At 46.9% G+C, this 72,089-nt stretch overlaps 2 protein-coding genes and 1 long non-coding RNA gene across 4 annotated transcripts in view; 2 read left to right on the top strand and 1 right to left on the bottom strand.

Annotated features, from left to right (window-relative positions):
- Window positions 1–22,792: 22,792 nt before the first annotated feature.
- Window positions 22,793–56,471, bottom strand: LOC149370199 (uncharacterized). Its single transcript, XM_089577213.1, has 4 exons — window positions 56,364–56,471; window positions 40,447–40,557; window positions 25,002–25,097; window positions 22,793–22,885 (listed from the first exon to the last, which is right to left on the bottom strand). Exons 1-4 carry the CDS (start codon window positions 56,469–56,471, stop codon window positions 22,793–22,795), a joined length of 408 nt encoding a protein of 135 aa, XP_089433339.1.
- LOC149370200 (uncharacterized) lies at window positions 31,341–37,651 on the top strand. Of its 2 annotated transcripts, none has more exons than XR_016285611.1 (3): window positions 31,341–31,582; window positions 32,366–32,569; window positions 36,633–37,651. It is a non-coding gene; the product is annotated as an uncharacterized LOC149370200 (long non-coding RNA). The 2 variants fall into 2 exon arrangements; XR_016285609.1 differs by having other exon boundaries at window positions 32,389–32,569; window positions 36,633–37,650.
- A 6,838-nt stretch (window positions 56,472–63,309) lies between the features above and the next one.
- Window positions 63,310–72,089, top strand: part of LOC149370198 (uncharacterized) — a 9,363-nt gene continuing 583 nt past the window's right edge. The window contains exon 1 of the mRNA XM_089560503.1: window positions 63,310–63,821. Within this exon, the coding sequence (XP_089416629.1) occupies window positions 63,537–63,821 (285 nt within the window). The 5' untranslated portion in view covers window positions 63,310–63,536. The remainder of the gene's footprint in view (window positions 63,822–72,089) is intronic.

Below are 72,089 nucleotides of genomic sequence, written 5' to 3'. Positions count from 1 at the left end.
ACTCCTCTTTATCCGCCCTCCTCACACTACCTCTCCCTCCAGACACGTCCCCAGAGGATGCAGAGGAAGCCGCCATTGCCCTTGCTATAACCCGCACGGAAGCCCGGTACATTTTAAGCGATTCTAAAACTGCGATTCTAAATTTTGCTCGAGGCCGAGTCCATGTCCCTGCTTTTCGCATACTGGACTCGCCCGATGCCCCCCCGCCCCGCCAAGTGGAGCTGATATGGGTGCCCGCGCACTCCAGGAATCCCGGAAACGAGGCCGCCAACCTTTTAGCCCGAGGTTCTTTAAACCGGGCTCAGGTGGCCTCGGATCGGGGATTCACGAAGGATCGAATGCACTCATTCAGTGAGCTGACCCAGGCATACAGAGCCTCTCGCCAGCTCTACCCCCCCGCCCCACCCCTCCCTAGATAACAGACACGCAACACTCTGGCGCAGATTACAAACACATACTCTCCCCTCGCCCCTTACCCTAACCCACTATCATCCCTCCTTCCCCACTCCTGCTTGCGCCCTATGCCCAGAACCCTTCGCTTCTTCCCTCCACATCCTTTCCCTCTGCCCGGCGGACCCTCCCCCGCGGGACCTAGAGAACCTCAAGACCTGGGAGGACTGGGAGATCCTGCTGCGCTCGGAGGACCCGGCCGTGCAGACCATCGCCACCGGCCGTGCTGCCAGTGTTATGGACCTTCGGAACATAAACACTTGAGTTCAGTGGGGTCGTGCGGGGACCCTGGGGCGTGCCCCGAATTCCTCTGTAAATAAAGTTTTCTCTCTCTCTCTCTCTCCACTCTAAGTGCGAACACAGCTCCGCGTGGCCGCGCTCCGCGGAGCGCCAGCGGATCCCTGTCCGCCTGCGCGGCTTTGCTTCGATGCGCGAAGCCCCTAAGAGATCACGTGTGACAACGAAGTGTATCGTGGCATTTATGTGCTTTTCGCACGCGTTATTAGAAATCGGAAATTATAATTCTGTGCAATCAAATGCACAGCTCGAGTGATATATTGATGAACATTGAGCAGCAGTTCATCACCTTGCAGCAGTTATTTTGTGTGACTCGTTTGGAGAGCAACCGGCGCTTGTATGCCGGTCCCGTAGGAGGGCTTAGAGAGTCTCGTTTAAACTCGGTGCAGTGCGGGAGTATCTATACTCGCTTCTGCGAGCGCGGCTTCGGCCGCTTCTTCGTGAGCAGCGTCCGCTCCGGCGGACGCAGTTGTTGCTGCGACGCGCGTCTTTTCTCTCCTTTTTCTCTTTCCTCTGATCTTTTAACTCTCCTCTATCTGCACGTGGCAGCGGTGGTGGCTTGGCTCGAGCCAGTAGGCAGGCCCGTGCAATTTCCTCTTCATCCTTCTCTCAGTCACAACAACAACTCGGTGGACCACGTACGGTGCCCGGATGTTCTCCTTTGGGATCGCTGCGTAGTTCCTGCCGGTAGTTCCTGCAGGGATCGTTCCCAGTGAACGGGACCTCTGTCCCAGTCTCTTGCGTGGGCCCCTCCGTGGTCCACGTAACTGCATTCCGGGTGCCGCTGTTCGTCGGGGACGCGGCGCTGGCATCGGCACTGAGCCCCTAGGCAAGGTGCTCGAGAATTCTCATCCGACGCTGAAGAGGCGACGCCACGTGAGCAACGGCCAGCGCCTCGTCAGGATGGAGATGAAGCAGGCGGTACCTAATTTCATGTCCGTGCAGGGTCACCGCGTCATGTTCGACTACAGGGGCGTCCGAAAGGTCTGCTCACGCTGTGGCCAGGACGGACATGTGGGCGCGGCCTCTCGCACGCCTTCCGTCAGGCTGCGGAGGAGCATGGTTCAGGCTCGGCATCTGGTGGGTCGGTGCGGCCCCTCACTGGGGTTGCGCCGGCTCCCGGCCAGAGCTATAACGATCACCCTTAAATAAATACGACAAGATGGCTAGCAGATGTAATAGGAATGCTAAAAACTTTGAAAAATTCCAGATCATCCAATGGAACTGCAGGGGTTTCCGATCTTGGAAAAAGCGGTCACACCTCCAGCTTTACCTGCAGTCCCTAGGTGACATGCCGGCGCTCATTGCCCTACAGGAGCCCGGCATAGACGCTAAATTATCAGGCTACAGCACCTTTCAGGGGGGCCCCTCTACGTGCATCCTGGTGAATAAGGCTTACACCGTTTTTCAGGTCGACTTAGACTTGAGTACCGAGCAAGAATATACAATGGTCCGAGTACTGCCTCTCAGACGCCGCGACCCGTCAATACATATCCTCAACATATACTGCCCTCCGCGTAACTTTCAATGAAATCTTCCTTCGCGCGATAAAATTGGCAGCCAAAGAGCCTCTAGTGATCGTTGGAGACTTCAATGCTCCCAGCCTTCATTGGGGCTACTACTTCGAACAGGCAAGAGGACGTAAGCTGGCGCAGCTCTTCTCCACCCTCAGCCTCACGTTGCTCACGGACCCGGCGTATCCCACTCGAGTGGGGAATTCGGTAACCCGCGACACGTGTCCAGACCTTTCTCTCGTTAAAAATGCTAGAGCGGCTGCATGGGAGAACTTGGGAGATTCTCTAGGCAGCGATCACCTCCTTCTCCGGAATACACTCGAGGCAAAGGCAGCGCGCAAAAAATGGGGTCAGGCCAAGCTGAGCGATTGGCACAAATTCCGGAATCACACTATCCCTCCCGTACTATTTTCCGGCGGCTACGCGGAATGGGCTAATCACATATACAACATTCAGAAACAACACGTCACAACACTACAAACCACCGAAGAGATCCCCTCAGTGGACACCCACCTCCTGCATTTGTGGGAGGCGCGCCGGAGCTTAACTAAACGGTGGAAAAAGCAGAAAACTAATCGCAAATTACGCGACCGCATAGCCAAACTCACAGAGCAGGCTGCAGCGTATGCTGCCGATCTCTCAGATTCAAACTGGATAGCACGCTGCGACGCCGCAGCTCATCAGATGAGCTCGAAGGAGACGTGGCGTCTCTTTCGCAGTCTAATCGACCCCTCCCAAACGAGAGGGGAGACGCAAAAGCAGCTCCGGCGGGCTCTGCAAGGGTTCCAAGGTACGACGGCGCAACTTGCAGACACTCTGTGCGACAGATATCTCTGTCGTATGGAGGACCCGCCTGGGCCACAGTACATGTACTCTGGCAGGCCTAATGAAACACTCGATGCCCCTTTTGAGTTGCGCGACCTTAAGGCGGCCTTAGCAAAAATGCGCCGGGGTACGGCTCCGGGACGGGACCACATAACAGTGAACCTGTTGGCGAACCTACCGGACTCAGCCTACCTTCATTTATTACAATATATCAACCAGATCTGGGACGGGCGTCCACTCCCTCCCGAGTGGAAAACGTCACTTGTGACGTTTATTCCTAAAACAGGTAAGGCCGTGAATACGGACAACCTGAGGTCCATATCACTGACCTCATGTGCGGGCAAGCTTATGGAGACGATGGTACGGGATCGCCTCTCTCCATACCTGGAGAGTAAGGGCTTCTTTGCAGTCACCATGTTCGGGTTTCGCCCTCACATGTCTGCACAGGATGTCCTTCTCCAGCTGCACAGGGATGTAATACGACCCACAACTATGCAACACAATGACAAAGCCATCCTCGCCCTTGATCTGAAAGGGGCTTTCGACAATGTGAAACACGGAAGCATCCTGGCCAACTTGAGTTCTACCGATTGTGGGGCTAGGACCTACGCGTATGTAAGCGATTTCTTGTCTAATCGCCAGGCCTTTCTTCGGATTGAGGGCGAGGAATACGGCCCTTACATGATGGGAGCACGGGGTACCCCTCAGGGAGCAGTGTTATCACCGCTCCTGTTCAACATTGCTATGGTGCGCCTCCCAAGCCAATTGGCCCGGGTGGAAGGCATTCAACACGCGTTATATGCAGATGATATTACAATTTGGACCACTCAGGGGAGCCTTGGGGACATGGAGGACCGCTTTCAGCAGGCTGCTTCCATAGTCGATGCGTATGCTAATGACTGTGGGCTCCAATGTGCTCCAGCGAAATCAGAGCTTCTGCATGTCAGAGCGAACCCAAAGGATAGGACAGCAATACACATCTCTCTGTCAGGAGGTCCTATTAGAGAGGTGGAGGAGCTCCGTATTCTGGGCCTTTTCATTCACCAGAGACTCAGACCGGACTCTACTATTGCGAAACTCAAGAGAGTAGGCGAACAGGTAGGGCGCATGATCCGCCGCGTTTCCAACAAGCGGGGTGGTCTGCGGGGCAGGGACGCGCTTCGGCTCGTCTATGCCTTCGTGACTAGCCGGATCCTCTACGCCGTGCCATATCTCCGCACTACTAAGCAAGACGAGGCGCGAATAGACGCCATCATCCGCAAGGCAACTAAGCGAGCCCTGGATCTCCCGGTGGCTACCTCTAATGCCAAACTCAAGGCATTGGGGGTGCTAAACTCCTACCAGGAGCTGCGGGAGGCCCACCTCGTGAACCAATACACGCGGCTCACGCAGACGGCTCCTGGGCGCCGCCTGCTAAACCGCTTACACATCCAACACGACTGCACTCCAGAGGAGGCGGAGCGCATCCCAGTAATATGGCGCCATATGCTCTGGGTCTCCCCGCTCCCCCGTAACATGGACACCGACATGCATGAAAACAAACGACAAGCGCGGGCTCGGGCTCTTGAGAGACAACACGGCTCCCGACCCGGTGTATATTATGTTGACGTAGCAGGGCCATCGCCCACGGGATTTTACTCGGCCGCTGTCGTTCACCAGGAAATGCACGTTGATGGACTCTCCTTTCTAGCCCCGAATTCAATGCGGGCCGAGGAAGTAGCGATAGCGCTTGCTGCCGCCCACGCCAATTCGAGAATAATCATCACGGACTACGACGGACTGCCACTGATCCAACACCCAAACGAATCATTTGGGCTCCTGGCCACCAGGGCTTACGAGGTAATGAGGCCGCTGACGCGGCTGCCCGAGCGCTTACTCACCGGGCTCCTCATCCCAGCTCTTCTGGCTCGGAGACTAACCAGCCGCTGCTGCGATTCAGGGAAATATTAACACATTATAGCGACAACCACCGCCTTTTCCCGGCCCCTGGAAAAGGGCTGAGTAAGACGGAGGAGCGAACTTTAAGGCGCCTGCAGACAGGTACTCTACTCTGTCCTGCAATAATAAAACATTACGATCCTAACACGGATGGGCGATGCCCACACTGTGGGGAGACCTGTGATATCTTCCACATGGTGTGGGCCTGTACTCAAAATCCCCACCTCCCCCCTTCCCCTACCCCTTCCAGAGAGGCATGGGAGACTGCCCTCCTCAACTGCTCCTCGCTTGAGTCCCAAAGGGCTCTGGTGAAACGGGCGAGAGACGGGGCCTCGTCGTGCGGTGTCCCGGACTAGGGACGCCGACCATGTAGCGGGGCCACTCTGTGGCTCACAAACTCTTTTTCCCAAAATAAAAGTTTTCACCACCACCACCGCGGTGCGCCAGCTGCGACGAGTTCGGGCACGAAACGGCCGGATGCGAGGCGGCGTGCCGTCGCTGCTCCGGAGCCCACGCCACGGCCGATTGCCTGCGGCCGCGCTCTCACGCCGCGGCGGCCGCTTCAGGGGGCCCTCAGAAAAAGCCGGCATCGTCAGCAGCGCAACCGCCGCAGGACTCGGTTCCTGCCCCGCGACTGCGCCCCCTGCGGAGACCCCGCCTCGCCAGGACGACGACACGCCCGCCACTCACGTGTCGGAAACCCCGGCCGCCCCAAAGCCCAGGCAGCACAACAACATTGGCCGAATGTCGCGCAAGTGTTGGCAAAACTTGGCACGAACATCGGTCCTACACTGGCATTTGGGCCGAGCGCTACCACTTTACACATTGGCCTTACTTTCATGCCAGTTTTGGGCCAACGCTCGGTCGATCAAGCGGCCAACGCAGTCCCGATGTTCGTTCTGCAGCATGGACCAGCAAAGGTCTCATACTGGCATCCAACTTTCAAACATTGGTAGCCAGCTTTCGAATAATGGTTTCCAGCTTTCGAATATTGGCATCCAGCTTTCGAATAATGGTTTCCAGCTTTAGAATAATGGTTTCCAGCTTTCGAATAATGGCATCCAGCTTTCGAACGCTGGCACATGCAATTAACAAACTCGCCAATGACCGGCACTGTGGGTGGATGTACATACATACCATTCTACCTAGCAAATATTCATAAATGAGGTTGCGAAAGAATTCCAGAAAAAAGACCCGTTTATTGCTTTGAGTTACAAGAATCACGCTTCTAGCGCACACAGGATGGTTTCCGCTACCACCAGCCACCGTGGGGAGTAAAGAAAAGGGGCCCAAGAGCATGGTGGCAGAGGCTGTGGGAAAACAATTTATTTTCAAGTTTGGTGCGTGCCGATCAGGTTGGACAAAGCATCTCGGCAAGCTGCTGCGGCACGGCTAAGGCATCCATAAAGCGCTCAACGGAGCTGTCCTCCAGTGAACTGATCAGTCATATCCAAAGAAATCGTTGCACTCCACTTGCAAGGGGACTGCTGGACTGCATTCAAAGAAATTCCTCGTCCAGTTCTTGCACGATGGCCTCACGAAGCGCCAAGCCTGCAAAGAGATGCATGATGTCATGGTAAGTTGAATTATGGCCATCACAGAACAAAAACAAAAATGATTAAACAACACCGAATTTTGTGAAACACAGTCATCGTGAAGACACTAGCAACATATTTTACAGGATAATTTTTAATTTATTCTTAAGAACCAGCACCACATTAGTTGCACAAAGTGGAATTTAATTTACTAAACTTCCCTTATACCAAATGGTTTAGTTTAATGCGTCGTGTCGCACTCCCAGTAAATATATTCAATGCGAGATAAGCAAATTAATGTGATATTGAAAACAGATTAATGTATTATTTTGTTTTAATATAACTCGTATCTCTAAATTGCGAGGTAATTTTTTATTCCAGTAAACATGCACAGGTTGTAGCGTCTCTTCCACATGGACGTCAAAACAACATTTTTGATTAGTTTTATTTAATGGGGTTAAAAATGCGGCTTGCGATTTTTGACGAAATACGCTGAACGCAAGGAACTCAGGGCACCTTTGGTTTCCCTTAGTTGCTTCGCATGCATGCTATAGTTGGATTCGAAACTGCAACTTGAAAACCACACAAAAATACTAGTCTTATAGTCCAGAGTAATGCCCTTTTTCATTGCGAGAGAACTTGGGCAAAAGCTTTAACCAGTAATTGCGGATTTTCTATTGAGTCTGCAAGAGTAGAAGGCAAAAAGAAACACTACGGAAGTATTACACATATCTTTACCAACTAGTCTGCAGTGGAAAATTAATTAAGCGGTTCTGATTTCCGTCGTGCATAAGCGGTAAAGGACATATTCCCGAATGCATCCTATCTCAAGTCATATGAGTTCAAACCCGCTGTTAGCCAAAGTAGTGAATCTTTAGTGAGTTCATCTCACCAAAGACGAAAAATTAAATTCTCACCATTCGGCCACAATTCCACTGCGCACGACGTCAAGCAAGCCATTTCCCAATGAGAGTGGGTACACAGAAGTCGTCCTCGTGCTTTTTGGCTCGCTCTCTTCTCCTGCCTAAAAAATAAAGGCGCATGTAGTCAAAGCAACATTTACTACAAAAACCACTTTAACTTCCAGACGTATATCAAGGTAAAAGAGTTTTAGTACTTACAAAAGATCTTGCAGGCGGTACGAAAAGCGTCGGACCTCTCCTAATATATGAGTGTGGCTTTTCGCGTGCACAGACTATGAACGGTGCTAGCTCGAGTGTGCATGCATTTTCGTCGCGTTGGTTGTGCGCGTGGTTGAGCTCCGCCGTGCAGTCAAGAATGTCTTATTGTGATGAGTCGCGCGGTTCCAAGACGAGCAGTGGAGACGATGGTGTGTGTGTGTAGGGGGGGGGGGGGGGGTTGGCTGGAGGGGAGAGAGTAATTTTCCTTTACACAGGTTTTGTGGTTCCGAGAAAAGTCCTCGAGCTGAAAGGTGGAGACAGGGAGGTGGAGGAACAGCGAAGCGCGTAGCTGCGTGCGAGGGAAAACAGGTTTGAGAAAGTGACAACCAAAAAGAAAAAATAGCGCTTCGCGGGGTGGGGGGTTAGCCCGCTCCCTGGAAAAGGGCACGGCCGGGAGAACAGGTGGGGAGATATTGGACTTGAAGACTTGAAAGAGACAGGGAAAGAGGCCAAAACACGTGAAAAGGGTTCGGAATTTTTGGAGAATGAGTCACATGGCCACAGGCAGTACAGAAAGCAATATCTATAAGAGAGAAGTGGATGGGAAACACGGAAGCGTCAAAGTATTGCTACAAAGCTGCAGCAAAAGCCTGAAAATTTTGAAGTGAAAAACTTCGAGCTTCAAGATGCATTTCGCCAAAACGACTTCGAGACACTCGCGTATTTTGTGGGGCCGTATGATGTGGCTTCTGTTAGTTCAAGATAGCTTAAAATGTTACCACATAACAAAAATATAAAGCAAAAAAAAATATCCAAACAGAATGCGCGCTCTTTCATAGTTTCATGTACCGTACATGCGCCAAACAAGCTAGGTTAACATGCGTCTAACGCCAGTTGTCAGTCCATTTATTCAGTGGTCGTCGAAGAATCCTCAAATTGTTTGTTGGGGTGGAAGTTTCGCGCAAAAAAGCAAAAACAAACAAAGGCATGTTGAATTGTGGTTCGCAACTACTTTCGATGGTTTTCATCAATAAAGGTGATGTTCGAAAGAAAAAAAAAACCTGCGAGTAAATATGCAAAGACGTGAGCAAGAGCTATATAGCTCCCAATGCAAATTACGCAACAGAAGAATAAAATGGTCAAAAACAACAATTTCCAACACAACGATTTGCAGAAAAGGAAGGAAATAGCAAATCAGAAAACACGGGAAAGGCGCGATCACAGGGCAAGACGTAGGGAAGCGTAGGAACCGCGTGCGTTTATGAAGCACCCGCCTAATATTTCACGAGCGCAACGCATAATTCGAAATTACGAGGCGACTGCTTCGTTTCTGGACGTTGCCAAAACTGAGCACAATTTCGGTTTAGCGAATGCACTTGCGCTAATCTATTACGCTTGTATCGCGATCTCCCTGAAGCAGACACCAGCTGCGTACTGCGGCAGTGAATTCCTAGATCGAATAAAAAAAAAGTGATTTTTTTTATTCCAAAAATTTAATCAAATGAAACTTATTTGATTTTTGTTGAAGGCACCTGTTGACAATTTTTGTTGAAGGCGTGTGGGGTGTAATCAGAACGTTCATTCTGATCAACAGGACTTCGATCGCAATTCTCCTAAACGTATTATTGCTGCTCACTGCGCAACCAGAGTGCAGCTTTTCCAACGGAATCATGGGTAGCTTTGCTCACAAACTGCAAAAGTGTTCGGTTAAAATATAATAATAAATAAAACCAAATCTTTGAACTCGCATGTTTTAGCGCTTTCGAAAATTATGAACTGCCGATATGGTACTCGACAATAAAAATAATTTTGAACCCATTTTAATGGATGACACAATGTTTACCAACGTTTGCCAGTATACTTTGAACACTGGATAAGCGATGGCAATCCTAGGCCAATATAGCCAGCTCCCGGAAATGGCATAGCCAATTCTGGCAAAGAGTGGAACAACACTGGCTAAATGGCCCATGATAGCCAGGATTCGATGATGGCACAGCCAGCAATGGCAAACAGTGGGGCAATCCTGGCTAACCTGGCCCATGATAGCCAGGATCTAATTATGGCTCAGCCAATACTGGTAAAGCGTTGGACAACCAGGGCCATTGTTGGATGTGCTAAGGAGTGGCACAACCAATATCGGATGCTCACTGGCAACTCTGGGCCTAGTTAGGGCCACGCTTTGCCAGTGGATTTCCAATATTGGCCCGCTGCCGTGTGCTACCTGGGAGTCTGCAGCCTCATCGCAGGAGCAGCCGGAGAACACCGCGGACACGGCGTCCACGGACTCGCTCACGTTCCCGTAGTTCGGCGACCTCCCGCCGATCTCCCTGACGAGCTCGTCAGACTCGTCCTCCTCTGGCGAGGACGACTCCTCCACCACAGCGGACGAGAGCGACGGAGTGCCCTCACGTGGCGCGACGCTCCGCCTCAGCGGGGACGTCCCCTGCGAACAGCCCGGAGCGAGCGACCTGCCGAGCGCCGCCGGCCCGCCTCGAGGTCCATGGCGCCGACCACCCCCAGAGTCCGCCGAGGGGAAGGCCCAGGACTCCACCGACCGCAACCCGTGCACGACACCTTTTGACCATGCCTCGCAGGGTGCGGTGAGGGATTCCACCGACTCTCTACCCTCCGCAGAACCCATGGACTTGAGTAGGGTCTCGGGGAAGCACGCATTGTCGCAGTCCGCGGACTCGGACGTCTCAGCCGATCCGTCCGTCTCCAAAAAGATGGCGCGCGCGACCGACTCCGCCAATGGCGGGGCCCCCTAAACTTGTCGGCGGAATGTCGGCGCCCTGCTTTTTCATCATGGCGACGGTGCATCTCCTCTCCCTGAACGTTCAGGGATTTCGGTCGCTGGATAAGCAGAGGGAGGTGATGCACTCGCTCGCGCGCAGGGCGTCGACATTCTCTTCCTTCAGGAGTGCAACTTCCGCACCGCGCTTGATGTTACCAGCTTTAAGAATCGCTTCCTCGTGCCAGCATTCTTTTCCGACGCAATGTCATGCGGTGTCGGTGTTGTATTTCTCAATAGTTGTCTCCGTTCAGGCGCACATTGCACGTACGGCGTCGACGGTCGCACTTTGGCCGTCGATTTTTCCCTTAACGGCAGACGGGTGAGGGCATTGGTTGTGTACGCGCCGGCGCAACGAGGCGATTCTTCGTCGTTTTTCGAGTCGCTCGATTGCTTTATGCTAGACTCCTACCCCACTTTCATAGTGGGCGACTTTAATTGTGTGCTCGACCAGTCACGTGATGTACGCGGCCCAGGTCAGGGTCGGCCTTACGCCTGCGCACGCTCCCTGCTTGACTTATTCGTGCAGTTCCGACTTTCCGACGCGTGGGTCTCGTCGCATGGCGACAACTTCGGAGCCACATGGGAGAGAGGGAGGTCGGCCAGTCGGCCCGACAAGTTTTTGCTCCCGCCCGTTCTCGCGCCATATGTAGCTTCATGCGAGGTGCTCGCGTATCCCGTGGGCACTCTGCGCATCACCGACCATCGACCGCTATGAGTAGTGCTGGATTTCGGCGGGTGCGCCCCACGAGCAGACTTGTGGCGAATGGACGCCAGCCTACTGATAGATTGGTCGAGTCTCACTTCGTTGCAGCGTGCGCTGGGTGCTCCGGGCGCGCGCTAACTCATCGGTGCCGTGGGACGAGCGGAAAGGCGAGTGGCGCGCACTCCTTATCGCGGAAGGCCGCCAACGAAGAGCACGCATCACCCGCGAACTTAACGAGACACTGGCTCGAATCCGCATAGTCAAGAGAATCGCGCCGCTTACATTCGCTATGCGAGATTATTACAATTTATTGAAGGCTCGCTACGAGACGCTGCTGAGGCAATCTTCGCTCGCTGCCAGCCGAGCCCTCGTTCAGGGTAGGCCCGTAGCCGATCCATCGGTCCTGCGGCAGGTTCGCGCAGGCGCCCTGGATGAGGATGCGCCCGCATTCATTGCGGAGAACGCGCTGCCCAACGGGGCCATGAGCAGCAGCGCCACGGAGATACGCGAAATCCTCACACGTCACGTGTCCCAGCTTTTCGCATCCAGTGTTGAGCGGGCGGGCGACCCCGAGTTCCACGGCGCACTCCGCGATTTTTGCCAGGGTCTCCCTGCAGTCGAGAACGAGCTCTCGCAGCAGCTTTGCGCGCCGGCGACGCCAGACGAGCTCCGCGCCACGGTAGCTAGAATGAATGCTGCCTCGGCTCCCGGACCTGACGGTATCCCCGTCAGTTTCTACGCGAAGCTGTACGATGTTTTAGAGGGTCCCCTGCTCGATATGGTCAACAGCTTTTTGACGGACGGAGCTCGACCAGAGTCTTTCAGAGAGAGCCGAGTCACGCTCATTCTGAAGCCGGGCGGGTGCCCATCTGACCCGCAGGCGTGGCGTCCGATCACTCTGCTCAACGCAGACTACAAGTTCGTGGCGTCACTGCTGGCGAATAGGTTGAGCGCGATTCTGCCCTCCGTGGTCAGCCCAGCGCAAACGTGTAGCGTGCCCGGCCGTACGGTGTTTTCCGCTCTCGCACTTACTCGTGACTTGTTCACATTCACCTCGAGAGCGGGGATCCCGGGCTGCTTTGTCTCGCTTGGCCAGTCCAAAGCTTTTGACCGTATCGAGCACCGGTACCTGCTAGGTGTGCTCGAGGCTTTTGGCTTTCCATCAGCCTTCGTAGCCAGAGTCGGGCTCCTCTACTCGGGGCTTACGGCCCGCCTGACCGTCAACGGAGCGATCAGCGCTCCCTTTTGTGTTTCCAGAGGGATCAGGCAAGGCTGCCCCTTGTCGCCAATGTTTTTCGTTCTGTGCCTCGATCCACTGTTGCGCCGCATCGCCGCGAGTCCGTCCGTGCGCGGTTTCCCGCTGCCGGTCCACGGCCAGGTGAAGGTCTCGGCATACGCCGACGATGTGTCCCTGTTCTTGCGGGACGAGGACAGCTACGTAGCGTTTTTGCGGCTGTTTGAAGTGTACAGCGAGCTGTCCGATGCCCAGCTGAACAGGGGCAAGAGTAGGGCGTTGCGTTTTGGCGCGTTCTCCTCAGACCTGTTGCGCGACGTGCAGTGGGTTTCCGCCGTGAAGGTTTTAGGGGTTTATTTCCTCGCGTCCGGCGAGCCGGCTCCCGAGACGTGGACCCGGCTTAGAGAGACCGCCGAGAAACGGTTGTCAGTGGCGGCGCGATTCCGTCTCTCCCTCGCGGAGCGCGCATTTATCATCCGCGCGTCGGTGTGCGCCCCACTGTACTATGTCACACACATCGCCCACCCACACCGCACCTTCATGCGCCGTTTGGCCACTTTATGTGGCTCGTTCTTTTGAGCAGGCAAGACGGAGTCTGTAGCGCGCGCGCTCCTCGGACTTCCTACTAACATGGGGGGATTTAGCATTTCCCACATTCTGCAACGTGCTCGCGTTGCGGGCGACCAGCGACCTGGCTAACCAGGCCGGCTACCCAGGCAGGGCGCTCCTGTCATACCTACTCGCGCTCCCTTTTCTTTCCCGAGCAGAGTGTCGGCCCGACAGCCTTCCAGCAGCCTCGGTTTTTCCAGCGAGTCTGCCAGACGCTCAGGTCCCTCACCGCAGCGCTGCCAGAGGTGGAACTTTTTTCAACTCCCGCCTCTCGGGTATGCGAGCTCCTGGCCGTAACACAGGAGAAATTGGCGCGAAGCAGAGAGGTGCGATGGCGGGACCTGACGTCGTCATCCCTTCCCGCAGACGCGCGAGACTTTGGCTGGCTGCGGGGCTGGCGGGCCCTGCCTAAGGCAGATCGCCTGGCGGCTTGGGGCGTGGCCCCCTCCGACCGATGTCCGCAGTGTGGCCTTGTTGAAACCTTGCCGCACGCACTCTTTGAGTGTTCTGTCGCCAGGACTTTTTGGGTTCTCATGTCTAGAATGTTTGGAGAGACCCTCGGTCCCAACTCCAGGTTTCGCGACCCTTTCGTACGCATGCTTCTTTGTGTCGGGGCATTCGTGCTGTGGCGCCAGAGAGGTGTGGCGGCTCTGCAGGGACGACCACGGAGAGCCATGTACCCTATTTTACAGCGGGTACGTGCGCGCATGTTCACCCAGGCGTGCGTGGACCTCGTGCCGCTGGAGGAGCACCAGTTCCTTCGGCGCTGGTCCACCCGCTTCATCGTCGCGGGCAGGGGCCGTGTGTCGGTGCGGCTCCTGCCATATTACGTGTGGCGCGCCTGTGTGGTACGCGTGTTTCGTACACGATGTTCGCTTGTTATGTTCGTGCCCGAAGTTTGTGCGGGAGGTTTGTGTGCGTTGTTCGGGCGTTATGTTTGTGCGCGCTATGTTCGCGCCCGGAGTTTGTGCGCGAGGTGTGTGTGTGTGTTGTTCGCGCGTTATATTTGTGCGCGGTATTTCCATCCGGCGTGGTTCCCCCGCGCGTATGGACACCTGAACTTTCTTGGACATCTCGTGGTTTTGGACTCTAAGTTCCCTGCGTGCGTGTGTGTGCACCGGGCGACATCAGTCGCCGCAATGTTTGTTTGTTTTTGTAGAGGGACCGATGTCTCTTTTTGGTCCTGCGTTCAATAAACTTTTCTTAAAGCCCGGATGAGTAGAATTCAGTGCCCGGATGAGTGGATTTCAGTGCCCGGATGAGTGGGATTCAGTGCCCGGAAGTTGGCTCTCGATCTCTGCATGACGTCACCACACTGCCGACAACGGGAGCTAAAAGCATTTCATGCTTAAAATTATTGCACTTAAAGTGCACTACCACAAGAGAGAGAGGCAAACAAACAAAACACATTTTGTTCACTGAAGATTAAACTGCGGCTCGGGTGGTCAACGCCCTTCTTACATAGGCTCGCTGCACGTACATCTGTTCTTCGCGCCAAGGCAGGCGTGCACATACACACACTGTCGGCTGTGCAGTCTCCTTCTCGCTCTGGGCGCGCGCGTCCTCATTGGTCAAAGGCCGGGAGTGGTTTCGAGGAGTATCTGGAACTTTCTGTCGTGGCTCCGCCGCCGTCCCGCTAGTGAAGAGTTGGAGAGCATCTCTTAGCGCAGGCAAGGCCACGCCCTCTCCGTCAACATCGCGTAGAAACGACTCGAACAGCCTAGAAGAATCGACGGTCATTCCCCAGAGCGCAGCGTCGGCGAGCGGTGGGAGAGGCGACAGCCACACATGCTGCTCTCCAGAGATTCCTTCTCCCCCGTTTTACAACGCGCGCCGGCGGAAGCCGTGCGCGCGGCGCTGTTTTTTCTTGTTTCTCGCTAAGTGCGCTTTTACCCTCTCCTGGTTACAACGAACAACGGCGACGGTGACGCCGCGAAGCGCAGAACCGGGCGCCTAAGCGCTGCGCTCTAAAAAAAGCAATGAAGAGGCGTGACGAATACAGGAAATTTAATGTGTCACACACCTACAAAGCTGTAAACATCATCATGTATATAATATGCTGCACAAGCAGTTCTTTTATTCTTTTTACAAGTATGCAAAACTTGTCACCAAAAATTCAGGGGGCACTTTGACTGTCTAAAGTGCGTAGAGGCGAAAGCGTTTTCCGTACCACTTTGACTGTTTCTGTGGCACTGGTGGCGTCACATGTAATTGAGTACTAATTACTAATTGATGACAAATCACTAATTAATGGTTAATTAATGATTTGGTGTCTGAATACTAATCAACGGCGAATTAATGACGCTTAAGCTTCGCCTTTAGGAGTGGAACGCGACAACGTGTTGTAGCGCTGCGAGGGAGTCCACGGAACGCCACCACCCGTTCGGCGCGATGCCTTGCACTTTGAACGCTTTTTGAGGAAAGTAAATGGCGCAGTAATTCTCTGTCATCTCGGTGGACAACTGAACCGGACCGTAGAGGAAGGGAGGAAGTGGGAGTGGAAGAAGAAAGACAAAGATGGCCCGTAATGAAGAAAATGAAAATTGTATTTGAGGAAAGGAAATTACGCAGTAACTGTCGCACATATCTCGGTGGACACCCGTCAAAATTCAGGGGGTCACTTTTTTGACCTAAAGTGCGGTCACTGATGTGTACTTAAGGTGTTAAGCTTCGCCTCTAAGAGTGGAACGCGACAGCGTCTTGCAACGCTTCCAGGGAGTCCATAGAACGCCATCGCCCATTCGGTTCTATGCCTCGCTCGTAGGTAAATTGGTTTTTGAGGAAAGGAAATGTATCTGTCTCTCATATCTCGGTGGACGCCTAAACCTCGCCGGAAGGAAAGGGAGGAGGATGGGAGTGAGCGAAGACACCGTATTCACTAGACGCACCTTTGTTCTTCCCAAAACATCGCGCTGGCATGGCGGAGTGGATAGCATGCTCGTTTCGCACTCCGAAGACTGGGGTTCGATTCCCGAGCTGGGCCAATTTCATACTCTGTTTTATTTATTTATATGGCTTGACTAGAAAAGTTAATTAGGCTAATTGAGTAATTAAGCGATTAACTAAGCTCAGTCCCACTTACTTGGAGCATTACTATACGATCCCTTCAATTGGTTGCATGGTTACTAGCCAAAGTACAATTGGCCCCGTTTGAAATAAGCGCACTGTGACGTCACAACCGTTTAGACCAATTGAAAAGCGTGACATTTCTGTCGACAACTGCTGCTTACAACGATGAGACATTAAAGGCTTTCGCCTTAAAATAAATCAAATCTGGATGAAAAGGAAAGATGTACTCTTTGGAAATGCGCAAGCAGCGTACGCCTACCACGCTCACTGGGTTTCAACGTAAACTGATCCATTTCATAAGCGCTTTCTTAGCGTGATTCATCTTCGTGATGTGACCATTTTATTGGAAGGAAGGTGGTAATGGCTTGGTTGAATAAAAAAAATAATAAGGAAGAGATCGATTGCAGCCGCGGTACTCACGCATGCAGTTTTTCGGTGGTAAGCTGACTCTCGTATGTGCACCTTAGAACTGTAACACGGCACTTCGTATTTTGTGTCTTACTGCCTCAATGTTGCAAAAAGCAAAACCAGTTCATTTCGTTTCAGGAGCTGTCTTTATCCGGCGCGATATCGAAAACTTTCCTGTTTTTCTCGTCTGCTGGCCAGGGATGTTTTCCATACGCATAACTGCCGTTCCCTCTCCCATCCGGTTTCTCCTGTCCCTGTGGGCAACAAGCCTTCGCCAGCAAAAATTTCCTTCCTGCTGTGGTTTTAGGGGTGGTTTCTGTGTACACCAGTCGTTTACGTCATAGCCCCGCCTCACCACGCATTTTAACGCGCTAGTGTTAAAATCCCTGTACTCCAGAAACTCTGGCGTAGGCGTTATGAGCGAAGGATCACGGGCATTGCTATAGCAGGTGTTCCCTAGAGAGCAATCTAGGAGGCAGGTGGATGTGACCTTGCGACGTCACCACAATGTGCCTACCGCATAGTGAGCAAAATACACACACTGGAAAGTAGAGGTTAAATTAATGACTGCGACGTTCGGGAAGAGCAACCTGGGTCGCAAAAGGTCTACCGCTGGGAGTACCTGCCATCGCAGGACAGGCGCGCATCGCTTAACCGCTGCACCACTGCGCCAGGGGAGGTATGGGCACTCCCAGGGATCTGTGATTGTACAGTGTTGTGTGTTGTGTTTTATGGCGCATAGGGAACTCAGGCCACCATGCGCCAAACTAAAAATGTAAAGTACAAAAGGACCTTTTGCATATATATTGGAATTACCCCACGTTGCTATCCCGTCGGCCCCTTAAGGTGGAGCTTAAGCGTCCCATCCAATTTTTCTCTTGCTTTTTGTATCCTACAGTATTTATAGCGTGGCTTGCGCTCGTTTCAGGCTGAAACTATCGTTTCGAGACCGAACCGCATGCATGAAACGCGATTTTCAAAAATGGAAAGTGTGAGCACCAAAACGCGCGAGCAGCTTTCTGCTGGGAAAGTACCCGACCTTCGTCGATTAGCCTTGCTACTCCACTTCATCTTTGAAACACGCTCACCATCAGCCTGACTACTCCCACAGCAGGGTAAAGGCCTCTCCCATGTCTCTCCAATTAACCCTGTCATTCGCCAGTTGCGGCCCCCGTATCTCCGCAAACCTCTCAATCTCATCCACCCACCTAACTCTCTGCCGCCCCCTGCTACGTTTCCCTTCTGTTCAAATCCACTCCGTTACCGTTAAGGACCACTGGTTATCTTCCCTTCGCATTACATGCCCTGCCAAAGCCCGTTTCTTCCTCTTGATTTCGACTAGGATGTCACCAACCCGCGTTTGTTCCCTCACCCACTGCGCCCACTTCCGATCTCTCAACGTTACACCTATTAATTTTATTTTCGTAGTTCGCTGCGTTCTCCTTAAGCTGGACCCTCTTTGTTAGCCTCCACGTTTCTGCCCGTAGGTGAGTACCGGCATGATACAGCTGTTGTAGACTTTTCTGTTGCGAGATATTCATGATCTGAGAGAACCTGCCATATGCGCAGCACCCCATTCTTATTCTTCTATTTATTTCCCTCGCATGATCCTGGTCAGCGGTCACTTTATCAACATGACGGTTAGGTGCATTTGCAAGAAATCGATGTCTTCTGGTCGGTGCTGTGAAATGCTTCACATTTCCGATTTTTGTACTCTTGGCGCAGAGCAGGACGTTCAATCAGCGTCGGTGCTATGGCGCAAAGCACGCGCGGAGAGCCTTTCAGCCAATATCGCGGCGGCTTGCCACTCTCCTGTCGGTGGAATAACACGCGGAGTGATGCGCTTGACGAGAGTAGACAGTTGGGCGCCTCACCCCTGCTGCCGCAGACAAGGACAAGGGCAGTCCGCTTCCTTCAGGCTTGTTATTTCGGTGATATGTCCTCTGAAACAAAACTGTGCAGCGGTTTTGTTGAACCATTACTTGCGTGTGTTCGGAAAAAGAGCAACGCAAATTACTTTGGAAGTCATTGCTGATTACAGCATTTTCATTGGCCGTTCCAGTATGTGAGGTTGAGTCTTGCGAAAAAAAATAGCCCACGCATAGTTCTGTTTTCGTGGTCTTAATGTTTCGGCTGTTTGTGACTGAAAACGAGAACTACTAACGACCATGTTTCGGACGAAAAGCTACAACACCTCAAGGTTTTACTGCGACGCATATTGTTTTCTTTTGCGGAACGGGTGATATATTCGTTTGCCACTACCATCTATTTTTTTTTTAGAAGGTCAGCGTTTGGGAAGTATGAAATAACTTTATGCACGTTTGCTCGAAAAGGCTGCATTTCGTTTCGCGCCATTGACATTATTGAAGAGCCTGCGCCTAGAGTGACGCGGCGGCCAATAGAAGGGGCTACTAATCCTGGTATCGAATACGGAGGAGCGTGTGAGAGATCTACAAGTGGTCGCCGAATAAATCGTAATGACACCTGCAAGATATCTCCTTCAAGTTTTACAGGGGCAACAAGAAGGCAGCATTTTTTGGCGATCCAAACGCCATGTTCTAAAGGCAAAGGAAGCCTGTTTTCGTTTGAGCGCTGTAGCAATGATGGTGTTTTTTCTGTAGAGCCTAGAAAGCAGCTTTTGACCATTCCAATGAATGTCCCTTTATCTTCTTAGTCCAACGCTGCGTTGATGCAGGGCTACGGTCTTTCAATAAACAACATAAACAATATCGCTTGTGAGCAGACTTGTTTAGAACGATGGCGATATGGGGCAGTCGAAAAGTAGACCGAGTGGCCTCCTACAATTACGTCCTTTACATATACTTTCGGAACATGTTGCAGAAACTATGATTAAGGCACTACTCGCTCGCTTAACAGGATTATTCATTCTGATGTCACGGCGAATCTTGCCTATCGCAAGTCATCTAAGTACCGAAGCACCGATAGAAACATTATTCAGAGCTGAATTTTTTCGGAAGCTTCTGTTGACCGGTGGAATCACTTACAACCCACACCCCAGAGACTCCAAGTATAGCGTCTTTAAGCGAAGCTCAAGAACGATACAATAACCCCAAGAACGGTAAAATACCCTCAAGAACGATAAAATATCCTTCTGCTAATTTCACTCGCACGGAAAGCTTCGTAATGTACTTTGTTAGCTTGATACTTGATACTTCGTTAGCTTTGCGGATAATAATAACTACTTGAGGGCACTGCACTGCCGCGCAACTGCCTCTTAATTTTGCGTTAATTTCTTCCAAAAGGGTTGCAGTAGCAATAATTCCTGTAAATATGGTATCGACGCCAAGCTCACAAAATGCAATACTTTCCAAAAGATATTCTCCGCCAACAACTGTCACTGGCTTTTCCATAAAGAGTTCTAATTCAATCCTAGGTCCTGTTGTAGACTCTTTGCAGTGTCGGCATTGAAGTAAAGTATATTTAATGTTCACGGTCAATAACAGCTTATGTGAACCAGCAGACCTAAAGGCAGGTACAGCCACAGTGAGAGAAGACGCCTCAGCTCGGTTAACTAAACGTTTGAACGTTTTCTTTGAGTGTCTAGGCAAGACTCCTGGGGAGATATCAGAATTGAAAGCTAGCGCAGAAATTTCATTCGTTATGGCACTCGGCTGCTGATCCGAAAGACGCAGGTTCGTTCCCGGCCGCGGCGGTCGAATTTCGATGAAGGCGAAATTCTAGGGGCTCATGTACTGTAAGAACCCCATGTTGTCGAAATTTCCGGACCCATTTACTGCAACGTCCCTCATAGAGTCGCTTTGCGGCGCTAAACCCTCATGAACCATGAACGAGGAAAACAGTTAAGTATATAGCTCAGCCCACTAAACATTCTACATTGCAACAAAACATGTTAAAGATAACTCTTTTCAGAAAAAAAGTTTACAGCCAAACCGCTACGCCCGCCGTACGTCGGCTATCACACCTGGTCGGTGGTGAACACAGAAGAGGAAAAAAATGAATTGAAAACCTTTTAATTTTTGTGCTGGCGTCAATTATACCACTTTTATCATAGCAGCAATAGGTGAGGATTTTTGTGCTTTCAATTATGTACGAAATAATTTCTAGGAATTTCTTTCATAAAAGTGTGCATTTTTACTTTAAATATCATATCGACTGTTTATCATGACCCTGTGGATAGTTTGAAGCGCAGCAGCCCGAATTCCAGTGTTATCGTAAGTCTCTATCGTCTCTTATTTTGCTCATTGGCGAACTACTTTACATGCTACAAATAAATTACACTTCCTTGCTCTCTTTCAGCACAGTGGGATAAGCATAATTACGCACAGGTAGTCCATTTCTATGAACGCGGGCGGGAACAGGTCAGTAGTCGCACGGCTCTAACTCTTTCGCAACTGAAAAATTATGTCTCACCACCTTCCTATGATATGAAAAATATCCGTATTTCCAGACTGCTAGCATTCTGCCGGCGCCAGCATACGGCCGCGCGGCATGATTTGGCTGGTGTCGGAGCGAGGAAGACGGCGCTTCCGCTCGGGTGCGCACTGCTGGTCTGCTTGGCCGTTCGATTAAAAGCCCCTTTCGGAGTCGCGCTACGCTTGTCGGCGACATTTTGGCGTAGCCGCTGGGTATCGTCTCATGTACACTCACCCCTAACACGATTTTGACGCTGATGCCCAACGCTTGGAAACAGCACTCGTCCACACGCGAACCGCCGCCAGCGAGGTCTGGAAGTTAAGTTTCAGCCACTGACGACGCCGGTGCATACCATGCCGTCCACTATAGTCAGATAGGTCAGCCTTCCGGCACTGTCCCGCCGGTTGTACTCCTTGCACCTCGCTCGTCACCATCCTTCCGAGGCGATAGGTTCAAGGATGTCGAGGACCGTGTGGCCACTTGCAGCCAACGGGACGATGAGCGAAAGGTACAAAACGTCTATTTCATGTTCCAACATTCGGCAAAGACATGGTTGGAGAACCATGGAGGGCGTTCCACTGTGAGTTAGTCACCACTTTCAGCACAAAGGAACGAAAAGAACTCCATAAAACTTCCTGTTGGGCGAGCTGGTAGTTCATCTTGAAGTGGAAATGTTATAGCGCAAACAAAGACACGGACAAGAGAAACTTGTGTGTCCGTTTCGTCTGTCTTGTCCGTGTGTTTGTCTGCGCTATAACACTTCTACTTCAAGAACGAAAAGAAAGCGCCGAAATCGCCCTTCGCTCCATGTTACAGCTGTCGTACGAAAGCGTCGCCCAGTATTTAGAAGATGTGACAGCCCTTTTTAATCGGGCGGACACTGTCATGCCCGAAGCAACGAAGGTACGCCCCTTATTTACATGCTGTGAAGGAATTCCTCTTCGCTGGCCTCATGCGCGACCCTACATGAAGCGTCGTTGACTTCGCCAAAGAAGATACTGGTATGGAACGTTCATTGCAGGAACGCAGTGCGCAGTACGGCCATCGCCTTACGAGCAGCGAAAGATGAACGCCACGACAAGCATGAACCATTAAATGTGAGACTGCAAAGACAGCGAGCCGCATGGCGCCGGCTCTGTGTCGCTCGCGTTGGTCCATGCCACACGCTAGGGCACTTGTGTCAGGTTTGCAGGCGGCGCTGCACGTTGAATAGAGGTGGGATCGTTGAAAATGACTAAGAGTTAATACCATTTTTCGAGCTCCAAAGAAATAAAAGCCCTGTAATTCGAATTCGCCTGAGAAAAGTTTTCGGCCAAAGATGTGCAGCTGCGAATAAGGTCTCTTTTAAAATATCAAATGTGCTTTTTTGAGTACCAGCATGGTGTAAAAGAATGAATTATGGGTTGGTAGACGGAGCGCGAAAATGATCCAAAATGATTTCATTATTTTTTCCGAGTTTGGGCGAGGCACTGATATTGCGGCTCTGTAGGGATAATTCACACTCTATTGGGGACCAAGGTACACATGCGGCGTAGTCTTTCGAGATAAAGGATTATTTTCAGCGCTAAGAAAGGAACTCTACTCAAATCCACAATACCTTCCAAGCATTTCACTTTATTTGATGACATTTTATGTTTACGTGAGTTCGAAACTTCCAAACAGAGATTTCCAGGCTTGCAAACAGAAAACAAATTGTCCTGTCACCGTCCAACAGTTGATAGAAGGAATAAGATTTTTCACATAAGAATTGTTACCTCTGCAAAAGAACTAAATGAGACAATGTGCGCCTGAAAGGTGTCAATCGCTTATAATTTTTTGCCGCCGGAAATCTTGAGACATAACAGCTGAAGTTCATTCATGCCCACATTTTCAAAAGCACATCGCAGCATGTACCTCCAGCTTAACAACCTGGTATACCCCCTGTTTCACGGCAAAGAATTTGCGTTCCGGAACGCTTGCACGTGGTATTAACGTATTTGCCATCCACTTTGTGCTGCAAAAGAAAGATGACGATTGCATTACAACGTACACTTCCTTAGTCTAGAATTTTTTCACTTCTTTGCACGAAAACAGCGTGTAAATCGCTAGGGCAAAAAATTAGCCTCGTATAAGACATTGGGCGCCTGATTTCAATACTTGTAGAAACGGAAAGCAAGGTCTGTGGGTTTCAATGCCTAGAGAAACTGCGAGCAACAAAGATCATTCCTTTTTTCAAAATTAGAAATAAATATTTGTGCCTAGGATTTTATAAAAGCTGAAAATGTGCAAACATGGCGCTCGCAATCTACTCGCTTGATTGCAGCAAATGTAACTTCGGGACACTCCTGCAGTAAGCCTCATTTCTTCTGAATTTATTTTTCTTCCTTTCCGGAGACGGCCCTTCCCATGTATGACCTTTCTTATAAATGCTGCTTGGTTCAATATGGGAGCGCGCGCCGAAGAAAACCGTGCGTATAGCGCTACTGTTGTCACTCTTTCCTTTTTGAGATATGCTATATGCCGCGGTGGGTTTGAGTTATTTTTTTCTTAGGAGCTCTTGCGTGATGTAACAGACAAGACATAAAACAACATGAAATGCATTTCCCATACGGCAGAATATTTCCGATATATAGCGTCCGGCGTACGCAGGCATGTGTGCGCCGCGCAGGTCAGACAAGCGATGGCAAACAAGGCAAGAACGCAGGCTTCTTGGGTGCATATTTTTTATAGAAAAACGCAGCAGTCTTTACGAAAAAAGAGAAGCCCACAAAACGAAACAGCCAGACAAATGAAGCTAGTAACGTCCGAATATTCATTTATGAATGTGCTTTTCAGTTTTTACACGAAAAACCTAGGAGTGATAACGCTTTGCTAGATACAGAAGATGGGGTTCTCTTGGAAAATAATGTTTAACAGCTTAAAAAACACACAAACAAGCCTTTTTTCTGTAACCAGCATGGTTCCAGCAACAATGCTATTTAGCTCCCTGTAAGTGTGATGAACGCAGTGTGGAGAAATTTTTCGGATACTGATGGCCTAATGTCCTACGCTTCAGTACGCTGTGCATCGAGTTTGCACTTTGCGCGAACTAAGCTCTTGGTCTCACCAAAGCAAAGTTAAAGGGGGAGGGGAATGTTCTGCACACACGTATAAACAGGATAGACGAACTAGCAACCTCGCATCCCTCTGTCATCGTTCCTCTTCTGAGCTTCGCTTAGATGACAGGAGCTAGCTAGCTCAGGGAAGGCCAAAAATTGAGGGAGCTTATGAAAACACACGAGCTTAGCGGTGCTGGATCGCAAAAATTTCTTAGTACTACGTTTATCGCTTTGACGGGGGTCGAATGAGAATTTCTGAAGACATTGCGATGATCTCAGTCAGAAAGTATCTCTTCTTGTGGTCATCGTGCTATGAAGACGTCGGGTAAAGTTACAAAAAATTATTCCTTGTCTTTCTGTCTGCTAAACAAAAAGTGTCGTTACCCGGATAGGCAGAAAGCTCTTGCTGAGACATGCAACACTTCGTATTTTAGGATGTTCTACTGGGTCAGCGAAGGCTTAGGCATGATATTGAGAGACATTTTATTGAATATGCTTCAATGAGAGAGACACAGGACTGATGCAGCTATTTTAGAACAATATCTTTGTCTACCTTTTCCGATTCCTCAGCCAAGCCACCGTGTACACCGCCATAAAGCTTTCGTACCATATTTTGTTCTCTTACTCTTGTTCTACCCTCCGGCAAAACCTTTTCTTGATCTCAGGGGCACATCGACTAGAGAATATATTTTACTGCAATGTTGTTGGAAGCGCAGGTGCCAACAATGGACCACGGAACAGGACAGGGAAGTGCGCCTACAATGTTTTGTTTCGCACTGTCAGCATTGTCAGAAATTTGTAAAACACAAATTTTTCTCTTTTGCTGTAACATTGAAATCATTGAACTGCCCACGGCTAATACAGCTACTTTTCTATTCTCTGGAAAGGTAACAAAGTTTCTCTCCCACACTCATTTTATATGTGTCGCCCTGCCCGGATTAACGATGTGAACAATCACGTTAAGGAAGTTTACCCTGTAGGTAGGGAAATGATGTGGCCTAAAGTGATTGAATATTTCTTAAAAATTCTTACCCTGCATGGAGAACCCACAGCGTAATAGTTGAACTCTTTCTCGCCATTTTTATTGGTGCATGTGAATGCGCAGCCCACTTGGTCGCCCTTAGGCATCTGCATTCATGGAGACAAAGCAGTAATCGAATTCATAGCGTCAGTTTTTATCTGGTAAAGCAGTGCAGCTAATAATGAAACAAAATAAATTTAATGTAGTTTTGAATGCAATGCGCTCTAACGTCTTTGTACACAGTCTCTATTGATATATGCAAATGAAGGATTTCGCTGCTGTTTTGATCTGTAAATGTGCTTACTATTATGTTTTTTAACGTAAGGTACGCATACAGTGCACACTGCAATATAAGGCCTATCTTCATTGTGCAATATAAAATATTTGGACATGATAACCGCACACTATTTTTTGAAGCATAGGATGCAGAATTCCTAGTGTTGAGCCAGTCGTTTCGCCGGTTCGCCTCTGCATTCAGAGCTGCATGTTATACAAAATCTGTTTATTATTTTGGCCTAAGGAAGCAATTCGAGCCATTCAGGGAACAACTGGCATCTTGAAAGCACCACCACAATATCTATACTTATGAAGGCTATGGTCGTCTTCCTTGTGCGCACCTTCACTTCAAAGCCTCCCTGATTCCTTTTTTCTTACACCCACTTGCCCTGAAGAAATAAAGTCTCTAATTGCAAACTTAAAGATGGCTGGTCCCGGCATTGATGACATCCACGGAAAGCATATGATCATTACCCGATCATTGTTTGTGCCTCCTCTCAGCCACATCTGCAATCTTGATTTTAGATGTTGAAGTTTTCTCCTGCAGCTAAAGATAGCGAAAATAACATCGGTCTTCAAAAAAAGGCGACCTAATAATTATCAACCGATTGCCATTCTACCTTTTTGACAAATTTTGCAGAAATATTAATTGAAACAAGGTTGTCAAAGTATGTTGATAAATTTAACATATTGACATATAGCCAGCATGCCGTTCGGTGCAGACTATCTACAGATACTGCGATATCATCTCCCACTGATAACATTAGGCTGGCTATATACGAAAGAGTGTTATCAGGAGCTGTACTCATAGATTTCAGCAAAGCATTTGATTCTATTGACCACTCCATCTTGTTTTTTATAAACTGAAATCATACGGTACCAATGGACCTCCAGTAATGCTCCTGAAGAGCTTTTTTATACACAGTCGGCACTGATAACCGCACATGATAACCACATATGGTGTTCCACAGGGGTCCCCTTACAAAAATGGATATCAACTTTCTTTAGAATTTGTATTAACATTGTATTGACTCTAGTAACCTTGTAGTAACTTTTACATTCTATCAACAATTGTTCATACAACGTTGATAGAAGTTACTTCTTTGTATGTACTCCTGTCAATAGAAAGTTACTAGAAAATAATTTTTACATTCTATGTACCTTTGTCAATACAATGTTGGTAGACTGTTACTTCTTTGTATTTACTCCTGTCAATAGAAAGTTACTAGAAAAGCTGGGTGCAGTTTGACACGTTGAGAGAAGTAAATGAACAAACTGCATGGTGTTCGAGGTGATTAACGCTATCTTGTTCGCATAATCGTGACGACATCTTACCTGATTGCATGGTGGAATCTGTTGCAGCTAGTCAACAATTTCACTATATCGAAAAGCGACCAACATTATTCCATCAAATGCGTTTGGAATGTAATCAGGATATGGGAAAACGTTTTAAAACAGAAGATATATTCCATTTTAATACTTTATGTTCTTTACGGACTGCTGTGAGCAGAAATACTCTAGAAAGTGACAAAACATTTTTGGTCATGCGAATAGATGCCTCAAATCATGTACTGTAGGCGAACACTTCAAAGCTATGAAAACAACCTTGAACACGAAACAAACATTACACTCACATTCCCTTAGCCAAGCATATTCTATTAACATTCGTTGATAGGAAGTTCATACAATTTCCTTACTGCTTTCTATGTACTGCTGTCAGTAGAAACATACTATAGACACCGACAGAACGTTTTATAATGAGAATAAATGCGTAAATTAATTAAATACTCTAGCCTAACATGTCAATGCAACTGAAGCAACCTTGAACACGAAACAAACATTTGCAGTCACATTTTCTTAGGGCACATTTTATCAACATTTGTTGATAGAAAGTACATACAATTTTCTTACTGCTTATATACTGCTGTCAATAGAAATATACTACGAACCGAGAAAGCATTTTGGTGATGCGAATAAACAAATAAAAGCCAAAAATAATCAAGTACTGTAGCCGACAACTTCAAACCGGCAACTTAACTAACCTTGAAGACGAAACAAAATTTGCAATCACATTCCCATAGCCGAGCACGCTGTGGATTTTTAGAAATTTCAGTTCAATTTTCTCAATACTAGATTTACTGCTTTCGCATTTTCGAGTGCGGGGAAAAGGGCAAAGTTCATAACAGAACATTTATCCCGAAATTCAGAAACGTGCCTTGAATTGAAGACATTTAGTGACAATTTTTGATTGTATAAAGTCTACGAAAAAAGTTACCAGCAAACGAAATAATTTTGGTACAAAGTGAATGAATTCATAGAATACTCAAGTATTATTGCCTTGCACTTCAAGGAAATTAAAAGAACTTTAAGAAAAAATAGGAGCTAGTGACATATTGTGTTACATAAGCGCAATGATGACTTCCTTACAGCGAATCAGTTTCGCTGATGGCTCATTCTACACGAAAACAATGCTTTCTGCTGCGTATTCGTCCTTAAATTCTGTACTCAGGCAGTCATTAAACAGATTTAACATTTCAGAACTAACAAAGAATTTCAGCAGAGCTGTACAACAACTCTGCCAATTCGAAACACGTTGGTGTTGATATTGTTGTAATTCTTGATAGGTCATATTTTAACGTGCAGTTGAACAGTGATGTACCGTACGACGGTGCTAAAACACACTAGCATTAAGAGCGTTTCGCTCTGAGGTTTCAGAGGGATTATTGCGAGCTACAAAAAAATTCAAGTTTAGCATTGCACCGATGTGTTTCCACACTCATTGAATGACACGTTCTCGCTAGCCCAAATGGCGCCCAAATTATATCACCAGCTTCCTGAACCTGCACCGCAAGCACACTTTCCCTGCACACTGCCCGCCATGCAAAAGTGCCCGGTACACTATGCCACTCCACGTGGGAGCGCCCAATTTAAACCCTCGCACTACCCTCCTCCTCAAAGCGACCAGCAATGGCTGATGGCACGGGACTGAAAAACCCCGCGCGAAAAGGGCCGCACCGCTTCGCGCTCTGAGTAAATTCTGTGTAACGTGTGCAGGCTTACAGCTTCGAGAACTCAAGTTGCTTCGTTCCTCAGCGACTGTACATGCGAAATTTCAGGCAAGGCAATATTAATTTTTATTCATGTTCGGCGGCCGATACTATAAAGAGAAGTATAGAGAAACAAAACAGGTAACAGCGGCCCGCTGTACTCAACTGCGGTAACAAGGGCTTTGCATGAGGAAGGTGCACGGCAATTGGAGCACTATAAGCCCTCATTCTTGACTTGTTACATTTTTCGGTAGTACTGAGCCACAGAGGAGCTTCCAGTATGGAAAAAGCTAGGGTGAGAGCAGCCCCCACTTTGAGCACCGCTAAAACACAGGCGCAGTGCCTCTTCCGCATCTTCACTTGCATCTCCTTCAACGCAAACACGGTACGAAGCTGTGGCGGGGGAAAACGTGGTGAGAGCTGTATTTTCTATCTTCCCGTAATGCAATGACTAAGGAATCCTGGAATAAAGTGTTGGGTTTTAACGTAGTCATACGGAGTAGACGCGCGAAAGCATGTGTTCAGTCTTCGCCTTTTCTTACTGCCATCAGCGGACGTGAGGCCGAGCCGAGGACCGCATAAGGCAGAGGCAAAAAGCAATCAAGGAAGCACACAAAAAGACTACGGTAGCGCGACTATCGGCGGGGCTCGCTCGAGCAAAGAGCGTGCAAGGTGTCCAATCAAGGGCGTCCGCAGAATTTTTTGCAGGGGGGGGGCCCCGTTGGTGCCCCGGGGGGGGGGGGGGGGGGGGTATGTTCGTAGCAAAAAGGCGCTATTTGCGGAGTAAATTTATTTATTTATATATAAATAAAAATTAAACAAAATGCACACATGAAACAAAAATTACAAACAGCAAATTAAAGCGCGGCTAGGAGAGGTACATTGGAGTTTATCAACGAAGAAACAACTAAAATTAATAAAAAATGCAAAAAGATGCTATATCACTTCGTGGAGAAGAGTGCTCAGTCTTCCTGCATACGGGTTCTCGACTAACCCGGATTGATGACCAGCACACAGCACAATATGTTCGCAAACACGCAACTACAGTCACTCAGTCAGTCTTCCTTGAACAGCAACTGTAGGCGCCTCGGATTTTTCTGGGCGAATTGCGTAATTACACGTGTGATAAATTCACTTCTGTGCTTCATTACACGCTCTCGGTGCACACTCATCATACACATTGATTGGAAAAACTGTTGAACGCTTACGTTGAAAACAAAAGATGACTATATATACAACGAAAACTTATTTACAAGATAAATGCACGCTCGCAGCTTCATACACCTCGCTCCATCTTGCTTGCGCATCCGCACAGTCGAGCAACCCCACACACACTGCTCGCCGCTCGTCGTTTTCTCGTCCGCTGTCTTGGTTGTTCTCAGCTTCGCTGACAACCGGCCACTAAAAACACCCAAGCACAAACACAGAGGCGCGCACACGTGCGAGGGCTTACTTGCCGCAGTATCCCCGAATGCGCACTTTGGGGGTGAAAGGAACGCCGCGCAACTTCCGAGGGGAAGGGACACTCACCACTCCGGTCGGAAAATTTGTTTTTGTGTTTTTATGGGGTTCAGAGCCCCAAAACGACTCAGGCTATGAGGGATGGAGTAGTACAGAGTTCCGGGTAATGTCGACCACCTGGGTCTCTTTACCATGCACTGACACGCACAGTACATGGGCGCTGTTGTGATTTGAGGCCCAGCCAGAGGTGACAGGCGAGCCAGGCAGGCGCCATCGGGCTGCGTTGACCAAAGGCGCTGGTTTTCACAGAAGACGCAAAGAACGCTGGTGTGGGGGCGCCTCGGGAGACTGCGTCGCCGTGAACAAAAGCAGCTAATCCCCTTTGCCGGAGATTCTGAAAGCGGCGCTTCTACCGAACTGCGCTACACGTGGATCGGAGGAGACAGCGAGCGGCGGCGGCGCCAACTCATCGCCCGCTTGCCCCTGAGCAGCCCGACAAAGCGGGGGTGGACACGGCTGATTTGTCCTTCCCTTCTTAAGAATTCATCGGTGACCGGCGTAACGACATAGGCGAAAACAAGATGCCCCGTGCACTGTCTGCCTCCGTGTCGCTATCTCTCTAGAGATCAAAGAAACAGACACCCATCTCAAGGCGGCTCGAAACACATGCTCGCCGGTGCCGCTGTATGTCTGGAACAGGTCGCCCTTCAGTAGAGCTAACGATGGCGTGGTTTGAAAACGGCGGAACGACGCACGCCCGGACGCGGCATTTCGCAGATGTGACCATGCGGGGCTGCTTTTACCCTTTTGACTGAGCGCACCACCGCCCCTGGTGTGCGGCCATCACTCACGGTTCGAGTGAGTGATTTTCCAGGGGGGTGCAACCGCCCCCCCTTGCCCCCCCCCCTCCGGACGCCCATGTGTCCAATGACGTGATATAAACACACACAAAACAGAGGCGATGCTGCAGCGCAGCCTTGAAAGTTTCGCGCGTCACGCTAGAGCGGCGTGCGAACGCTCGTGTTCCCTAGGTACACACACGTACACTAAATCGCATGAGCCAAGCTGTGTAGAGTACGCTAAGCCACACAATATGCGAAAATAAAAACCGAAACCAGTAGCGTTTGGCAACATCATCATCATTCCTTATTCTGCGACGCAGTTACGGGGAGCTGAGTTATAGCCTTAGAACTAGGCAGACAGTGCAGCCGTGCAGCGGCTGCGGCTTTCCTGGCCCCAGATGTGTCGCCTGTAGCTGCCCGGCATGCTGCCCGGTTTTCGAAGCTTTCGTTCGCAGCGCCGCCAGAAACAGATGCTTGTGAGTAGTCGCATTTTTTCACCGCAATCATTCCAATTTGCTGACTTTGTAATTGAAACAAAATATTTTGTCGTTTAATGCAACAAGTTTGTGGCAAAAAGGGCTTTATCAATTCTTTTTTTAACGCGTGTAAAGTTAGGCGACATTAGCGTCACCTTTCCGTTCGCTGGCGGCGGATTGCGAGTCTCATGTTGGCCGCGCGCTACACTATCTTTTTTAGGACGCTGAAACGACTCTTTGTTGGCGGTGTGCGACGGTTGTGATGTGGGTGCGTTTCTTCAGTTTGTTTGTGTAAAATGTGCGGCCTCGTTAGTGTTGTGGTAGTGTGACTGAACTCGGAAGGTGACAGATGGCTCCAGTGCTGCGGAAGACGTTCTTACGCGCACGCAGTGCTCAAAAACTGCTCTGACGTACTGCACGCAACCACGCCGAGAGCGGCCGGCGCCCGATGCCCGATAGAAGAAACGGCTTGCCGTGAACGTTGACAAATGTAAGTACAGAACTGGAAAATGACTTCTGCGATGTGTCGGGGGTATGATTGAGGGCTGCGAATGCATTTGGGTTGGTCTTCACGTCTTGTTCGTAGTGAGGTGCAAAATGCGGGCACCACGCGATCGTTTGCAGAGAGAAGGTGTTCTGACACGCTCGCTTGCCAACTATGCAACTTTTAACCCGCCGCCTCACGCTGTTTGCGTCAGCTCCTCGGCGCAGGAGTTATGTGATAGAATTTGGTTGCACGCCGAGAACTATGGGGTGCTGCTTGATTCGTTATTCCGACTGAACAGGAGCAGCGCGTGAAAAGGAGACCATAAGAACGAAAAGTGCTTGTAGCGGCGTGCGTCTTTTGATTCTGCTGCCTGAGTGTTTACTGGATAAGGAGCATTGCCCGTTCTACGTCGCAGTCACATCAAGTGCTGTGTTTCTTGATAGTTCTGGTCAACGAAACGACGATTAAAAATAGCAGAACCATTCCATTGCAGTGCAGCTGAGGTAATCGCACAATGGAAGGTTTGTTGTCATTTTATTTGTTTACGTTCACTACATGTATGTCATTCCCCCACTTTCAGTCTGAAGCGATAAAAGTATAACGTGATTCGCGAATAATAGCTTTAAGAAAAGTATGACAAGCTTTGTAAACCATTTTTTTGCTAACTATTGGAGGCATAGGTAATTAATAATTAGCCTCCACTCATGAACACATTGGACTGAACAGCTAGAGGTTTTAATGGGATGTGGCTTCTGTGATGTTTATGAAAGCATGGCTCTAATGCAGCCTTTCTTCAAATGCACCCGCAGTCAAGCCCTGTACAGCTGCTCCACCGGTATCATCACGCTACTTTTGCACCAGCTTTCATCTGTCATCAAGCCAATGCTACCTCAACCAGAGGCAAATGACATCAAGACCTGCTGGTTCAGCCTATCAGCCATTGACACTGGATATCAAGCATGTGCCACTTGTAAAAGGATAGGTAGACAAGTGGGTATATTTTCCTTGTCTTTTTTAGCCTGCCAAAAATCTTCTGGTCCAGGCTCCCTCTCTCTTTCGTTTTTTTTTTCTTTTAAAAGAGGACCAAGACAAAGGGAAAAGATATTGCAGGCGTCATGAAAGCACTCCCCTAGTCAAGTGCATTGTGTTATAGTGTGAAATGCTTTCTATAGTTTTTTCCCTCATGCCTCTCGTGCTTGGAAATCTTGACCACTGTATAGACCAAATTAAAACAATTATCTGCTTCATGACCTTTATACAGCAGTCTAAAAGCAGCAAATAAATTTTATAGGTTTACTTCAGCAGTACCTACTCTTACAAGGTATGGCATGTTTGAAGTGAACCAGTGATGTGATAGGCATGGCCTAACGGGCAATGCATAATTGAATATTGGCGTTCAAGTGGAGCACTCTGCTTTAGAAGCATATTTGTTGCTAGCATCAATAATTGATACCTTACCAGGTTATCCTTGCATTACATGAAACCCTGCAAAGCTTATATTTTAGCTGTACAGAAGAAAGGTGCTTATTCGATGTCATGAGCATTGCTGAGGTTTTCTTTCACACTCCCTTTGTCACAACTGACTGCACTGTACAGTTGAAATGCATTTGGAATTGAGTATTGGTGCATTGTTTTTTTTATTCATGCCGACGTTCAGTTACTGATTGCATTACACTAGCTGAGCCTAAGTCAACAAATATTGCTGTGACCTTAACAAGACCCCTGGCTTTACTTGAACCGATGCATTTGATGTTGCCTTTCTCCCGTGCCATCAAGGTTTGTAATAAGCTGTGTAAATAACTTTTCTTTCTCGAGGTATTTATTGCTGCAATTAGTGACAGGTAATTTCCTAAAGAACAACCTAAGTGCACATTTTTATCTTCTTTGGAACACTTGTTTGCTTGTTTCCCTTGTATTCTTAACTTAAACAGATATGAGCAGGCCTCAGCACTAGAGGGATGTGCTGCGGGACAAATAAAAAACTACCAGTCCAGCTGCTCCCTTAGGGGCACGTTTCTGAGGCTTTTATCGCTTGTAGTTTTATGCAGCTTTACTTACAAGTATTGTATCTGACGCAGTGTGTGCCTTAATATTTTGATTCATTTGCTTTAGAGTGTGCCACTCTTGCCCTGACGAACTTGCTCACCTTTGTACTCTTTGTTCATACATTTTCCCCTAACACCTGGTATAGCTCCAAATGATACATTATCCACAGCAACATGTGCATTATATTGCAATGTCTTTGTGCCATCACTTTTGAAAACAAAAGCTGCCTGAATTTTTGTGCAGACAATTCAGAAACACAAAATAATTTTTATATTTTATGGCCTGCATGTTATCTTCATATGACTGGAATGGCTAAATATCTCTTCGTGGTAGCCTAATTTGGTCATCATCATCATCAGCCTGACTACACCCACTGCAGGGCAAAGGCCTCTCCCATGTCTCTCCAATTAACCCTGTCCTTTGTCACTTGCCGCCACTGTATCCCCGCAAACTTCTTAATCTCATCCGACCACCTAACTTTCTGCCGTCCCCTGCTGCGTTTGCTTTCTCTTGGAATCCACTCCGTTACCCTTAAGGACCAGCGGTTATCTTGCCTTCGCATTACATGCCCTGCCCAAGCCCAAGCCCATTTCTTCTTCTTCATTTCAACTAAGATGTCATTAACCCGCGTTTGTTCCCTCACCCACTCCGCCCTCTTACGATCACTTAACGTTACACTTATAATTTTCCTTTCCATAGCTCGCTGCGTTGTTCTTAACTTAAGCTGAACCCTCTTTCTTAGCCTCCACGTTTCTGCCCCATAGATGAGTACCGGTAGGATACAGCTGCTATATATTTTCTCTTCAGGGATATTGGTAAGCTACCATTCATGACCTGAGAGAACCTGCTATATGCGCTCCACCCCATTCTTATTCTTCTAGTTATTTCCCTCTCATGATCCGGATCTGCGGTCACTACCTGCCCTAAGTAGACATATTCTCTTACTACTTCCAGCAGCTCGCTACCAATTGCGAACTGCTGTTCCCTTGCTAGGCTGTTGAACATTACTTTGGTTTTCTGCATGTTAATTCTTAGCCCCACCGTTCTGCTCTGCCTGTCTAACTGGTTGATCATGCTTTGCAGTGCTTGTCCTGAGTGGCTTAGCAAGGCAATGTCATCAGCGAATCGCAAATTACTCAGGTATTCTCCATTAACTCTTATCCCTAACTGTTCCCATTCCAGTCCCCGGAATACCTCCTGTAAGCAGGCATTGAAGAGCATTGGCGAGATCATGTCTCCCTGCCTGACACCTTTCCGTATTGGAATTTTATTGCTGACTTTATGGAGAACTATAGTAGCTGTGCAATCGTTATAAATATCTTCCAATATTTTCACATAACACTCTTCCACACCCTGATTCCGCAATGCCTGCATGACAGCTGAGGTTTCCACTGAGTCAAATGCTTTCTCGTAATCAATGAAGGCTATATATAGGGGTTGGTTATATTCCGCGCATTTTTCTATCACCTGATTGGTAGTGTGAATGTGGTCAATTGTCGAGTATCCTTTACGAAAGCCTGCCTGATCATTTGGTTGACTAAAGTCCAAGGTTTTCCTGACTCTATTAGCGATTACCTTAGTAAATACCTTGTAGGCAACGGACAATAAGCTGATTGGTCTGTAATTCTTCAAGTCCTTGACGTCTCCTTTCTTATGAATTAAGATAATGTTAGCGTTCTTCCAAGCTTCTGGTACTCTCAAGGTCACAAGGCACTGCGTATACAGGGTGGCTAGTTTTTGTAGCACAATCTCTCCTCCATACTTCAACAAATCTGCTGTTACCTGATCCTCACCAGCTGCTTTCCCTCTTTGCATTGCTCCTAAGGCTTTCTTTACTTCCTCCTTCGTTACTGGCAGGATGTCCCATTGCTGTGCTCGACTGCCTCCCTCAGTAACTTGATGATTACATTCGCTACTGTATAGATTTGTGTAGAATTCTTCGGCTAATTCAACTATCTTATCCATATTGCTGATGACATTGCCCTGTTTGTCTTTTAGCGCATACATCTGGTTTTTACCTATGCCCAGTTTTCTCCTCACTGATTTTAGGCTACCTCCGTTCCTTAGAGCATGCTCGATTTTCTCCACGTTAAACTTTCTTATGTCGGCTACCTTGCGCTTATTTATTAACTTCGATAGATCTGCTAGTTCTATCCTGTCTGTGGAGTTAGAAGTCCTCATGCTTTGGCGTTTCTTAATCAGATCTTTAGTCTCCTGAGATAGCTTGCTGGTATCCTGTCGAACCATCCTACCACCTACTTCTGCGGCGCACTCTGTAACGATAGCTGTAAGATTATCATTCATTGTTTCAACACTGCGGTCGTCTTCTTCAGTTAAAGCGGAAAATCTGTTTTGCAGCGACAGTCTGAATTCCTCTACCTTCCCTCTTAATGCTAACTCGTTAATAGCCTTTCGCTTCACCAGTTTCCTCCGTTCCCTCTTCAAATCTAAGCTAACACGAGACCTTACCATTCTGTGGTCGCTACAACGGACCTTACCGAGGACCTCCACATCCTCTACGATGCCAGGGTGTGCACACAGTATGAAGTCTATTTCATGTTTAGTCTCACCATTGGGGCTCTTCCACGTCCACTTCCTGTTTGCTCGTTTGCGGAAGAAGGTATTCATAATCCGTGAACTATTTCTATCTACGAACTCTACTAATAACTCTCCCCTACTGTTCCTAGAACCTACAGTCACCTACCGCCTTGTCTCGAGCCTGCCTAATTAGGTGTAACACGTTAATGTCAGTTCCTGTGAATATCATTCAGTCTTCGAATGTGGGGGCAGAATTGAACACAACAGCATGTTACAGCTTTTTCTTGTTCAAGGATGCATTACATTTAGTTCTAGTCTTGTGACTGCTGCTTATGCTATTACTTAGCAGCCTTACCAAACTCACTCGGAGTGCTGCATTTTAGTGCACATTTAACTGATTGTTGCTGCTCAGTGTTTGATTCTATTAGAAGTTACTATAACTGTATACTTTGAATGTTTTCTTGTGCAGTTCTCTTGCTGCTGCATTCTGCCATGGAGAAGGCTACCTGTTCGTGCACACGTCTCATCACTAGGACGCTACCTCTTCCACTGGTGATGCAGACAAGTAACGACAGGGTTAATTGGAGAGGCATGGGAGAGGCCTTTGCCCTGCAGTGGGCATAGTCAGGCTGATGATGATGATGAACAACAAGCAGGCTGCCTGATATTGAGGACAAGTGTCAGGATAGTGCACCAACAAAGTCTCTTAAGCATTTCTGTGCTGATGCATTTTTATTAAAATCAGCTCATAGCTTAAGATCTACATCCATGGGGACATTTAGCATATGTTTGGCATTTGTTTGACTTTTAATTCGCTAGTGTTTGCAGCCTTTAATGTTGGTCTTAAGACAGTGTAAGCATTGTTTCACTGTGTGGGATTTTTTAGCTGTTTTGGAGAGATGTGTGTGTATGCATGCAGTTTTTTTCCACGGGTTTGTTATGTGGCTCATGGAACTTTCATGTTACAGAAGAAATTATTTCGTTTCTGTGTTGTACAGGAAAGTGAGCAGTATTTATATGCACCAGGTGTTTCAGGGAAGAATAAGTAGTTTTCAAAAATATGGCTTTTGCTGCATAATATTACCAGTGTTAGCAGACACCAGAAAGCCGGTGAGGTGTATTTAGTAAGCTGGTTAACTAATTTCTGATAATTAACTTTTTAACTAACACAGGTTTGCAACTGGTTGCAGTTAGAGACTTTTAGCCAGTTGTTCGTAGTAGCCATATCAGTTTCTGGAATGTACAAAACATGATTACTTTCGCCGCTGTGGCTCGACAAAATTTGGCTGCATCGTGCGAAAATACATGCGCTTTTGAAAGCACACAGGGAAAGAAACCCCTCCAGTGCATGTAACTGCTACAAATCTCTAATGGCAACTAGACGCCTAACTCTGATAGTGAAGGAATCATATTCTTAGCAGTAAGAAACACACACAACACCAAGACACACACACACACAGGACACCCGCTAGACTTCAACTATCTTTACTGGACACTTGTACAACATAAATATGTATCACTGAGCACACGCAGGTGCCTCGTCATCCGCAACAGGTCTAACTACGCCCTGCCCTCTCCTGCAAGGCATACGGTTGCGCCGATAAACAATCTCTTTTTCTGCCAACACCAGGGAGGGAGTGCTTACACATGTCACCCGCCTCTTGAATACGAAAGACTTCGATAATTTTTCTTTCTTTTTTCTCGGCTCCCAGGCCTTTCGTATTCAAGAGGCGGGTGACATGTGTGTAAGCACTCCCTCCCTGGCATTGGCAGAAAAAGGGATTGTTTATCGGCGCGACCGTATGCCTTGGAGGAGAGGGGAGGGCGTAGTTAGACCTGATGCCGATGACGAGGCACCTGCGTGTGCTCAGTGATACATATTTATGTCGTACAAGTGTCCAGTAAAGATAGTTGGTCTAGCGGGTGTCCTGTGTGTGTGTGTCTTGGTGTTGTGTGTGTTCTTACCGCTAAGAGTATGATTCCTTCAAGCCGTTACCAACTAGCCCAACTTAATAACACCATATGGATCCCAACTTAATGTTTTAACAAGGTTTCTGATAGTGAAAAGGTTCATTAATAAAAATGAGCTAACCAGCTTATTACGTAAGACTCTTCACAAGTTTTCTGGTGCCTGCCAACACTGGTAATACTATGCTGAAAAAGCCATACATTCATCTCAAAATACCTGTTTTTTTGAAAATTACTTAGTCTTCCCTGAAACACCTCGTATATATGTAAGAAAAACCTAACAGGATTTAATTGACGATGTTTTGGTTGGAGGGCCAGTCGTTTTCAAGTGTACTACAGCATTTGAAGCGCACAGCTTTTGTTTCGAATGCTATACTATACTCGAAAAAGGCTGGTCCTCCAGCCGAAACATCGTGAATTAAAACATGTTATGTTTTTCAATTGCTGTGTGTCAGTCATTGTTACTCAGAGGGAACTGAGGGGAAGCGTGCCTAAAGCAATACTGTTCCTCTATTGTTCTCCATAAAATATTTTGATGCATCATGCATGTGTTGTAGCGCGTATGTACACTTGTGCACAATAAATGTAATAATTTGCATTTTGCTTCTATTATTCTTTAAGCACTCCAGGATAGTGTTCACAAAATGATTTTGAAGTGGTAAAACTATGTTGGTAAAAGTGTTGTACTGTGTAGTCAACATACACTTTTCCAAAAGTTGATGTAGGAATTATACTTTCTTCGTACTTGAGTCTTTTGAATAACGGTGGCCAATTGTCGGAAGACCGTTGATAGGGCGTTGGTAGACATTGTCTGTATGTGGTTGATAAGAAGTGTAAAGACTTTCTATGTACTTGAGTCTTTTGGATAACGGTGGCCAATTGTCGGAAGACCGTCAATAGGGTGTTGGTAGACATTGTCGGTAAGGGGTCAGTAGGAAGTGTATACAAACTCGATAAGGGGATGATAGGAAGTATAAAGACTTTCTATGTACTTGAGTCTTTTGGATAACGGTGGCCAATTGTCGGAAGACCGTTAATAGGGTGTTGGTAGACATTGTCGGTAAGGGGTCAGTAGGAAGTGTATACAAACTCGATAAGGGGATGATAGGAAGTATAAAGACTTTCTATGTACTTGAGTCTTTTGGATATCGGTGGCCAATTGTCGGAAGACGGTTGATAGGTTGTTACTACAATGTACAAAGGCGTTTAAAAGACTTTCTATTCAATGTTGATAGGTTCTATTAACAATTGTCGAAAGACTTTCTAAAGAATGTTACTAAAAATTTTTGTAAGGGTCCATTCTGGGCCCTGTGCCGTTTATACTCAATAATAACGATGTCTGGCAAGTTACAAATGTAATGGAACGTTTTCAATGCAAAAATCTTGCTACTCCAATACTCAAAAAACCATCTGCTTCTGTCTGTGTACCGAGGTAGTACTAACAAGAGGGATCGCTCGGCGCCACCAAGAGCGGCAATTTGCGTGCAATAGCATCCCCATTTGAAACGCGATGCACCGATTGCGTGCACGGTAGCGTACGTGTGTTTTTGTTGTTGAGATTGAAAGGAGGATGAAAACGAAAGTACACGGGCCTATCCACTGGCTCCAACGGAGCCAACACCCACTGAAAAGCTGTTCAGCTGGTATGGGCTGGGCCAAAATTGCTGTCATGTGCAGACAGAGGAGAATTGAAAGATGCGAGAGGAAGAATTCAAGTCACGTGAACCTAGGTCGCGTGACCTTGTGGCAAAATGCGTTTCTGTCGCCAAGCATGCTGATCAGCTACGCAAGGGACAGGAAAAAAATCCTACTTGAAAAATATACATAAAGAAAATACCATAAACTGGGCGGCAGAAACGACAGCAAGAAAAAAGACTTACACTGAAAGTAAAAGTGTTCTACCCCCAGATGGCGGGATTACGGGAAACTTACTCTAATCTTTTGCTGCCGTGACGCTGCTAGATTGAGTGCTGTTTGAAAAACATAATTTCCTTGCCCTAATGTTATGCTGAATACTTGTTCAATCTTCCCTATTAACTGCGATGGTGGCTCAGTGTTTATGGCACTCGGCTGCTGGCCCGACATTCGGACCGCGGCGGCCGAATTTTGATGGAGGCGAAATTCTAGAGGCCTGTGTAGTGTGCGATGTTAGTGCGCGTTTAAGAACCCCAGGTGGTCGAAATTTCCGGAGGCCTTCAGTACGCCTTCCCTCATAGCCCTAGTCGCTTTGGGAAGCTAAACCCCCAGAAACATCCAACCATGTTGACTAATATAAACTTTCTTACATACTCAAACAAAACTGATTGTTTTCTTACGTTTGTCGCCTGGTCTTGGCATCCTCTTTTAATTTCAGTGTATACACACTTCCCATTCTTGCATCTCCCGGCTTTTTCGTCAAGCTCACCATTGTAACCTTCCGTGAGCGTCTAGTAGAAGAAAAATGAAAGGTTAAATCACTTGATATTGATGCATTTAAGTTGGCTTGATTTAGAGCATATAATTTGATTTATACCTGCTTAACAAAGGATGAAGCAAAAATGCTCATAGCAACAACAATGACCTGAGCTCTGCACAGACATGAAATTTCCCAGGGTCTTATACAGGGTGTCCCAGCTAACTTGGACCAAGATTTATAAAAAAACTACGTGGTCTTCAGAACTGAAATCGCGTGGATGTTATTGAAATTTATCTAAAGTTTCAGTACCATTTTTTCGCTCCTCCTATTTGAATAATTATTCGAGAGAAATATATTAACTTTTTAAATATAACTTGAAACGTTCAGGCGTCAATAGGAAGGTTGTGGAGCTCCGCAAATATCGTCCAACCCAGGCGCTTCCAACGAGATAGACCTAGCGTGGCCATTTTTATTCGGGAAAAACGAAAGCCCGCGGAGTTTAAAATATACCACGTGACAGCGCACTCTGTGCGCCCGGATGCGCCGCGATTACAGCGCTCTCATCCGTGCTTCGTTAGAAACATCACCCGCTTCGGGCCTTTCCTGCTGCCCAAGACGGGACTTCGCGATGTGCTTGGTTCGAAGATTTTGTTCCAAGGGTTTACAGAGAGTGCTAGGAAAGCGGCTTTAATGCTGCCAAACAGCTGCTCTTCGGAGGCAAGCTCTGAAGCGTGAGTAAGTAATATGCGTAACGATGACAGGCACCTGCCGAACACGCAAAGCGATCTGTAAGTTTTGAAAATTACCACATGCATTATTCAGTAGATGAGCTTTCGGTCTGCGTGCACGAGATGCAAGACCTAGGAGCAATGATGGTTGCAGTTTCTCTGGGTGGTCCACCCTCCCCACAGCCCCCCAAAAGTGACATGATCAAAGTTTATCCTTGGTAATAGGAACTAAAAAGAAATAAATATAGTACTAGTTCCCTAACTCTTTGGAATACATAAGAAGCTGCATGTACGTTTCTTCGCGCGTGTGCCTATTTTCGTGGCGTTATCTTCACTGTGACGAACGTCATTGAGTTTAGTGGCCGTATTTTGACTGATACAGTATAAAAACTTCAGAGCAACGATATCACTCTTTTTACTGCTGAATAAAAAACAAGAAATGTTCAAGTATCGCTAACAACAGAAAAATATATTTGCCAACGCACTTTGAAGCTCTGTAGCGTATCAAGCACTGGAAACAACAAAAACACCTGAGCTAAAGAATATTTTCAAGCAGGCGGAAAGAATTCACAACTACATACCAGGCATTTAGTTTCGTCCTCATACCGTTCAACTTTTCCATCCACCACACAAGTGCAGTCCCTAACAGTGTCATTAATAGCAATCTAAAATGCACGAAAGGAAACACACAGAAAGAATTCATTAGTGGGTTGTAATGAATTTAACCTTGGGTGTCTGACAGCCTTAGATATCGTTAACAAAGCAGCAAAAACGGCCGCAGGACTCCGTCTTTGCCATCTATTTCTCTTTTTTGTGCCCAAGGCTGTCACACCTGCAACCTCTAAATCCAACAAACTCTCGCGGAATACCGATAAGGCAACAATAATATTAAACTTTTTATTGATGTGGACAGATTAAAATGACTGCTAATTTTCGCTTTGAGCATGGAATTGAGAATATACAAAAGTCGGAAAAATTCCTTGTGCATCTGTTTTAGTTGGCGGTTTGAATTTAAGGTTAATGCGCTGGAATTGCTTCATTCGATTTATGAATAAGTTGTGGTTTTCTGCGTACGGTTAGGGTGAGATCCTGATTCGTAAATTACCGACAATATGTCAAGTACGTATGCAAACCCTGGCAACCAGAGCATAGGCGTCATTTTGTGCTGATGGTTGAACAAAAAGATGTTCTGTCTACTCATACAGCCCTACAATAGGTTTAAGGACAAAGATACAATACTTCTTTATTTTGTAATATCTAATAGTAATAGCTTAAAGGAGTAGAAAATAAGGGCATAATTTTAATATCGTGAACTCCGCGTTTTTTTGCTCCGAAAGTAGTCCCTCTACTTCCGCAAGCAGCGCTGTTGCCTATGACGGCGTCGCATATACTTAGCGCCTCACACTTTTTTTAGAACTCAGAGCTTAAAATGACGCTGGCGTTTAATTCCAGAATATTGTTGCATGGGATGCCTCGGAGCCGGGAAAAAGAATTGTGATTCTATTTTTTCTCTTTTCTTGTTTCATTTTTGGTTTTAACTAGAGTCCAAAGACCATGGCGGCATTTTAGAGACTTTTAGCCCCACTGTATGGAAAACACGGTTTTAACTAGAGTCCAAAGACCATAGCGGCATTTTTGAGACTTTTAGCCCCACTGTATGGAAAACACGGTAACTGGTGCAAGCGCTACCACACGTAAAATGTGGCTAGACAAGCCTGGTAACTGCAGCAACAGCAACGCGTAGTTATGGTTGCCGTACAGCTGTACAGCTGGGCTGAAGTTGTCTTTTGATGTCTGGTCAAGTCAGACGTATACAGGGCAATACAGATCAAGATTATTCGCTCTAAAAAGCCAGAGTGCAAAATTTGATGATCATTTAAGCTGCAACAGTTCGTCACGGATAATTATTGTCTCTAGTTTCCAGAGTTTCAAGAAGAAAAGCGGATACAATTTTGTCCGGAGGCTCCCGTAAAGGTACCGGTACAAATGCAAGAAAAAAGGCACCCTCGAGCCCACTGGAACAAACAAGTGGCAGCGTTTCCCTGTCACCTTCAAAAAATTTGTCCAGAGCAAATCGATCCTCAACTCAATGTGCATGATAAATACAAAGCTCTTTAGAGTAGTTCACAACAAATGCAATGCTGGGCTTACATTTTCCTGGCCGCCGTGAAAGCAAGCAAAAGACAAGAATAAATTTAGGAAGCGTTCAAAGCATATAACAAGCTACGTGCACAATGAAATGCAGAGAACATATTTGGATTTCGAATGGGTCGCCAGTAATTTGGCCAGAGGTCTATTTCACATTTTTTTCGACATGGGGCGCATGCTCAAGAGCTAACCACTGATTTGTCTCGAAGAGCAAAGACTTGTACGTTGCTAATCTTCAGTCTACTGCCCTCTAGAGCCGTGTATTTCAGCATAAACCAATTACCCGCATTGGAATCCACTGCGTTAGCCTTAAGGGCCAAGTATTCATAAAGTGTAAAATGGGAGCCTGTGGAAGCAGCCAAAACGCGAATCCTGTCTAGTCAATATTTTGAGTGGCTCGAATCAGAACCAAGGCAAAGTTTTTAACACATGAAGTACGCGATTGTCGAAACAGATAGGAATATTGTCCAGGAGTGACAATTTCAGAATGCGGCTATGCGATGTCGTGTGGCAGGCTGGTACGCTTATGTTGGCACTTAGTATGTGGGTCGCAATGCACAAAATTATTTTTGTTTCCTTTCCCCAAAAAACCAATTTACCGCATTGCGATCAACATAGTAAGTGCGAATATAAGTATACGAGCATACAACGCGACATGGCGTAGCCGCGTTCTGAAATTGTCCCTCCTGGACAATGTTCTGATCGGTTTCGACAATCGCGGACTTGCTGTGTTAAAAACTTTGCCTTGGTTCTGTTTCGAACCACTCAAAGTATTTACTCGCCAGGATTCGCTCCGGGTTACTGGGAATTTATCAGCTTGCCACACGTTGTTCCCAACCAGGAAACTGAAAGCGCTTGTTCCCATTTTTTAGGCTTCTGTGAGTGGCACTTATCTTGTAGTCTACGCTTTCTGATACCATGTCGCCGTCAGAAAGAGAAAAGATGGACCACTACACAAAAATGTACTTGTTTCAAAGGAAACTACACATGTATTTTTGTGCCTGCACTCATCACAGGGAAAGTGCATTTTTTACGGCGCGCTCAGTTTTTCATATGAAGTTAAAGTATACTAAATGAAATTCCCACTTTCTTGTTTCTGGCATCTCTCTGAGGTAAGAAGTTCCACATAGCCATGAGCGCACTCCGTGCTTTCTCGTTTGCATCGAGTGCCCCGTCTACTCCCCAATAGCCCTCCACATCCTCGAGAAGTTTTCTTTGTTTTTCTGGCACCCAGTTTGCTGCTTGGTATTCTGCAACTGGGCTCTCTGTTCTCTTCCTCGGGGCGCTCATTTGTCTTTAAGGTGCAAATCAATCTATCATTGATCGTTGCTCTACCACTGTGAAACTAGTATGTGGGTATGTTTCCACAAGTCCGAATGTAAGCCTTCTGTTCTAAGACGTGTACACGAATTGAACCTGTTTTTGAAAAATTAAGCATTTTTTTCCTCTGAACACCACACTCCTCTTTAAGAAGCAATGCTGTCTTTATCTTTCGGGTGTTAGATTAGCCACTGAGAGCTTACTCACTTCCGCCTTAATTACCAACGGTGTTGGCTTAGGGCACTTTGATTGCTGTCCACCAGATGCCATTTCACCGGTTCCTTCAGGTCGGGCAATACCTACGCAGGAGAAATGAAACAGGACCCTTTATCAACGGAAGCAGTTATTTCCGCAGCTTCGATCCAAACTGTGTCGTTACAAAGTTTTTCTTGCAAGTCATCAGACACGTATTTATAAGTTTTCAATAATACATTGAGCTAGCCACCGTCCATAATCAGTCAGAACCGGAATACCCTGTGAGATGTCGCCTGTCGTAGCTTTGACTACACTGCTCTTTCCGATTAAGTTTGGGTTTTAAAAAGTTTAATTTTCAGTAACAAAAAAAGGTATGCATGTTTCGCTATCAACAATTACTACAAAGATGATCGACTTGAAAGGGGACAGCGCAAGCATTACCAAAGGTTGGTCTTAATATCTAGGTACACTTTGACTGGATATGGGTTCGATAAGCATTTTCCCGCCAAATAGATTTTTTCTATGTATTGAAATAGTTTTTTTTTATTTTAAACTGCAGCTAATCCGAGAAATAAGACCATGGGGCTACGAGAAAAAAACCAGTGGGGACGGAAATAAATCTGTGCTTCTTAGCAATAAAACTTAAGCGCTCAACCTATTTGGAAGAACTGTGGGATGACAATTCTTTAAAATACCAATATCGGAGAGGAACAGTACATTGCAGTATAGTAATATCGCACTATAGTAATTTCTCAATATCATGCAGCGTTCAGTAAACCACTATTGAAGTTCTAGCTATGCTTAGTACTTCTATGCACATTGTATTAAGTAAACTAAGGAATCACTCTTGTTTTCAGCAAGGTCGGGATGATAAATAAAACAATTCTCACTGCCATTTACGGCTCACGCTGTGATTTCCAGCAACTAAATAGTAACATAAAATACGCACCGATACCCAAGGCCGCCTAACCTGATAAATTTTCAGCGCATCAGCCGCGTGGAAGTTATAAACTCAAGGCATCAAATTGAGACGATTTCTTAAAACTTCGCTCATAATAATAAACCGTCCATCCTTTACAGTAACTGAGCCGTGTGCCCTAAGCTTCGAAACGAGGAATTTGTAACAGTCTGTAGTACTCCGAATGAAAACAAAGAAGAATTGAAGATCCCCAGAAGATGTTTTAACGCTAGGTTATTTTTTAACCTGTTTCAGTTGATGATCGTTGCGCTTCATCGAAGAACGTCGTCATATGTGGCAGATGGCGACGCTACAATACCCCTGTATAAAAGCCTCCGCATTAAACGTCGCTCTCATCCACTGATTTCATTGAACCCCAAAAATTGTGTGTTCATCTGCACACCATCATGATTTCTTCCCATGAAGGCCGAAAGTAGGCGAACTTAATGGCACAACAACCCGTCGAGTGTGCTCAAGTGGTACATCTTCGCTGGGCACATTTCGTGCTAGGAATGCAGGCGAAGAATGCAGGGGGTTGGGGCTGAAGATTAGAACCAAGCGCGGCACAGATATCGCAGCATTTTCAAAGCAAACCGCACACTAGGTGACTATGTCAGTACTTCTTACGTGATGCATTACAACTCTCTTCCAGGCGAATGAACACCTCGCGATCGCATCATTTGGAGTCCACCCGGCGCCAAAATGCTGTTCACTGAGCTTCCGCAACCGCTCAAAGACTGAAGTTCTTCCTTTGAAAATAACTCTCCAGTAAACAAATTACTAGGTGGTCAGTCCACAGTGGTGTCACTTTTCATCCATAGAAAGCATGCGTAGGCCCTGTAGAGAGTACTAAGGCTAAAAGCTGTACTTAGGCATCGCTTTTTCTAGCCTGACAGGGGTCTAAACATGGTGTAATTTTGGTACCCATTACCTTATTAAATACCTTGAAACCACGAATAGTAAGCTGATCGATTTGACGTATCGGTTTGACGATCGATATGACGTATTTATTTGGCGTGTCGATTTGAAGTATTTGACGTATCCTTTCTTTTGGTTTAAGGTAGTGAAAGTGTTCTTCCAAGATTCCGAAATTCTCTAAGTCATGAGGCACAGCACTGCGCACAGTGCTTTCTTCATCTGTCGATGTCCAGTTGTCCACTCCAATGGCATCATTATTACATTCTGATTAGTTGGGCGTCTTTAGGAATCTGTGTACAGCTGTTTTGCTATTTTGAATTCCATATCAATATTCGCAGTCACTTGACCACTATTAGGCTGCCTCCCATCTTTATAGCCTGGCTGATTCTTGTCATATATCTTTATGTAGCTTCCCTTAAGATAATTATCAACTCCTGTTAATAAGATATTTCTTCTCCTACAAGAGCATGCTGGTATCCTGTAAAGCTGCCCTACCACCTACTTCAATGGCAGATTCAGTAATAATATTTGTGTGTTTGTCGTTTATCTCCTGTACGCTAAACTCATCATCGACCGTTAAAGCATAACATATGTGTCCTTCAACGACATTCTGAATTCCATTACTTGCCGCCTTACGGATAACTAGTTGATGTGCTTACTCCTTACCAGTTTCCTCCGTTCCCTGCTCAAAATGAGGTTAACTCGAGACTTCATCATCTGATGATAACTACATCTCACTTTATTGAGCAGCCAGGATGCGCGCAAAATGTCTTCGAGATCTTCTGTTTTTCGAAAGAAGATAGTCATGATTCGTAGCTTATTTCGTTCTATGAAATCTATGCTATTCGTAGTATATGCTATTCGTGGAAACTAAGCTCTAATCCCCCCCGCCCCCCCCCCCCGCCCCCCTGCCTTGTTGCCTGCCTGCTGCTTGCCTACTCCGGCAATGAAGTGCCCATCAGGACAGTATGCTGCGTTCTTTTCTAATTCCACATGTTCGTAGAACTTTCCGAGAATACCTCCATCAATAATGGATGTAGGTGTAGGCAAATGGAAGCCTGCACAAGCTTCCATTTGTGCCTTTAATTAGGATTTAATACGATAATGGCTAGCCTCTTTTTAATGCAGAAATTCTATGCTTTCCAGCGACGTCATCACTGATCTTGAACACAACCCTCGCCATTCGCAGAACCACGATAAATAGCACGTGTCGTTCTTAAAGGTGCACTGAAGAGGAATCTGAACTTGTCTTTTTGCCGCGGGAATTCGATCTACACATTCCGAGCTTTCATAGAAACTGCGATTTACTGCCCTGTGTGGCCGATTTCCCCAATTAAATCGAATTAACGTCCGGCTCCCGCCTTTCTTTTTGAATTCTGCCTCGTACGGTGGGCGGAGTCGACCAACGCGTGGAGCGCCTTTCACCCAGTCCCGTGGCGGCTTGCCGCTCTGCCATCGGCGGAGTAATACGTAGTAGTCCGTAGTAGCAAATAGTCCGCACGTATTTTTATTTCTTCGGGCTTATTTTGCGGCTATATTATCTGTGAATGAAACTATTTATTCATGGAAACCTAAAAAACAAAATAAAGCGAAAGCAAAGCCTCCACGGGACTGGGTGAAAGGCGCTCCACGCATTGGTCGACTCCGCCCACCGTACGAGGCAGAATTAAAAAAAAAAGGTGGCAGCCGGACGTTAATTCGTTTTAATTGGGGAAATCGGCCACACAGGGCAATAAGTCACTGTTTCTAAGAATGCTAGGAACGTGTGGATCGAGATCCCGCGGCAAAAAGACATCTTCAGAATCCTCTTCAGTGCACCTTTAAGCGCTGTGTAAGCCTCACATGTCCTCCTAGCCTCAATAGACCTTATGATGTCCCATTCAATGCCCGATAGTCATTCTAACAACAATGCTAGGCTGGTCTAGTTCGCTAGGATTCTAGTGTGTAGCGTTGCAACGACGAGTTTGAAATAGCGGCCTGTCATCACCCAGCAATTCTTAGCGACCTCTGTGAGGTTACAGGTCCGACCAGTACCCTGGCAAGTTGCTCCGCAGCCGCTGGGAGCTGAGGGCCAGGTACGAATTGGCGCATTGGAGTAGATTGCGGTCGTGTAATTAGCCAGGGTGGCCAAACATTTTTCTAGAGAGACAGTGAGTTTTTGCCTGTTCTTCAGCCACAGGTTTTTTTTTATCAGGTAGAAAATTGCGTGGCATCGGGATTCAAGTCGAGGTCCCCTTGGATCCGATGCAGATGCTCGACCTCCACGCTCTCACTGCATTCTTCTACATACGCTGTTCGACTCGAAAATTTATATCATTGGCCGATAAATTCGTAGCGTGTTCCGCTGATGTTATTCAGATGAATAGCTTAGTATGGCGCCGCTGGTGCACAACTGGCGCATGGGCAAGTGAGAGGCTGCAATTTACTCTTATTGCCTGTTCCGCACGGATTGTTTGCCGACATGTGCTTGGCGCCTTGTCCCGAGCACAGAAGAGATCGCCCCTGTAGCAGACGCAAGCTACCGTATATTGGCATCTGCATGTGCGTACTGAGCAGTATCGACCACCATCTCAATGCATTGATGCACGTGAAGGATGATGCTCGAAGGTTACACAGGTATGCAGCTGGTGATCTATTTAGCATTTATTAAATGTATGGCGAGTGCTAACATGGTCGTTTACCCTTTTATTTTGCCTTTTGGAGAGGTAGCTTTTTATGTAAAAATATTCCACGGGCATCAGTACCTGCATAGCGCGTGTAGGGTATTGCAAAATTTTCCTTAAGCTTTAAAGTTTCAGGAATATGGCGCATTGTAGAACACAAAAAAATTACGCTTGTTATAAGAAACCACCGAAACCTTTTCAAAAACTAGAGTTTTGCTCCTTTTCTATTGTGTCGCAAATATATGGTTATGTGAAAAGTGGTTTGTGGATATGGACACCTCTAGGCCTACGTTCTGAAAACCGTCCGTTACACCACGAGCCAAATTATGTGCACTAATTGCCTTATTAAAAACAGAAGGCGCATGGAGTCAAACTAGAGGGTGAGGAGGAGTAGATAGGGATGGGCAGAGGCCCGGGGGGACGGTGGCGCAACACGGTGAACTTAGCTTGCCGTTGTAATCACGAAATGTGTGGTGGAAGGATAGAGGTATTATGAATAGCGTATGTGCCAGTGAACTGTTCACAATTTAGCGTGCGACCAGCTATCTACGTCATACCTACGTCATACCTTTAAATAGAAGGAGCGATCGAGTTTCCATAGGCATATGAACAGAGGCTGAAGGGTGCTGTATGACTCAGTGGTGCGGATATAACATACTAGTAATATCACTGGCACCAGGAACTGCGCGAAGCATCGTCGACACTATGGGCGCTGTGAGCTAGTAATCTTTGTATAACCTTTCGCTTAGTTTAAACACTGACGCAAGAAGAGTGTATATATGACACTTTTTTTCTGAGTCGACTCGAACAGTGAGAACATAAGGCGGAGAAAATCCATCTTTTTTTCAAAAGCAACTCACCCATTGCTAGAAAGGCCCAAAGAATCACCGCTGATTTCAGGGCGAACATCCTGCGTAGCTTCTGCAAATACAAGTGTTATGCGTGGAGCAAATGCAAACAAAAATTGACCTCAACTTAATATCACTCGGTTCATTTTTTTCCTCCCGGGTAGCAAATAGGCGAAGTATTCAGTGATCTGCTTTCTCGTGTGGACAAAACCAGTGCTCAAAAAGAAAGAAATTGATAGTTCCGCTTTCACACACGGACCTGTCATTTAACCCGTCGTGCCCTGAATTCGCTAAGGCAGCTGATTCTGAAATGATTAACCGAACAAAATATATTGATGGACAATGTGATGCGACAAATGTTCGTTAACACAACTGGCTTTACATTTTGTTCTTTTAGTTTCGCTCTTATAATTCTGTACAGGTGTTTAGCTTTCAACGCAATCGGGGAACTTCCTTTCCCGTTGGGAAATTTGTTTTGAATGCAGTCCCTTCAAGTGAAAGGCAGTTTTTTTTTCTTAGTTTCATTATTCCAAAAATATTTTATTAAGAACACGTGAATAAAGGAGGCAACGAATAGGGAGAATTTTAGAAGTGAAAATCAGTTTTGCTCATATAGTCGCAAATGCTTCCGGTATAGCCAATCTCCATGCTCTACTGCGGAAGCGTTTTATCACGTGAAGCCTCTTTTTACCGCGGGAACTTCCCTTTTTACACGTTATTAAAAGCTTTCGAATATTTTCTTGCGTGGCTGATTTCCCTAATTTAAATCATATATAACGTCCCGGCTGACGCCTTTTGTTGAAGTCACCGCTGAGGGTAGGAGGAGTCACCTAACGCGTGGAGTGCCTTTCAGGCAGTCGCGTGGCTGCTTCGCTTTCTCTTTTTATTTTGTTTGCTAGGTTTCCGTGAATAAACAGATCCAGTCGGAGACTACATAACTGCAATTTAGGACCACGGAAATAAAAATAAGCGTGGACTCAGCTTTCACTGACGTACCACTCCGCCGATGGCAGAGCGGAAAGCCGCCACGTGACTGCCTGAAAGGTTGGTCGACTGCTCCCACCGTCAGCGGTGAGTTCAAAAAAAGGCGGGAGCCTGGGCGTTTAATTCGATTTGAATTAAGGAAATCAGTCAAACCGGAATATAATTCTAAGTTTCCAAGAATGCTCGGAGCGGGTAGATCCAGTTCCTGCGGTAAAAAGACGAGTTCGGATTCCTGTTTAGTGCACCTTTAATGCCATTCTCAACATAACACAAACTGCACTAGTGAAGCAGTGGAATGCGTGTTCAGCACTATTTCTGTCCCATTGATGGCACGATTTCATATTCATTGGTCAAGTTCAAACATAACAAGGTATTGAGAATTTAATGAGGAGATTCAGTATGAGGTCCCTTAGCATGCTAAAGGCGAGGATACTGCAGCGTTCATTTAAAGCTCTTTCTCCAACCGCTTGATTCCTCGCAAACGTTTGGCTGTAGCTACACGAGTTACTGGCGCGTTATCGGTACAAATCGACATTCAGGATACGAAACCCGGCTCGCCCATTTTCAAAAACCATATTAGAAAATTTTCTTTTATTAGACAAGATATTTGCCTAGTAGTTTGGAATCTGACTTTATAGTTATGTGAAAAATTCTTCTAGTAAGAACGAAATTTTCTGTAGGACTTCTCGTAACGACAGAGCCTGTTTTTTTCGAGAGAGCAGACGACTTCGCGCTACTACGCAAGAACCTGGCATTACAAGATTGTGGACAAACTTTGGTGTTATTTCAGGACCGATTGCACTGTGTTTTCTGACTGCTGTATGCTCCGCATAGCGCTCTGTCTTCTTGCTCCGTATCTTCCTTTGCCTGAGGTGCGGTTACTTAGAACGTGCCAGCTAGCATGGCATCGGCTATACGACAACTCACTTGCATGCTTATCTTCAAACGCACAAAGCACGTTATGCCTGAGTAAATTTTTATGACTAAGAGGAGAGGTATTGTTACGCTGCTAATGTTTGTTGCTGCATCGAGGGCTGAGAACTTATCAGTACCATGCTTAAGTGACCTCAAACTCCTTCCACGGGTTCAATTCCAAAAGTATAGTACGTTTATCAAAAGCAAAAAAAAAACCCCTCTAGGCCTCAAAGCAACCTTTCAGTCTGATTTCGTGGACAGTCTATTTTGGGAGCATCTAAAGACACAATTGCACGTCGCTGGTTCTCATCTCAAAAAATATTATTGCCGCTTTAAAGGGATGCACTGGTTTTTTCTGGAAATCATGAGTGCAGCCTGCTATTTAAACCAAACATGCATTTTATGTTTAGCGAGAATGAAACCGTGATTTATAAGCGCAATTTTAACTATTGCTACTATAGATCCCTTGGAGCACATCCATTCCATAAGTTTGCAACTCCGTGACGGCAATATTTTCACGCGCTTGTCTACTCAGCAAAGCCACACAATTTTTTACAGCATGTTTTCTATATCTCTCAGTGAAAGAAACATTTTAGCTCACTGTTCTGGTCGCTTTCCTTACGGATGTGCAAAGAAAAACCTTTTCGACTTCTTTATCAATATGTAGCAAAGCTCACGTAATATTGCAAACACTCACACTCAAGTTGTCAACGTACGACAAGGCGTCTCCTCAAGTCTAACGGAGGCTCCCAGCTTATATAACTGGGCGGAATTACGCAGAACGCAATTTATTTCTTTTTAACTGGAATAGAAATACTTTTGCAGCCTGGAAACGGTGCAAAATAGGTGATTAGCACTTCAAAAATCATGCACAATAATTGAAAACCATTTTTCTTGCGAAAATAATAAAATAACGGTGTGACGCATTGTGCTGTCAAATTACTCACCGAGGCCGTAGCCTATGACATTTTTAAAAAGATAAACTCGAGAACCTCATTTAGCTCGTTGGTATATTGGAGAGTTTATTAGCCTGCTTCTTGGAAATTTTAACACCAAGAATTACCTGTAACTCGTTTGAACGTGCAACGTATTGCAAATATCGTCAAGAAACGCCTCATTCCAGAGCCTTCATTTTATAAAACACTCCTTAATTGCAGTTGTGCAGGCTCTCTCACAAATATATCTTATTTCTATTAAGGGCGCTCATCCATGATTTCTTCAGAAGCGCGAATATCTAGAGTTTCATTATTTTTGACACGTGGAGAATTATTCTTCAGAATTTGTCTGCATCAGCTAAATTTTTTGGAGCCTTTCCGTTAAAGGTGAAGTTCTCAAATTCTTAATTATTACATAACCGTAGACATTCAAGCTAAATGGCTCCAAAAGGCGCAAAATAGCATGCTCTGAAATCGCGACAAATTTCGAAAATGCTTTGTTAGTCTTCTTCAAAATATCTTACAGGCTTCAAAGGAGAGTATTCAGTATGTCGGCATATAAAGAGAAAATGAAGAATATTTACAGAAATGAGTTTAAATGTTGTACCGTACAACACAAAGGAGAAACACTGAAGCACAGCCGAAAAACTGTGGCTGTCCCAGAGTGGTGTGGGAGCGTGACTGAGAAGCCACCAACTTCTGCCTTTACTAATGCATGCTCTAGTTTTGTCTATCAATATCCGATCATGAAAGCGCTAAACTGCAACAAAGCAAAAAAAAAAATATTATCGAGCTGCAAAACAACAGAAAAATAAAATACAACAGGATATGCGCTACCATATGACCGCTTTCTAAGAGTGAATGCAATATTTACAGCTTCTCCGCAGGAAGTATCGGAACAAATATCAGCGTATTCTTTGGAAAATTGTATCATAGTGAAGTGGGACATGTGATTGGAGATGAATTCGTTCCACTGGCATAAATGCAAAAAATAAACATGAAACGCCAATTTGTCGACTAACCTAAACTCATTTTTTGGCAAGATTATATTTATTTCCGTTACACTCGTTGCGCTTGTAATTATCTGAGTTAGGAGGAGCGATTTTTTCTGAAGTTGTTGTCAGCAGGCTGATGAAGGTCACTTTATGATTCGATGGCCGAACATTCACTAGTGAGCATTATAAGCGTTAGAACGGACTAGCTAAATTACTGCAAATGTTCCGATTCGTCTCTGACGCTTTACTGTAAACCTTGGCAATTAGTATGACTCACAAGTAGCGTAATCTGGAGGCCTAGGTATTTGTAAGCTAAAGCACAAGATACATGACTCATTTAATAAATAAATACAGTAAAATGATTAAAGCAATACGAAAATGGTGCTTATCCTTGCAGATAAATCACTGATTGCGACTTGCATGCTGTATTCTACTCTCTCTGGGTTCGCTTGCGATTTCAGAGTTGTTTAGACATGGCTCATTTCAATCTGTTATGATGTTCTCTGTTCATATTTGTTGTCTTTTTTCTCGGGCTGTATTCATATTTACTGCATAATTTTTACATAATACGCACGTAGCATGCCTAACACATTGTTTTGTGGATAATTTATGTACACATTTGGTGATTGAACGTGCTGCCTGAGTAACCAACAAGCACGCTGTGCTTACGTTGGACAGAAAAAGACTCATTTACTCAACGAAGATGAATATATTTTTATTTGAGTTGAGTTGAAAAATATGTTCTTACAGGCCGGTGTCAAGACTCCTAAGTGCTTAAGGTTGAATGGGTTTTCCACCTTTATAACTGCTGAGAATGTACTTAAAATTGGCCGCGAGTGCTATGTTATTATCAGTGCAAAAGGTCACAAGCGGAAAGAAATTACAGGCTGGCCAATAACGTTCACTGAGAATAGTACAGGGGAGAGGGCACTACCCTCAGGGAAGCGGAGCAGCGTGAGACAGAGCGGAAGAAAATCAATGAAAACCATACCCTACTGACAGGTTTAGAAAGCAACGGAGACCTGGTAGCTTTATGGTGTCCAGTTAAAGGGTGAACTTTACCTTTGGAGCAAGTGACGTACTTAATGGAATCCTATCGAAAAATGATGAAATCTGACAAGCCAGCACTGAGAAGCAAACAATCTTCATTCTGTATCAAACATGGTTTTATGTAACTTTTAACTGATGCTTTCACACCTGTTATTGTCGTATGCTCGGGAAAAGGCAAATTTTGCACTCTTTCTGAAACGAACGCTTCACTACGGGACCTCATGCTTCGACCGCCGTGTGCCTAATATTCACCTTCGAATGACCTTGAGCTTCCAAAGCAAAGGCGCATAACTGGCCCCTCTGGAACTGTAGACACCTTAGTCGCGCTTTAAGCTACGAAATCAATCGAGCGGGAGCTTGGAAAGCGAAGGAAAGGCGCATAACTGCCCCCTTGGAACAGTACACCTCAGTCGTGCTTTAAGCTGCGTGGCAGTAGTGACAGATGTGGGTCTCAACATCAACCCCATAGGCGACGTCCACCCCACGAGACCCATTCCGATAGGGGTCCATGGCCGCCTAGTTAGAAACCAATCCCCAAAAACATGCTACCTGGCCGTCATGATTCGCGCCGTTAGCTGAAAACCCGAGCACTAGATGCCACATACCTTGCCGACGAACACACAATATAGGTGGACGCTGCACGCACTTTAATTAAACACATACGTGGCTAGTGCAACCACGCCACAATCCACTCCCGTCACCGCCGCCACAGTAGGAGCCCACTCTCCCACAGCGGTAGAAGAAACCGCCATCGCGTTGGGCATCGCTGACCCACGTACAGTCGGCCAACCCTTTAGGCGTGCGTGACGGCCGCGTTTTCCGTGCTCCTGCAGCTTATGACGGAGCAAACTTGTGAAAATATAAAATTTAAGCACACGCTCGCTAAGCCCATGCATAATATTGAGCTTTCCGCAATTTTGATTCGTCCCAAAGAGCAAGAGCACAAAAAAAGCGGCCGTCGCGCACGCCAGCTAAAGGTTTGGCCGGCTTTACGCGCACAGTCGTAAGCGACTCCAAAAGAGCGATCCAAAATTACTCGGCCGGTTTTATCTGCCACCCCGCAGCGCTCACCCTCCGCGGCTGCACTCACGACCATAAGATCAACCTGGTCTGGGTACCCGCCCACGCGGGAAACTCTGGAAACGAAGGGGTCGGCCGACTAGCCCGAGGACTATCCAACCGGACGGCCGGCCCCACGGACCCAGAAGTTCTTGCCGAGGTTCCCCAGAGCTTTGCCAAATTCACCAACCTCGACAGAGAGATGAGACGCCAGTTCCAGCCTCCCCATCGCGACTTGAATCGATCGCAAGCTACCTTGCTCCGCAGGTTGCAGACACACTCCATCCTTAGCCTTTCTAGACTTTCACTCATCACAGACGGGGAATACGACCCCGTCGGCCAAAATTGTTGCCAGGGAGAAATCGCCACCCAGGCGCACATCCGCTGGGGTTGCGCGGCAAATCCGCCCCCTCGAACCTTACTGCCAGCTCCCTCCGAGGAAGGGTGGAACCAACTCCTCAGAAGGTCAGACAAGAGCATCCAAGTGGCACTCATTTCGTGGGCCCAGGAAGTCGCCCCCCCCCTGTGGTCCACACCAAGCCCACCTCTCCTAAATCTCGCCAATCTATGGCAATAAAGTTGTTTTTCTCTCTCGCTCTCTTCGCTGCATGCGTTGGCATTCCGAAAACCTCAATGCCCCGACCCAAGAGCCCTAAATATAGCGGACGCTATTCGCGGAGCCAGCCACATGTCGCAAACCTGCCGCCCCCCCCGTCCCACCCAGCCGCGGCCTCCGCCAGCTTTGCGGAGACCCAGCTCGCGGCTCAGTGGCTATGGTGCTCGGCTGCTGACCCAAAAGACGCGGGTTCGATCCCGGCCGCGGCGGCTAGGATAGGATAGGATAACTTTATTCGGCTCTAGCACAAGGTTTTTTTATGTGGTCAGATGAGTCCATCCGCAACGGTCGGTTGCCCCTATTCCAGGGCTCCGCTGGATGCTGCCGTCAGCTGAGCTCGCCGTATCAAACCGATCTGGTCATCGCGGCAGTCGCTGGAGAGCAGACCCTCCCATTGCTCCACACTTGGGTTTTGTATAACTGGGACGATGTCGACTTTTTGACATGCCCATGTGATGTGATACAGTGTAGGTTTTTCATGGCACCACGGACAATTGTGTGCGTAAAGTGTGGGGTGAATTTCTTGAGGCCCGTGTACTGTGCGATGTCAGTGCACGTTAAAGAACCCCAGGTGGTCGAAATTTCCGGAGCCCTTCACTACGGCGTCTCTCATAGCCTTAGTCGCTTTGGGACGTTAAACACCATAAACCAAACCAAACCAAACAACGTTGTGAGTGGTGGTGGTTGTGAAAACATTTATGAGGAAGAGACAAGAGGACAACGTTATAGTGCCTAGAATATATTCTAGGCACTATAACAACGTTGTGGCACAAACGCGGCACTGAAGCCATAAGCCGTCGGCGTTCAATGTGTTCATTGGCATTGTCGTTGACAACGTTTTACACTCCGATCATTTTAAGGAAAGGAAGTGCGCATAACTGGCTCCCAGGGTCAGTGGACGCCTGAATCTCGCTTATTGGTACATGGGGTGATGAGAGAGTTATGTGGGCTGCAGGCGCTAGCGCTGACAACGCTGTGGCAGACACGCGGCACTGCTACAATAGGCAGTAGCGTTCATTGGGTGAGTAAACTCTCGCGATCAACCATTAACTGCCACCTTCCAGGGTGGTGGCGCTGCCTATCTAGTGTCCGGAACGCACTCAGCGTTAGAAATGTCCGATACGTCATAGCTTTCGCTCTCTAACCAGGTTCAGCAGTAGTTGAACAACACCTAATTTTTTTTTCAAACACCTGTGAAAACACCCTCTGAAAGTTAAATGATACCTGATTTTTCTACGCAGGTCGTAACTAATGATAATCATCACCATAAGCCTTACTACACGTACTAGAGAAGGAAGGTTCTCCCACTTCTCTCCAATTCAACCTGACCTGTGCCAGACGCGGCCCCCTTATCCCTAAAACTTCTTAATCTCACCTTCCCACCTAACTTTCTACCGCACCCTGCTACGCTAGCATTCTGGCGTTATCCAGTCCGTTCCCCTTTATCGACCATCGGCTACATTGCACTCGCATTACACGTCCCATCGAAGCCCATTTCTTGTTTATTTCCGCTAGGATATCTTTAAGACGCTGTTGTTCCCTCACCCACTCGGCCGTCTTCCTGTCTCATTGAAGATATAACAATCATTTTTCATTCAACAGCCCGCTCCGATGTCCTTAACTTAGATTCAGAATTCTAGAGGCCCGTGTACTGTGCGATGTCAGTGCACGTTAAAGAACCCCGGGTGGTCGAAATTTCCGGAACCCTCCACTACGGCGTCTCTCGTAGCCTTAGTCGCTTTGGGACGTTAAACCCCATAAAACCAAACCAATCAGTCATTTCATTAAGCTGCATTTTTCTGCTCCATAGGTGAGTACTAGTATCATACAGCTCTTTTATATATACTTTTTTGTCGAGGGATATTGCTGAATTGCAGTTCATGATCTGAGAGAACTTGCCAATTGGGCTCCCTCATTCTTATTCTCCTAGTTTTTCACTTTAATCTTGGCTTATGGCAGTTTAAAATCCCAAATAGACCTAGGGCTCCGTAAATTTCCTCCTGGTGTTCTTTAATGTTCCCTGACATTGCATATTATAGGGTCCTCTAGAATTTCGCCTTGATAGAAATTCGATTGCCGTGGCCGGGATCGAACCCGCGTCTTTCTGGCCAGCAGATAAGTGCCACAATCACTGAAACACCGCTGCGGCAGTTATTTCACTTTCATGATCCGGACCTGCAGTCACTACCTGCCCTATGGAGACTTAATCTCCTATCACTTCCAGCGCCTCGCTGTCAATCATAACAGATTATTAGTAGACAAAAAGCAATATCTACAGGAAGTCAACACAGTCAATAAGAAGTCATAGACTGTCTATAGACCATTTTATAAGGGTTATCTGCTTCATCTTAAGTTCCTATATCAAATAAAATCAGCTATAAATTTAAAAAAATTTGAAAATGGTTTTTTGAGGAAAGCAAATGGCGCAGTATCTGTCTCGCATCATGGTCAACATCTGAACCGTGCCGTAAGGTAACCGATAACGGACGGAGTGGAAGAAGAAAGGAAGAAAGAGGTGCAGTACTGGAGGGGTCCGGAACAATTACGACCACCTGGAGAACTTTAACGTGCACTGTCATCGCTCACCACACAGGCGCCTTTTGCGTTTCGCCTTCAGTGAAATGCGGCCGCCGCCGCCGGGTCGAACCCGGGAACTCTGGCTCCATTGGTTACTTCGGTTTGCGATTCAGCAGCTCCAATGTTTAGCGACTATCGGCTTATTTACAAAAAAATGCCGATGGCACCAATGTGGCTGGAGTTCATGCGTCTTCGTTTGCCTACGATGAAGTAGAAGTTCGTATATGACTTACAGCGTAACGCCTCGCAAAATGCTCCCGCGTAGAGTACTTACACGGGCGTACGCTTTTCAAAAGCTTTACTGCACACTATGCCAGATGCCTTCGTCGCTGCGTTACTACCGGCTGGCTAGGCTAGTCAAAAATTAATGGGCTCTGGAAAACGGAGGCAGCTGAGCGCCTGGTTGGTCCAAGCTGACGCCCGTGTTGCCGCTTGCCACCTGACGAGCGCCAGGCGGACCTTATTCATTGTTTCCTCTTCAGAAAGATACAGTCGAGCCCATTTACAACAAACCTAATGGCCGCACTGAATACATTCGTTGTATTTGAAATTTGTAGTAAGAGGACTTCCTATGTTACAGCCAAAAAGTCAAAATAGCACACAGTAAGCCCTATATGCGCGTCTGCGTATTCTAACTCGCTACGGCGGTTTTCAAGCTCCGACTCATGTAATATTTTTGCATTAAATGAATGCTCTACATGACATGACCTTCTAAATTGAGGGAATGAAGCTTTTGGTTCATCTCGAGAGCTCGTGGATAACTTCAGTTTCTAAGTGCTCGGTTCGCTGTGTTTATCCGCGGTGCTTTGGAACGGCCGAAACTCAAAGGTCCAATCCTTGCCACCACAGCGCGCAGAGAAATTGAGTGTGTACAGGCCACACACTGTGGGAAAGTTGGTAGACGTGCCGCAGAAGCGGTCTATTGGTTTTAACCTCCGCCTCGCATGCTGGAGGTCCGAGGTTCGATCCCCAATACCACCAATTACTCCCTGGTGGTAAACCGGGTATGAACGTATCACTGGCCTAGTGATCGGCTTATCTGAAGCGTAATGGATAGATAATGGGTCTCAGTCCCCACCTTGAGCAGTCGAAAATTCCTTAGGCTACGGCGCTCTTTGGCGAAATCTGAGCCATTAAATTCGATCGCCATCGTAATCAGTACATGTTGATAAACGTGGTACAGCTTAGCAACAATATCGCGGAAATAAATGCAGGTGGTGGTGGTGAAAACTTATATTTGATGAAACAGAGTTTGGGAGCCACAGAGTGGCCCCGCTACATGGTCGGCGTCCCTAGTCCGGGACACCGCATGACAAGGCCCCGTCTCTTACCCGTTTCACCAGAGCCCTTTGGGACTCAAGCGAGGAGCAGCTGAGGAGGGCAGTCTCCCATGCCTCTCTGTAAGGGGTAGGAGAAGGGGGGAGGTGGGGATTTTGAGTACATGCCCACATTATGTGGAATATATGACATGTCTCCCCACAGTGTGGTTATCGCCCATCTGTGTTAGGAAAGTAATGTTTTCTGATTGCAGGACAGAGTAGAGTACCTGTCTGCAGGCGCCTTAAAGTTCGCACCTCCGTCTTACTCAGCCCCTTTGCAAGGGTCGGGAAAAGGCGGTGGTTGTCGCTATAATGCGTTATTATTTCCCTGAATCGTAGCAGCGGCTTGTTAGACTCCGAGCCAGAAGAGCTGGGATAAGGAGCCCGGTGAATAAGCGCTCGGGCAGCCGCGTCAGCCTCCTCATTACCTCGTAAGCCCTGGCGGCCAGGAGCCCAAATGATTATTTTCGGTGTTGGATCAGTGGCAGTCCGTATTACAGTGCAAGCAGCTAAGGGGAAGATCTCCCCTGCCAAGTAATGATCACATGCTGTTCGGGAGTCCGTGATGGTGATTCTCGATTTGGCGTGGGCGGCAGCAAGCGCTACGCTACTTCCTCGGCTCGCATTGAATTAAATGCAGGAGCTCAAGCGCCTACATATCCATGGTTTTGGCGGTTGTAATCAAGCATGGGTGCATATTATGATACCAGCCTCCAGGCACTTCTGCTATCATTGGGGCGGTGTTTGAAAAGGTTTGCACCGGGGTAGATGACGTGTGACGTACAGAGATTGTAAAAACGCTCATGCAGACGACGCGTGACGCGCTGGTTTAGATAAGGCAGCGCGGCAAGAGGATAATTCCACCCAGCGCTCGATAAGGCGCCGGTGCAGATGACACCCTAGCTTTTGTTCACGCGGGAAGCGTCCTGAGGCTAAATCGCGGTGTTGGCAAAAGAAAAAAAAAATCTCTGCCTCTCCCGTAACCGAGAGAAGAGTAAGCATGAAATGTTTACGGGCATAACACATTGGTTGTAGATGGTACTAGTCAAAATCTTGAAATGGGTCCAGTGTTCAACACACGTACCACACCACAAATACTGTGCACTGGTCCATGTGGACGCAATCGTTTCGTGTGAGTGTCAGGGGAATCTCATCTCTTCCACCCTCCCTCGTCAGCTGTATCCGGTTTCTGTTTGCCTTTTATGCGATGCATACTACTTTAGCTACCACTTCAGCCCTTCACCGTGGTTATGCGCCTCCAAATCACGTGATACATGACGTCACACCACGTGGCACGATGACGTCACGACAGTAGAGAAACGGGTGCCCACCTCGCGCCGTCGCTGTGGTTGTGCGCCTCCAAATCACGTGACACGATGATGCCACACCACGTGACACGATGACGTCACGGCAGTGGAGAAACGGGGGCCCACCTCGCGCCGTCGCTGTGGTTGTGCGCCTCCAAATCATGTGATACATGACGTCACACCACGTGACACGATGACGTCACGACAGTGGAGAAACGGGGGCCCACCTCGCGCCGTGGCTGTGGTTGTGCGCCTCCAAATTACGCGACACGATGATGTTTCGCATTCTCCAGGCTTAACCAAGTTAAGCCTCAGCCATTTTTGTCTTTGTAATCGTTGTTTTCATTCCGCGGTTATTTGTACCACTTTGCTTATGTGACACTGGTGACGTCACCACTGAATTACGTCACACCTAATTGTTGACGAAGTAATGACAAATTACTAATGAGTGACTAATCACTGCTTAATGACTAAGTACTAATTAAGTGCTAATTAATGATGCTATAGCTTCACCTTCAGGAGTGGAACGCGACAGCGTATTGTAGCGCTGCCAGGCAGTCCGCGGAACGCCACCACCCGTTCGCCGCGACGTGTTGCCCTTAGAACGCGTTTGGACAGACGCTAGCGTCTGTCCTGTGTATTTGTGTTCTTCTCTCGTGATGTTCACTAAGTGCTAGCAAATATGGTTCCGAACGCTTTCCAACTAGGCCAAGTTTCCGCCTTTGAACGCGACGCTTTTTGAGGAAAGGAAATTACGCAGTAATTCTCTGCCATCTCGGTGGACACCCGAACCGCACCGTACAAGAAGGGAAGAACGCCACCACCCGTTCGGCGCGGTGCCTTGCCCTTTGAACGCAAGGCTTTTTGAGGAAAGAAAATGGCGGAGTAATTCTCTGTCATCTCGGTGGACACTCGAACCGCACCGTACAGGAAGGGAGGAACGCCACCACCTGTTCGGCGCGAAGCTACCGGCGCTTGTATGCCGGTCCTGTAGGAGGGCTTAGAGAGCCTCGTTAAATCTCGTACGGTGCCCGCATGCTCTCGTTTCAGTGCCCGGATGAGTGGATTCTTTGCCCGGATGTTGACTCTCGGTCTCGGTGTGACGTCACCACACTGCCGACAACGGGAGCTAAAAGCATTTCATGCTTAAAAGCATGCAACAAAGCGCGTCGGCAAGAAAAGAGGAGCAAAGGGAGAGAGCACGCTTAACAGATGTCGTCAGTGAGGCGTCATGGCCATGCGTCCAATGCTTTGCTGCGCGTTCTAGTGGGCGCTTCAATTTTGCTTCGTGGCCGCGGCTTTCCCCACTGGCGCCGACTCCCAGCGGCAACAAGTGCGCTCAAGAGATAGCGCAGCGATTGCAGCCATGACGACTGGAGCGAGAGAAGCAAACAAAAAGATAGCAGCGGATGCGCCTTATCGCCCCGCCCCGGCAGTTCGTTTGAGAGCTCAGCGTTGCGAAGACGCCCAGCGGGATGCGTTCTGAAATCGTGGCCTACAAGTTGGTCGGGTTCGCCGCCCAACTCGACTGGAAACCCCTGCACTTCGTGCGACCGATTCCGCCGGACAGGATATGCAGCGCCTGCGGACTGGTGCGAAGGATGGCCGCGTCGCTTCCCTGCGCACACGTCTTGTGCCAGTCTTGCTACGGACAGTGCGCGCGGGATGGAGCCCACGTCTGTCCTCTCGATGGCCTCCAGTGCGCTGATGACAACGTCAACTGGAAAGAACTGCCTGCTGAAGAGCTTCTGGAAAGAGAGGTAAGAGTTTAGGCAGCGGATGTTCAATCCCTGACGAACATTGCCCGGCCGCAAGGCTTATCGGCACATTCTCTGTTCAGCTTCGTTGTTGCACAGCCCCCTCACGATGCGCAGACATCTGCGAATAGAGCTTTCTAAGAACATTATCGAGTTGTTTCAGACTATCTTGCTAGTCCAGATCGTGTTATGTGTTCTTTTGCTCTAAAATTTCTGAATTTTTGAGCTGTGATAAAAGGAAAACGAAGACAAATTAGAAGCACTGGTAGTTTTGTTCCCTCATTACTTCTTAACGCATTTACTCACAACGTGGGGAAATATCGTTTAACGCGCTACTTTTAGAGCAGCGTGGCATGTCACTACACAGCTCTATCACACTGAGTTAAACCGGCACGAAAGCAGGAAACACGAATAAATTGCGTTGCCCGCTTTTGCGCCGGTTTCTTTTCGCCTAATCGTGCTTCCTTCAAGCTCAACTTCTGCTCACCGACTCACTCAAGTCTCGTAGCTCTTTGCGTGAGGTCTTGCGAGTAATGGGCAGTTCTAATCGTTATCTCTAAAAGGAGAAATGGCTGTGCAACTTCGATCACGCGATCTATTTATTCCGTGCGCTGCGTAAGGTCCCAATAACGGGTGCTTATCACAATGAATACTTGAGGTATTTTGCGCTTAGTTGTCAATTCCACTTCGTGAGCTGCAATTCTAATACTTTCATGGATTGGTTATTCTTCCTTTTTTGTCATTTGCTCCAGTCACGGACTAGTCTTGCAAAGGTCAATGAGACCGGAATGAAGCGAAGGAAAAAAATTCAGGGGGCACTTTGGCTGTCTAAAGTGCGTAGAGGCGAAAGCGTTTTCCGCACTACTTTGACTGCTTCTGTGGCACTGGTGGCGTCACATATAATTATTGAGTACTAACTACTAAGTGATTACAATCACTAATTAATGGTTAATTATCGATTAATGTCTGAATACTAATTAACTGCTAATTATTGACGCTTAAGCTTCGCCTTTAGGAGTGGAACGCGACAGCGTGTTGTAGCGCTGCCAGGGAGTCCACGGAACGCCACCACCCGTTCGGCGCGATGCTTTGCCCTTTGAACGCGACGCTTTTGAGGAAAGAAAACGGCGCAGTAATTATCTGTCATCTCGGTGGACACCTGAACCCACAAAGCCGGTCGTGCCTGAACCGCACCGTAGAGGAAGGGAGGAAGTTGGAGTGAAAGAAGAAAAGAGGGCCCGTAATGAAGAAAATGAAAATTGTATTTGACGAAACGAAATTACGCAGTAACTGTCTCCCATATCTCGATGGACAGCCGTAAAAATTCACGGGGGCACATTTTTTGACCTGAAGTGTGGTCACTGATGTGTGGTTAGGATGTCAAGCTTCGCCTCTAAGTGTGGAACGCGACAGCGTCTTGCAACGCTGCCAGGGAGTCCATAGAACGCCATCGCCCGTTCGGTTCTGCGCCTCGCTCGTCGGTAAATTGGTTTTTGAGGAAAGGAAATGTATCTGTCTTTCATATCTCGGTGGACACCTAAACCTAGCCGGAAGGGAAGGGAGGAGGCTAGGAGTGAGCGAAGGCCCCGTATTCATTAGACGCGCCTTTGTTCATTCGAAACCATCCAGCTGGCATGGCGGAGTAATAAAGAAAAAAAAAAAAGCTGGCATGGCGGAGTGGATAGCATGCTCGTCTCGCACGCCGAAGATCGGGGTTCGATTCCCGAGCTCGACCAATTTCCTACTCAGTTTTATTTATTTATATGGCCTGATTAGCAAAGTGAATTAGGCTAATTGGGTAATTAGGCAATTACTAATCTCAGTACCACTTACTTGGAGCATCACTATACGATCCCTTCAATTGGTTGCATGGTTACCAGCCAAAGTACAATTGGCCCCGTTTGAAATTCGCGCACTCTGACATCACGACCGTTTCGACCAATTGAAAAGCGTGACATTTCTGTCGACAACTGCTGCTTACAACGATGAGACATTAAAGGCTTCCGCCTTAAAATCTCTGCCTCTCCCGTAACCGGGAGTAGATTAAGCATGAAATGTTTACAGGCATAACATGAAGCGTACGCGGACACGGCGAGACGCAGGCCTGGCAAGAATGGATAGGCAGCGCGTTCAAAGCTGTCTAAAGTGCGTAGAGGCGAAAGCGTTTTCCGCAACACTTTGCCTATGTCACACTGGTGACGTGGCGACTGGATTTCGTCACACATAATTGATGACGAAGTATTGACGAATTACTGATTAATGACTAAATACTAATTAACTGCTAATTAATGAGGCTTAAGCTTCGCCTTTAGGAGTTGAACGCGACCGCGTGTTGTAGCGATTCCAGGCAGTCCACGGAACGCCACCACCCGTTCGGCGCGACGCCTTGACCTTTGAACGCAAGGCTTTTTGAGGAAAGGAAATGGCGCAGTAATTTTCTGTAATCTTGGTGGACACCCGAACCGCATCGTACAGGAAGGAAGGAACGCCACCACCCGTTCGGCGGGAAGCTACCGGCGCTTGTATACCGGTCCTGTAGGAGGGCTTAGTCTCGTTAAATCTCGTAGGGTGCCCGGATGCTCTTGTTTCAGTGCCCGGATGAGTGGAATTCAGTGCCCAGATCTTAGCTCTTGGTCTCGGCTTGACGTAACCACACTGCCGACAACGCGAGCTAAAAGAATTTCATGCTTAGTATTTGTAATAATACACAGGACAGAGTTTTGCGGGCTCTTAAGCCTATGTCGGCCAGCCAGGTAGAACTGAGCACCTAGATAAGCATGTTTCGCTTTTGCACCGTGTTTCACGCGCCTGCGCACGGAGCCGAGATCTATTACTTTCTTAAAACAAGAAACGGGGACTAACTTTGGTAGTTCAGTTTCGGGTCTTTCCTGGCTTGTCGAAATGCTGGAACAGCGTAATACAGTGTGCATCCGTGGTGCTGAGTGGACAAAACACTATGGTATTGTTTTGTTACCCCACAGCACTGAAGGTGGATAAAAAAGCAAAGTTATAGGTAAGCGCATCTGGAGATGCGCAGTCACTTTTGCAGTCACGCCAAAGTGACCAAAGATCAAGGCCTATTCATGTAACTTCATCCTTGCATTTTTTTTAATGGTTCGTGTATCTACACTTGTTTGAGAACGTTAGATTGATATTTCAAAGATTTGGAAATACACGTTTTCATGTAGCACTTTTATGAAGGTTCATTAAATAGAGGGTTGTGGTCTCACGGTCAGGGAAAGTGAGTGCAAAAAAAAGCGACAACAATCTTTTTATGTGCCAAAAATGACAAAAAGGAAGACAAAAAAAAAGTAATTCTGCTGAACGAAAAGTTGTTTGTCGATGAAACGCTATATGCATCCGATGATGCAAAAAATACGCCAGTGAAGATCAAAGGCCGTCCGAGCGGCTAACCAACGCCTTGACTTGCAGCTCCCAGTGGCACAAAAACTAGACTAAAAAACATCAATGCACGCAGTGTCTTAAACAAAACAGCATCTAGCGGGTATATTGCTTGAATATGATCCCCGTATACTTGTAATTACAAAGACTTGGCTAGGAGACGAGTTGGATGACGCAGTCGTTTTCCTCCTTGCTACAAAGTATTTCTTTGTGACCGAACTTCACCAGGAGGTGAGGTTGCGGTTCTTGTAGAAGAGCTGTAATGTCATTAAGGTAAAAGTAATCGCTCGACAAGATATAAGCATCATGCTGCCGCCACTAATTAATATTTGCAGCTTATCGACTTCCCATTTCGCCACATATGTTCTATAATGATCTCGCTGGCCATATGTCTAGACTTCAGAGTGATAATCTCATCATGGCGGGCAACGTCAACCAGCCACTAATTGGCTGAGATTGCCCATTTCCTGTTTTCTGCTTTGGCACGCTAGGCAAACTGAGAACTTGTAACATTATGCTTGGCCGCGACCTGCAACAAGTCTGAGAACGAACATGTCTTCAAGGTGATTCCGCGTCTATCCGTGCCCTCGTACCTATTAAGTCGTGGCATTGAAAATACTAGGGGAAATACAAGGCATCATCATGATCAATCTATAGCTCGAACTCCGCAAATTTGACGCCTTTAAGTATTCTTTTCATTCATGCACAACTGAGAAATGAAACAAGTGCCTCCTGACGTGATTATGAACATTCAATCTATTGACAAATCGATTATTTCTTAGTCATGTGTCGCATTTGTAAAAATTTTCCCCTGTTACTGCTCAGTAAATTTTCATTGCACGTAAGTTGCCACTAGGTTTCGTGATTCATTCAGATGAATTCCTATTGTGCAAGTTGTATTAATCTTGCCTCTCCTCGTAGGGCCTGTTGTAAGAACCAGGAATATTTGGTAAATAAATAAATAAAAGTTAGGCCAGTTACGTACATAGCAGAGCTGTCCGAAAGCTATGCAAGTGGCCTAGAACAGGGACTAGTAAAGAGACAATGATGCTGGCAATGTGCATGGAGTTTTACCATAGCGGAGATTCTTTGGCGTGAACGTTATTCTGGTTACTGTGAGCCTGCAGCGCTCGCGCTTCGGCAGTCACGCGCCCAACCTTTCTTCATATTGTATAACTGTGCATTCGCACGAAGTACAAGGTAATCTGGTATATATCGGGTATTTCAGAGAAGGAAATGAATGTTTTTAAAAATTGGGTTTTTTTGAGGTAAAGAGAAGCATTTGCGCCATACTAATAACAGTGTTGAAGGACGTCAAAATTGGCTAATCATTTAAACTAGTAAAGTGATTAACTAAATTCAAATAGTTAACTTTTGAACAGCTACTGATCGCCATCTCATTGCAGTAAGATTTGTAGCCGGCCGTTAGTTACGGTCATGGTATTTCAACACACACACAACAGTTTATGGTATTTCAAACACGTGATTAGCCTTTCGCTGTGGCTCGGAAAAATTTGGCTGCTGTGTGCCAACATACATGCGCTTTCGAAAAGCATGCAGGCAAAGCAACTTTTCCATAGCGGGTAATTGGTCGAAATAGCCGAATTCTGTCGAGACAAGGTGCCGAGGATAATCGCGTTTTCGAAGTTCTAAAAACTGGTATGGCTATTTCTAACGGCCGGTTACAAACCTCTATTTGCAAACAGGTGCCTATCTGTGACACTTATCTATTAAAATTTAGTCAGTCAATTTACCTGTTGAATAGATTCAGCTGTTTTTTTGACGCCCGCCAAAGCTCCTGTTACCATGTCGCAAAAAACTCCTCTTTACCTCAAAACATCATTTTCGAATATTCGTGGTCACCTTCCATGAAACACTTGGTATATAAACGGTTCTAGTCTTGGCTGTGCTAAAGCTCTGTATTGTCAGACTTTTCATATTCTGAAGTGCCAAGAATGATCTCAGGCTGCGTATTGATCGCATGCTTTTCTCAACTCCCTCCTTGGTCAAATGCAGTGTTACCATGTCGCAAAAAACTCCTCTTTACCTCAAAACATCATTTTCGAATATTCGTGGTCACCTTCCATGAAACACTTGGTATATAAACGGTTCTAGTCTTGGCTGTGCTAAAGCTCTGTATTGTCAGACTTTTCATATTCTGAAGTGCCAAGAATGATCTCAGGCTGCGTATTGATCGCATGCTTTTCTCAACTCCCTCCTTGGTCAAATGCAGTGTTGTCGGTAACGCGTTACGAGAAACGGCGTTACCGGTAACGCGTTACTTTTTGCGGTAACTTAGTAACGTACTCGTTACCATTTCGGAACTGTAACGGGTAGTAACGTACTTGCGTTAACATTTTTCGGTAGCGTGAGGTGTCACGTTACTAGTTACTTTTTATTTCAATTGTCCCCCTCGGCCTCTTTTTCAAAAAAATAAACGCCGATAAAGATGTTGCAAATAAACAAGATCTACCGGTGTTCTCGACGACCCTTGTTGCGGCTCGCATGCATGCCAAAAAACAGCTGCTCTTGACGACGCACTCAACTAAAAAAAAAAGCACGAACACGCACTGACACACTTATCTTCACCCCCAAAACCACTCACACACACAACACTCTAAAGAGTGGACGCATGCCGAGCTAACAATGGACCATTTTCAGAAATCTGTAAGTCAGTTTCTGCGTAAGCTTGTTTTCCAACCAAAACGTCTCGTCTCCAGGCGACACCCTCGCATTCTTGGTGGAAGCAGTTCCCTCTTCTGAGTAAACTCAGGAATGTCGCCAGTTTACTTCAAGATGGCCTCAAGAGAGCCGTCGAAAGAGTACAATGGTACAGCACAGAAAAGGGGATTGTAGTCAACCGGCTTTTTCTATCTGCAACTGCGGCTACGTTTCTGGTTATTGAGTTCCTAAGCAAGCAAAGCTGAACTTGAACACCTTGACGTAAACACTCGCATTTTCGCGATAATTATGCAGGTTGAAGTAAAAAAAAAAATTGGTTATGTGCGCAAATATATTTTTTTCCGGAACTATGACATTTAAGCATTTCTTTATTGCTACACAATTTTCGCGTAATTTCGTAAGCAGAAACATACTACAATTACTGTAAATTTGTTCAGTTCAGCTTTGTTTTCTTTGTGAAGTTTGAATTATATGAATTATGAACTTGATAAAATTATTATCTTGAGTTCTCACAGCGAAGGCGCACTGATTAAAATTTATGGGCATGGAGTAACGGCAAATTAACGTGCGATACTTTTTTTTCGGTAACGGTAACGCTAACGCGTTACCTTCGTTTGTAGGTAACGTAGGGCGGTAACGCGTTCTTTTTTTTGTAATGTAACGAGTAACGTATTTTGTTACTTTTTTTCGGTAACGCCTACAACACTGGTCAAATGTTTAGTGAAATCCCGCAGAGTGGAGATGTATAATAAGTGATTCATTACTCATTACACTCAAACAGAAAATAATAAAAGGGGAGACATTTTTCCTGTAGCCGCTCCCTTTTATAAATGAGAGCGCTATAGAAGAGCATACCTGCTTTATACTCCCATAGAGGCGTATTCGTGTTTAGAGCGTTGCATCAACCAAGCGGAGCCTGACGGCTACGGCCGGTTACATCAGTTGGTAGAGGAAATGCTCCGGTTAGGCGGTTCGAACCCAGAACTAGGACGAATCTATGAGATCTTTATAGCCTTCATTTGTGGCCGTTTGGCTACGCTTAGGTGGGTGCTAATGAATAATTATTTCCTTATTTTAACTCCCTATTTGAGGTCAGCCTGCGCACCTTCTAAGCATCCCTGAATCCGCTCTCAGTGGAATGCAAAGCCCACAGGAAGAGCGGAGAATTGCGGGCAGACCTTGATGTTGCTGCGCACTCCCACACGAATTCTCTTTTTTCTGAATAGCGTACAGTTTTCAAGGGGCAAATAGATGTTCAAAGGGCGAGGCACAGTGTAGTGAAACTTAGTATGATACCATTTAGAATTAAGAATGGTACTGACCCAGTAATGCGTTGTGGGTGGTGATGGAACTCTTTTACACACTGCAAGAAAGAGGACACATGCACGAGATGGCACAGACCTGGAGAGAGAACACACGTACGCACATAAACACATTTAAGAGCTGTCTTTTCTGTAGGTTTTCTGTAGGGGAAAAACTTAAAGGACGCTTGGAGGGCAACCTCAGCCAACAGCCCCATGATGAACACGTGGCTTGAGACCCCACTTGCGCAGCTGAAATTTAGTCGTGCGGGCTCTGATGTGTGGTAATGAAACGCGCATCATTCACAAACGGAACCTAAGTGCCAAGGGACCGGATTATGCAAATGTGTATACCATTTTCCTTTTCATTCGGCTGCGACGTCCCCGTTACGAAAGCAACATCACGTAGGAAGGCAAACTGCCAATCACAGACACGGTTGCTGTGGCCCAACAGCCACCGCTAACCAGCCTCATGCCCCCACATGCAGTCCGGTGTACTCACACGGGCCACGAGATGCAAATTCATGGCAGAACTACGCCGCGGTTTCTTGCTGCGAGTGATCTGGGGACGATAAAACTCGTCTGCTGAGTCAGATGTATCCTCTTGCTCCGTTATTCGTGGGCATCGGCGCCGGTCTGCCAGTGCGGCAGGGGCTTGAGACGCGCATATGCAAGTAGGCGGCATCAAGGGTGCGTTTGTCAGGACCAGCGTGACGTCGGCTCTAACGCCCTACTTCATTGGGAGAATCAACCAATTACAAAGCGCCAAATTGAATGCAAAAAAATGGACCATCCTAGAATACTGCCCCAGATCAGTCTTTTTCGTTCAGAACGATTTTCTCTCCAGTAGCACATCACTCTTTCAATTGATCCGGTTTTGCTGTGC

The sequence above is a fragment of the Amblyomma mixtum genome, chromosome 1 (assembly GCF_055824585.1).
Source record: "Amblyomma mixtum isolate Tamu chromosome 1, ASM5582458v1, whole genome shotgun sequence".
NCBI classification, from domain to species: Eukaryota; Metazoa; Arthropoda; class Arachnida; order Ixodida; family Ixodidae; genus Amblyomma; species Amblyomma mixtum.
Note: the sequence above shows the minus strand (reverse complement) of the source record. Positions and strands in the feature narration are given on the sequence as shown.

Coding starts and splice junctions, on each gene's coding strand:
- LOC149370199 (XM_089577213.1), bottom strand. CDS start 56,471: ATGGGGAGGCTGGAACTGGCGTCTCATCTCTCTGTCGAGGTTGGTGAA. Junction 25,098..40,446: donor GCCAAGACCAGGCGACAAAC/GTAAGAAAACAA, acceptor CCATGAATGCAG/ATGCCTAAGGGCGACCAAGT. Junction 22,886..25,001: donor CTGTGGGTTCTCCATGCAGG/GTAAGAATTTTT, acceptor TTTCTTTTGCAG/CACAAAGTGGATGGCAAATA.